General features: G+C 41.2%; 18 non-coding genes across 18 annotated transcripts; all 18 read left to right on the forward strand.

Moving 5' to 3' along the window:
• The first annotated feature begins 34,996 nt into the window (after positions 1–34,996).
• Positions 34,997–35,160, forward strand: LOC135023445 (U1 spliceosomal RNA). The gene has a single exon (XR_010220395.1). It is a non-coding gene; the product is annotated as a U1 spliceosomal RNA (small nuclear RNA).
• Positions 35,161–35,312: 152 nt separating this feature from the next.
• On the forward strand, positions 35,313–35,475 carry LOC135023459 (U1 spliceosomal RNA). The gene has a single exon (XR_010220408.1). It is a non-coding gene; the product is annotated as a U1 spliceosomal RNA (small nuclear RNA).
• A 671-nt stretch (positions 35,476–36,146) lies between these two features.
• LOC135023447 (U1 spliceosomal RNA) lies at positions 36,147–36,310 on the forward strand. The gene has a single exon (XR_010220397.1). It is a non-coding gene; the product is annotated as a U1 spliceosomal RNA (small nuclear RNA).
• A 152-nt stretch (positions 36,311–36,462) lies between these two features.
• Positions 36,463–36,625, forward strand: LOC135023460 (U1 spliceosomal RNA). The gene has a single exon (XR_010220409.1). It is a non-coding gene; the product is annotated as a U1 spliceosomal RNA (small nuclear RNA).
• A 671-nt stretch (positions 36,626–37,296) lies between these two features.
• LOC135023454 (U1 spliceosomal RNA) lies at positions 37,297–37,460 on the forward strand. The gene has a single exon (XR_010220403.1). It is a non-coding gene; the product is annotated as a U1 spliceosomal RNA (small nuclear RNA).
• Positions 37,461–37,612: 152 nt separating this feature from the next.
• LOC135023473 (U1 spliceosomal RNA) lies at positions 37,613–37,775 on the forward strand. Its single transcript, XR_010220421.1, has one exon. It is a non-coding gene; the product is annotated as a U1 spliceosomal RNA (small nuclear RNA).
• Positions 37,776–38,446: 671 nt separating this feature from the next.
• LOC135023455 (U1 spliceosomal RNA) lies at positions 38,447–38,610 on the forward strand. The gene has a single exon (XR_010220404.1). It is a non-coding gene; the product is annotated as a U1 spliceosomal RNA (small nuclear RNA).
• A 152-nt stretch (positions 38,611–38,762) lies between these two features.
• On the forward strand, positions 38,763–38,925 carry LOC135023476 (U1 spliceosomal RNA). Its single transcript, XR_010220424.1, has one exon. It is a non-coding gene; the product is annotated as a U1 spliceosomal RNA (small nuclear RNA).
• A 671-nt stretch (positions 38,926–39,596) lies between these two features.
• Positions 39,597–39,760, forward strand: LOC135023448 (U1 spliceosomal RNA). The gene has a single exon (XR_010220398.1). It is a non-coding gene; the product is annotated as a U1 spliceosomal RNA (small nuclear RNA).
• A 152-nt stretch (positions 39,761–39,912) lies between these two features.
• LOC135023461 (U1 spliceosomal RNA) lies at positions 39,913–40,075 on the forward strand. Its single transcript, XR_010220410.1, has one exon. It is a non-coding gene; the product is annotated as a U1 spliceosomal RNA (small nuclear RNA).
• A 671-nt stretch (positions 40,076–40,746) lies between these two features.
• LOC135023456 (U1 spliceosomal RNA) lies at positions 40,747–40,910 on the forward strand. The gene has a single exon (XR_010220405.1). It is a non-coding gene; the product is annotated as a U1 spliceosomal RNA (small nuclear RNA).
• A 152-nt stretch (positions 40,911–41,062) lies between these two features.
• LOC135023435 (U1 spliceosomal RNA) lies at positions 41,063–41,225 on the forward strand. Its single transcript, XR_010220385.1, has one exon. It is a non-coding gene; the product is annotated as a U1 spliceosomal RNA (small nuclear RNA).
• Positions 41,226–41,896: 671 nt separating this feature from the next.
• On the forward strand, positions 41,897–42,060 carry LOC135023450 (U1 spliceosomal RNA). Its single transcript, XR_010220399.1, has one exon. It is a non-coding gene; the product is annotated as a U1 spliceosomal RNA (small nuclear RNA).
• Positions 42,061–42,212: 152 nt separating this feature from the next.
• LOC135023462 (U1 spliceosomal RNA) lies at positions 42,213–42,375 on the forward strand. Its single transcript, XR_010220411.1, has one exon. It is a non-coding gene; the product is annotated as a U1 spliceosomal RNA (small nuclear RNA).
• A 671-nt stretch (positions 42,376–43,046) lies between these two features.
• On the forward strand, positions 43,047–43,210 carry LOC135023457 (U1 spliceosomal RNA). Its single transcript, XR_010220406.1, has one exon. It is a non-coding gene; the product is annotated as a U1 spliceosomal RNA (small nuclear RNA).
• A 152-nt stretch (positions 43,211–43,362) lies between these two features.
• On the forward strand, positions 43,363–43,525 carry LOC135023475 (U1 spliceosomal RNA). The gene has a single exon (XR_010220423.1). It is a non-coding gene; the product is annotated as a U1 spliceosomal RNA (small nuclear RNA).
• Positions 43,526–44,196: 671 nt separating this feature from the next.
• Positions 44,197–44,360, forward strand: LOC135023438 (U1 spliceosomal RNA). The gene has a single exon (XR_010220388.1). It is a non-coding gene; the product is annotated as a U1 spliceosomal RNA (small nuclear RNA).
• Positions 44,361–44,512: 152 nt separating this feature from the next.
• On the forward strand, positions 44,513–44,675 carry LOC135023472 (U1 spliceosomal RNA). Its single transcript, XR_010220420.1, has one exon. It is a non-coding gene; the product is annotated as a U1 spliceosomal RNA (small nuclear RNA).
• Positions 44,676–69,981: the final 25,306 nt, after the last annotated feature.

Consider the following 69,981-nt stretch of genomic DNA (forward strand, 5'->3'; position numbering starts at 1 on the left):
TAAAATTTTAAAGCCTCCTGTTAGTGCTTCATCTACACGGCATAGCCCTGAATTTTCCAATGCGTAGCTCTTTGCAATAGAGAGATATTGGCAAGGAAAAGCTGTCTTGTACCTTTGCATTTTTCTCCCAAACGAAGGACACTAGAATTAAAATTTTAAAGCCTCCTGTTAGGCCATCATCTACACGACATAGCCCTGAATTTTCCAATGCGCAGCTCTTTGCAAAAGAGAGATATTGTCAAGGAAAAGCTGTCTTGTACCTTTGCATTTTTCTCCCAAACGAAGGACACTAGAATTAAAATTTTAAAGCCTCCTGTTAGTGCTTCATCTACACGGCATAGCCCTGAATTTTCCAATGCGCAGCTCTTTGCAAAAGAGAGATATTGGCAAGGAAAAGCTGTCTTGTACCATTGCATTTTTCTCCCAAACGAAGGACACTAGAAAGAAAATTTTAAAGCCTCCTGTTAGGCCATCATCTACACGACATAGCCCTGAATTTTCCAATGCGCAGCTCTTTGCAAAAGAGAGATATTGGCAAGGAAAAGCTGTCTTGTACCTTTGCATTTTTCTCCCAAACGAAGGTCACTAGAAAGAAAATGTTAAAGCCTCCTGTTAGGCCATCGTCTACACGACATAGCCCTGAATTTTCCAATGCGCAGCTCTTTGCAAAAGAGAGATATTGGCAAGGAAAAGCTGTCTTGTAGCTTTGCATTTTTCTCCCAAACGAAGGTCACTAGAAAGAAAATTTTAAAGCCTCCTGTTAGGCCATCATCTACACGACATAGCCCTGAATTTTCCAATGCGTAGCTCTTTGCAAAAGAGAGATATTGGCAAGGAAAAGCTGTCTTGTACCTTTGCATTTTTCTCCCAAACGAAGGACACTAGAAAGAAAATTTTAAAGCCTCCTGTTAGGCCATCATCTACACGACATAGCCCTGAATTTTCCAATGCGCAGCTCTTTGCAAAAGAGAGATATTGGCAAGGAAAAGCTGTCTTGTACCTGTGCATTTTTCTCCCAAACGAAGGACACTAGAAAGAAAATTTTAAAGCCTCCTGTTAGGCCATCATCTACACGACATAGCCCTGAATTTTCCAATGCGCAGCTCTTTGCAAAAGAGAGATATTGGCAAGGAAAAGCTGTCTTGTACCTTTGCATTTTTCTCCCAAACGAAGGTCACTAGAAAGAAAATTTTAAAGCCTCCTGTTAGGCCATCATCTACACGACATAGCCCTGAATTTTCCAATGCGCAGCTCTTTGCAAAAGAGAGATATTGGCAAGGAAAAGCTGTCTTGTACCTTTGCATTTTTCTCCCAAACCAAGGACACTAGAAAGAAAATTTTAAAGCCTCCTGTTAGGCCATCATCTACACGGCATAGCCCTGAATTTTCCAATGCGCAGCTCTTTGCAAAGGAGAGATATTGGCAAGGAAAAGCTGTCTTGTACCTTTGCATTTTTCTCCCAAACGAAGGACACTAGAAAGAAAATTTTAAAGCCTCCTGATAGTGCTTCATCTACACGGTATAGCCCTGAATTTTCCAATGCGCAGCTCTTTGCAAAAGAGAGATATTGGCAAGGAAAAGCTGTCTTGTACCTTTGCATTTTTCTCCCAAACGAAGGACACTACAAAGATAATTTTAAAGTCTCCTGTTAGGCCATCATCTACACGACATAGCCCTGAATTTTCCAATGCGCAGCTCTTTGCAAAAGAGAGATATTGGCAAGGAAAAGCTGTCTTGTACCTTTGCATTTTTCTCCCAAACGAAGGACACTAGAAAGAAAATTTTAAAGCCTCCTGTTAGGCCATCATCTACACGACATAGCCCTGAATTTTCCAATGCGCAGCTCTTTGCAAAAGAGAGATATTGGCAAGGAAAAGCTGTCTTGTACCTTTGCATTTTTCTCCCAAACGAAGGACACTAGAAAGAAAATTTTAAAGCCTCCTGTTAGGCCATCATCTACACGACATAGCCCTGAATTTTCCAATGCGCAGCTCTTTGCAAAAGAGAGATATTGGCAAGGAAAAGCTGTCTTGTACCTTTGCATTTTTCTCCCAAACGAAGGACACTAGAAAGAAAATTTTAAAGCCTCCTGTTAGGCCATCATCTACACGACATAGCCCTGAATTTTCCAATGCGTAGCTCTTTGCAAAAGAGAGATATTGGCAAGGAAAAGCTGTCTTGTACCTTTGCATTTTTCTCCCAAACGAAGGACACTAGAAATATAATTTTAAAGCCTCCTGTTAGGCCATCATCTACACGACATAGCCCTGAATTTTCCAATGCGCAGCTCTTTGCAAAAGAGAGATATTGGCAAGGAAAAGCTGTCTTGTACCTTTGCATTTTTCTCCCAAACGAAGGACACTAGAAAGATAATTTTAAAGCCTCCTGTTAGGCCATCATCTACACGACATAGCCCTGAATTTTCCAAAGCGCAGCTCTTTGCAAAAGAGAGATATTGGCAAGGAAAAGCTGTCTTGTACCTTTGCATTTTTCTCCCAAACCAAGGACACTAGAAAGAAAATTTTAAAGCCTCCTGTTAGGCCATCATCTACACGACATAGCCCTGAATTTTCCAATGCGTAGCTCTTTGCAAAAGAGAGATATTGGCAAGGAAAAGCTGTCTTGTACCTTTGCATTTTTCTCCCAAACGAAGGACACTAGAAAGAAAATTTTAAAGCCTCCTGTTAGGCCATCATCTACACGACATAGCCCTGAATTTTCCAATGCGTAGCTCTTTGCAAAAGAGAGATATTGGCAAGGAAAAGCTGTCTTGTACCTTTGCATTTTTCTCCCAAACGAAGGACACTAGAAATATAATTTTAAAGCCTCCTGTTAGGCCATCATCTACACGACATAGCCCTGAATTTTCCAATGCGCAGCTCTTTGCAAAAGAGAGATATTGGCAAGGAAAAGCTGTCTTGTACCTTTGCATTTTTCTCCCAAACGAAGGACACTAGAAAGATAATTTTAAAGCCTCATGTTAGGCCATCATCTACACGACATAGCCCTGAATTTTCCAAAGCGCAGCTCTTTGCAAAAGAGAGATATTGGCAAGGAAAAGCTGTCTTGTACCTTTGCATTTTTCTCCCAAACCAAGGACACTAGAAAGAAAATTTTAAAGCCTCCTGTTAGGCCATCATCTACACGACATAGCCCTGAATTTTCCAATGCGTAGCTCTTTGCAAAAGAGAGATATTGGCAAGGAAAAGCTGTCTTGTACCTTTGCATTTTTCTCCCAAACGAAGGACACTAGAAAGAAAATTTTAAAGCCTCCTGTTAGGCCATCATCTACACGGCATAGCCCTGAATTTTCCAATGCGCAGCTCTTTGCAAAAGAGAGATATTGGCAAGGAAAAGCTGTCTTGTACCTTTGCATTTTTCTCCCAAACGAAGGACACTACAAAGATAATTTTAAAGTCTCCTGTTAGGCCATCATCTACACGACATAGCCCTGAATTTTCCAATGCGCAGCTCTTTGCAAAAGAGAGATATTGGCAAGGAAAAGCTGTCTTGTACCTTTGCATTTTTCTCCCAAACGAAGGACACTAGAAAGAAAATTTTAAAGCCTCCTGTTAGGCCATCATCTACACGACATAGCCCTGAATTTTCCAATGCGCAGCTCTTTGCAAAAGAGAGATATTGGCAAGGAAAAGCTGTCTTGTACCTTTGCATTTTTCTCCCAAACGAAGGACACTAGAAAGAAAATTTTAAAGCCTCCTGTTAGGCCATCATCTACACGACATAGCCCTGAATTTTCCAATGCGCAGCTCTTTGCAAAAGAGAGATATTGGCAAGGAAAAGCTGTCTTGTACCTTTGCATTTTTCTCCCAAACGAAGGACACTAGAAAGAAAATTTTAAAGCCTCTTGTTAGGCCATCATCTACACGGCATAGCCCTGAATTTTCCAATGCGCAGCTCTTTGCAAAAGAGAGATATTGGCAAGGAAAAGCTGTCTTGTACCTTTGCATTTTTCTCCCAAACGAAGGACACTAGAAAGAAAATTTTCAAGCCTCCTGTTAGGCCATCATCTACACGGCATAGCCCTGAATTTTCCAATGCGCAGCTCTTTGCAAAAGAGAGATATTGGCAAGGAAAAGCTGTCTTGTACCTTTGCATTTTTCTCCCAAACGAAGGACACTAGAATGAAAATTTGAAAGCCTCCTGTTAGTGCTTCATCTACACGGCATAGCCCTGAATTTTCCAATGCGTAGCTCTTTGCAAAAGAGAGATATTGGTAAGGAAAAGCTGTCTTGTACCTTTGCATTTTTCTCCCAAACGAAGGACACTAGAAAGAAAATTTTAAAGCCTCCTGTTAGTGCTTCATCTACACGGTATAGCCCTGGATTTTCCAATGCGCAGCTCTTTGCAAAAGAGAGATATTGGCAAGGAAAAGCTGTCTTGTACCTTTGCATTTTTCTCCCAAACGAAGGACACTAGAAAGAAAATTTTAAAGCCTCCTGTTAGGCCATCATCTACACGACATAGCCCTGAATTTTCCAATGCGCAGCTCTTTGCAAAAGAGAGATATTGGCAAGGAAAAGCTGTCTTGTACCTTTGCATTTTTCTCCCAAACGAAGGACACTAGAATTAAAATTTTAAAGCCTCCTGTTAGGCCATCATCTACACGACATAGCCCTGAATTTTCCAATGCGCAGCTCTTTGCAAAAGAGAGATATTGGCAAGGAAAAGCTGTCTTGTACCTTTGCATTTTTCTCCCAAACGAAGGTCACTAGAAAGAAAATTTTAAAGCCTCCTGTTAGGCCATCATCTACACGACATAGCCCTGGAATTTTCCAATGCGTAGCTCTTTGCAAAAGAGAGATATTGGCAAGGAAAAGCTGTCTTGTACCTTTGCATTTTTCTCCCAAACGAAGGACGCTAGAAAGAAAATTTTAAAGCCTCCTGTTAGGCCATCATCTACACGACATAGCCCTGAATTTTCCAATGCGCAGCTCTTTGCAAAAGAGAGATATTGGCAAGGAAAAGCTGTCTTGTACCTTTGCATTTTTCTCCCAAACGAAGGACACTAGAAAGAAAATTTTAAAGCCTCCTGTTAGGCCATCATCTACACGACATAGCCCTGAATTTTCCAATGCGCAGCTCTTTGCAAAAGAGAGATATTGGCAAGGAAAAGCTGTCTTGTACCTTTGCATTTTTCTCCCAAACGAAGGACACTAGAAAGAAAATTTTAAAGCCTCCTGTTAGGCCATCATCTACACGACATAGCCCTGAATTTTCCAATGCGCAGCTCTTTGCAAAAGAGAGATATTGGCAAGGAAAAGCTGTCTTGTACCTTTGCATTTTTCTCCCAAACGAAGGACACTAGAAAGAAAATTTTAAAGCCTCTTGTTAGGCCATCATCTACACGGCATAGCCCTGAATTTTCCAATGCGCAGCTCTTTGCAAAAGAGAGATATTGGCAAGGAAAAGCTGTCTTGTACCTTTGCATTTTTCTCCCAAACGAAGGACACTAGAAAGAAAATTTTCAAGCCTCCTGTTAGGCCATCATCTACACGGCATAGCCCTGAATTTTCCAATGCGCAGCTCTTTGCAAAAGAGAGATATTGGCAAGGAAAAGCTGTCTTGTACCTTTGCATTTTTCTCCCAAACGAAGGACACTAGAATGAAAATTTGAAAGCCTCCTGTTAGTGCTTCATCTACACGGCATAGCCCTGAATTTTCCAATGCGTAGCTCTTTGCAAAAGAGAGATATTGGTAAGGAAAAGCTGTCTTGTACCTTTGCATTTTTCTCCCAAACGAAGGACACTAGAAAGAAAATTTTAAAGCCTCCTGTTAGTGCTTCATCTACACGGTATAGCCCTGGATTTTCCAATGCGCAGCTCTTTGCAAAAGAGAGATATTGGCAAGGAAAAGCTGTCTTGTACCTTTGCATTTTTCTCCCAAACGAAGGACACTAGAAAGAAAATTTTAAAGCCTCCTGTTAGGCCATCATCTACACGACATAGCCCTGAATTTTCCAATGCGCAGCTCTTTGCAAAAGAGAGATATTGGCAAGGAAAAGCTGTCTTGTACCTTTGCATTTTTCTCCCAAACGAAGGACACTAGAATTAAAATTTTAAAGCCTCCTGTTAGGCCATCATCTACACGACATAGCCCTGAATTTTCCAATGCGCAGCTCTTTGCAAAAGAGAGATATTGGCAAGGAAAAGCTGTCTTGTACCTTTGCATTTTTCTCCCAAACGAAGGTCACTAGAAAGAAAATTTTAAAGCCTCCTGTTAGGCCATCATCTACACGACATAGCCCTGGAATTTTCCAATGCGTAGCTCTTTGCAAAAGAGAGATATTGGCAAGGAAAAGCTGTCTTGTACCTTTGCATTTTTCTCCCAAACGAAGGACGCTAGAAAGAAAATTTTAAAGCCTCCTGTTAGGCCATCATCTACACGACATAGCCCTGAATTTTCCAATGCGCAGCTCTTTGCAAAAGAGAGATATTGGCAAGGAAAAGCTGTCTTGTACCTTTGCATTTTTCTCCCAAACGAAGGACACTAGAATTAAAATTTTAAAGCCTCCTGTTTAGACCATCATCTACACGGCATAGCCATGAATTTTCCAATGCGTAGCTCTTTGCAAAAGAGAGATATTGGCAAGGAAAAGCTGTCTTGTACCTTTGCATTTTTCTTCCAAACGAAGGACACTAGAAAGAAAATTTTAAAGCCTCCTGTTAGGCCATCATCTACACGACATAGCCCTGAATTTTCCAATGCGCAGCTCTTTGCAAAAGAGAGATATTGGCAAGGAAAAGCTGTCTTGTACCTTTGCATTTTTCTCCCAAACGAAGGACACTAGAAAGAAAATTTTAAAGCCTCCTGTTAGGCCATCATCTACACGACATAGCCCTGAATTTTCCAATGCGCAGCTCTTTGCAAAAGAGAGATATTGGCAAGGAAAAGCTGTCTTGTACCTTTGCATTTTTCTCCCAAACGAAGGACACTAGAAAGAAAATTTTAAAGCCTCCTGTTAGGCCATCATCTACACGACATAGCCCTGAATTTTCCAATGCGCAGCTCTTTGCAAAAGAGAGATATTGGCAAGGAAAAGCTGTCTTGTACCTTTGCATTTTTCTCCCAAACGAAGGACACTAGAATTAAAATTTTAAAGCCTCCTGTTAGGCCATCATCTACACGACATAGCCCTGAATTTTCCAATGCGCAGCTCTTTGCAAAAGAGAGATATTGGCAAGGAAAAGCTGTCTTGTACCTTTGCATTTTTCTCCCAAACGAAGGACACTAGAATTAAAATTTTAAAGCCTCCTGTTAGGCCATCATCTACACGACATAGCCCTGAATTTTCCAATGCGCAGCTCTTTGCAAAAGAGAGATATTGGCAAGGAAAAGCTGTCTTGTACCTTTGCATTTTTCTCCCAAACGAAGGTCACTAGAAAGAAAATTTTAAAGCCTCCTGTTAGGCCATCATCTACACGACATAGCCCTGAATTTTCCAATGCGTAGCTCTTTGCAAAAGAGAGATATTGGCAAGGAAAAGCTGTCTTGTACCTTTGCATTTTTCTCCCAAACGAAGGACACTAGAAAGAAAATTTTAAAGCCTCCTGTTAGGCCATCATCTACACGACATAGCCCTGAATTTTCCAATGCGCAGCTCTTTGCAAAAGAGAGATATTGGCAAGGAAAAGCTGTCTTGTACCTGTGCATTTTTCTCCCAAACGAAGGACACTAGAAAGAAAATTTTAAAGCCTCCTGTTAGGCCATCATCTACACGACATAGCCCTGAATTTTCCAATGCGCAGCTCTTTGCAAAAGAGAGATATTGGCAAGGAAAAGCTGTCTTGTACCTTTGCATTTTTCTCCCAAATGAAGGACACTAGAAAGAAACTTTTAAAGCCTCCTGTTTAGACCATCATCTACACGGCATAGCCATGAATTTTCCAATGCGCAGCTCTTTGCAAAAGAGAGATATTGGCAAGGAAAAGCTGTCTTGTACCTTTGCATTTTTCTCCCAAACGAAGGACACTAGAAAGAAAATTTTAAAGCCTCCTGTTAGGCCATCATCTACACGACATAGCCCTGAATTTTCCAATGCGCAGCTCTTTGCAAAAGAGAGATATTGGCAAGGAAAAGCTGTCTTGTACCTTTGCATTTTTCTCCCAAACGAAGGTCACTAGAAAGAAAATTTTAAAGCCTCCTGTTAGGCCATCATCTACACGACATAGCCCTGAATTTTCCAATGCGTAGCTCTTTGCAAAAGAGAGATATTGGCAAGGAAAAGCTGTCTTGTACCTTTGCATTTTTCTCCCAAACGAAGGACACTAGAAAGAAAATTTTAAAGCCTCCTGTTAGGCCATCATCTACACGACATAGCCCTGAATTTTCCAATGCGCAGCTCTTTGCAAAAGAGAGATATTGGCAAGGAAAAGCTGTCTTGTACCTGTGCATTTTTCTCCCAAACGAAGGACACTAGAAAGAAAATTTTAAAGCCTCCTGTTAGGCCATCATCTACACGACATAGCCCTGAATTTTCCAATGCGCAGCTCTTTGCAAAAGAGAGATATTGGCAAGGAAAAGCTGTCTTGTACCTTTGCATTTTTCTCCCAAACGAAGGACACTAGAATTAAAATTTTAAAGCCTCCTGTTAGGCCATCATCTACACGACATAGCCCTGAATTTTCCAATGCGCAGCTCTTTGCAAAAGAGAGATATTGGCAAGGAAAAGCTGTCTTGTACCTTTGCATTTTTCTCCCAAACGAAGGTCACTAGAAAGAAAATTTTAAAGCCTCCTGTTAGGCCATCATCTACACGACATAGCCCTGAATTTTCCAATGCGTAGCTCTTTGCAAAAGAGAGATATTGGCAAGGAAAAGCTGTCTTGTACCTTTGCATTTTTCTCCCAAACGAAGGACACTAGAAAGAAAATTTTAAAGCCTCCTGTTAGGCCATCATCTACACGACATAGCCCTGAATTTTCCAATGCGCAGCTCTTTGCAAAAGAGAGATATTGGCAAGGAAAAGCTGTCTTGTACCTTTGCATTTTTCTCCCAAACGAAGGACACTAGAATTAAAATTTTAAAGCCTCCTGTTAGGCCTTCATCTACACGACATAGCCCTGAATTTTCCAATGCGCAGCTCTTTGCAAAAGAGAGATATTGGCAAGGAAAAGCTGTCTTGTACCTTTGCATTTTTCTCCCAAACGAAGGTCACTAGAAAGAAAATTTTAAAGCCTCCTGTTAGGCCATCATCTACACGACATAGCCCTGAATTTTCCCAATGCGTAGCTCTTTGCAAAAGAGAGATATTGGCAAGGAAAAGCTGTCTTGTACCTTTGCATTTTTCTCCCAAACGAAGGACACTAGAAAGAAAATTTTAAAGCCTCCTGTTAGGCCATCATCTACACGACATAGCCCTGAATTTTCCAATGCGCAGCTCTTTGCAAAAGAGAGATATTGGCAAGGAAAAGCTGTCTTGTACCTGTGCATTTTTCTCCCAAACGAAGGACTCTAGAAAGAAAATTTTAAAGCCTCCTGTTAGGCCATCATCTACACGACATAGCCCTGAATTTTCCAATGCGCAGCTCTTTGCAAAAGAGAGATATTGGCAAGGAAAAGCAGTCTTGTACCTTTGCATTTTTCTCCCAAACGAAGGACACTAGAAAGAAACTTTTAAAGCCTCCTGTTTAGACCATCATCTACACGGCATAGCCATGAATTTTCCAATGCGCAGCTCTTTGCAAAAGAGAGATATTGGCAAGGAAAAGCTGTCTTGTACCTTTGCATTTTTCTCCCAAACGAAGGACACTAGAAAGAAAATTTTAAAGCCTCCTGTTAGGCCATCATCTACACGACATAGCCCTGAATTTTCCAATGCGCAGCTCTTTGCAAAAGAGAGATATTGGCAAGGAAAAGCTGTCTTGTACCTTTGCATTTTTCTCCCAAACGAAGGTCACTAGAAAGAAAATTTTAAAGCCTCCTGTTAGGCCATCATCTACACGACATAGCCCTGAATTTTCCAATGCGTAGCTCTTTGCAAAAGAGAGATATTGGCAAGGAAAAGCTGTCTTGTACCTTTGCATTTTTCTCCCAAACGAAGGACACTAGAAAGAAAATTTTAAAGCCTCCTGTTAGGCCATCATCTACACGACATAGCCCTGAATTTTCCAATGCGCAGCTCTTTGCAAAAGAGAGATATTGGCAAGGAAAAGCTGTCTTGTACCTGTGCATTTTTCTCCCAAACGAAGGACACTAGAAAGAAAATTTTAAAGCCTCCTGTTAGGCCATCATCTACACGACATAGCCCTGAATTTTCCAATGCGCAGCTCTTTGCAAAAGAGAGATATTGGCAAGGAAAAGCTGTCTTGTACCTTTGCATTTTTCTCCCAAACGAAGGACACTAGAATTAAAATTTTAAAGCCTCCTGTTAGGCCATCATCTACACGACATAGCCCTGAATTTTCCAATGCGCAGCTCTTTGCAAAAGAGAGATATTGGCAAGGAAAAGCTGTCTTGTACCTTTGCATTTTTCTCCCAAACGAAGGTCACTAGAAAGAAAATTTTAAAGCCTCCTGTTAGGCCATCATCTACACGACATAGCCCTGAATTTTCCAATGCGTAGCTCTTTGCAAAAGAGAGATATTGGCAAGGAAAAGCTGTCTTGTACCTTTGCATTTTTCTCCCAAACGAAGGACACTAGAAAGAAAATTTTAAAGCCTCCTGTTAGGCCATCATCTACACGACATAGCCCTGAATTTTCCAATGCGCAGCTCTTTGCAAAAGAGAGATATTGGCAAGGAAAAGCTGTCTTGTACCTGTGCATTTTTCTCCCAAACGAAGGACACTAGAAAGAAAATTTTAAAGCCTCCTGTTAGGCCATCATCTACACGACATAGCCCTGAATTTTCCAATGCGCAGCTCTTTGCAAAAGAGAGATATTGGCAAGGAAAAGCTGTCTTGTACCTTTGCATTTTTCTCCCAAACGAAGGACACTAGAAAGAAACTTTTAAAGCCTCCTGTTTAGACCATCATCTACACGGCATAGCCATGAATTTTAAAATGCGCAGCTCTTTGCAAAAGAGAGATATTGGCAAGGAAAAGCTGTCTTGTACCTTTGCATTTTTCTCCCAAACGAAGGACACTAGAATTAAAATTTTAAAGCCTCCTGTTTAGACCATCATCTACACGGCATAGCCATGAATTTTCCAATGCGCAGCTCTTTGCAAAAGAGAGATATTGGCAAGGAAAAGCTGTCTTGTACCTTTGCATTTTTCTCCCAAACGAAGGACACTAGAAAGAAAATTTTAAAGCCTCCTGTTTAGACCATCATCTACACGACATAGCCCTGAATTTTCCAATGCGCAGCTCTTTGCAAAAGAGAGATATTGGCAAGGAAAAGCTGTCTTGTACCTTTGCATTTTTCTTCCAAACGAAGGACACTAGAAAGAAAATTTTAAAGCCTCCTGTTAGGCCATCATCTACACGACATAGCCCTGAATTTTCCAATGCGCAGCTCTTTGCAAAAGAGAGATATTGGCAAGGAAAAGCTGTCTTGTACCTTTGCATTTTTCTCCCAAACGAAGGACACTAGAAAGATAATTTTAAAGCCTCCTGTTAGGCCATCATCTACACGACATAGCCCTGAATTTTCCAATGCGCAGCTCTTTGCAAAAGAGAGATATTGGCAAGGAAAAGCTGTCTTGTACCTTTGCATTTTTCTCCCAAACGAAGGACACTAGAATTAAAATTTTAAAGCCTCCTGTTAGTGCTTCATCTACACGGCATAGCCCTGAATTTTCCAATGCGTAGCTCTTTGCAATAGAGAGATATTGGCAAGGAAAAGCTGTCTTGTACCTTTGCATTTTTCTCCCAAACGAAGGACACTAGAATTAAAATTTTAAAGCCTCCTGTTAGGCCATCATCTACACGACATAGCCCTGAATTTTCCAATGCGCAGCTCTTTGCAAAAGAGAGATATTGTCAAGGAAAAGCTGTCTTGTACCTTTGCATTTTTCTCCCAAACGAAGGACACTAGAATTAAAATTTTAAAGCCTCCTGTTAGTGCTTCATCTACACGGCATAGCCCTGAATTTTCCAATGCGCAGCTCTTTGCAAAAGAGAGATATTGGCAAGGAAAAGCTGTCTTGTACCATTGCATTTTTCTCCCAAACGAAGGACACTAGAAAGAAAATTTTAAAGCCTCCTGTTAGGCCATCATCTACACGACATAGCCCTGAATTTTCCAATGCGCAGCTCTTTGCAAAAGAGAGATATTGGCAAGGAAAAGCTGTCTTGTAGCTTTGCATTTTTCTCCCAAACGAAGGTCACTAGAAAGAAAATTTTAAAGCCTCCTGTTAGGCCATCATCTACACGACATAGCCCTGAATTTTCCAATGCGTAGCTCTTTGCAAAAGAGAGATATTGGCAAGGAAAAGCTGTCTTGTACCTTTGCATTTTTCTCCCAAACGAAGGACACTAGAAAGAAAATTTTAAAGCCTCCTGTTAGGCCATCATCTACACGACATAGCCCTGAATTTTCCAATGCGCAGCTCTTTGCAAAAGAGAGATATTGGCAAGGAAAAGCTGTCTTGTACCTGTGCATTTTTCTCCCAAACGAAGGACACTAGAAAGAAAATTTTAAAGCCTCCTGTTAGGCCATCATCTACACGACATAGCCCTGAATTTTCCAATGCGCAGCTCTTTGCAAAAGAGAGATATTGGCAAGGAAAAGCTGTCTTGTACCTTTGCATTTTTCTCCCAAACGAAGGACACTAGAATTAAAATTTTAAAGCCTCCTGTTAGGCCATCATCTACACGACATAGCCCTGAATTTTCCAATGCGCAGCTCTTTGCAAAAGAGAGATATTGGCAAGGAAAAGCTGTCTTGTACCTTTGCATTTTTCTCCCAAACGAAGGTCACTAGAAAGAAAATTTTAAAGCCTCCTGTTAGGCCATCATCTACACGACATAGCCCTGAATTTTCCAATGCGTAGCTCTTTGCAAAAGAGAGATATTGGCAAGGAAAAGCTGTCTTGTACCTTTGCATTTTTCTCCCAAACGAAGGACACTAGAAAGAAAATTTTAAAGCCTCCTGTTAGGCCATCATCTACACGACATAGCCCTGAATTTTCCAATGCGCAGCTCTTTGCAAAAGAGAGATATTGGCAAGGAAAAGCTGTCTTGTACCTTTGCATTTTTCTCCCAAACGAAGGACACTAGAATTAAAATTTTAAAGCCTCCTGTTAGGCCTTCATCTACACGACATAGCCCTGAATTTTCCAATGCGCAGCTCTTTGCAAAAGAGAGATATTGGCAAGGAAAAGCTGTCTTGTACCTTTGCATTTTTCTCCCAAACGAAGGTCACTAGAAAGAAAATTTTAAAGCCTCCTGTTAGGCCATCATCTACACGACATAGCCCTGAATTTTCCCAATGCGTAGCTCTTTGCAAAAGAGAGATATTGGCAAGGAAAAGCTGTCTTGTACCTTTGCATTTTTCTCCCAAACGAAGGACACTAGAAAGAAAATTTTAAAGCCTCCTGTTAGGCCATCATCTACACGACATAGCCCTGAATTTTCCAATGCGCAGCTCTTTGCAAAAGAGAGATATTGGCAAGGAAAAGCTGTCTTGTACCTGTGCATTTTTCTCCCAAACGAAGGACACTAGAAAGAAAATTTTAAAGCCTCCTGTTAGGCCATCATCTACACGACATAGCCCTGAATTTTCCAATGCGCAGCTCTTTGCAAAAGAGAGATATTGGCAAGGAAAAGCAGTCTTGTACCTTTGCATTTTTCTCCCAAACGAAGGACACTAGAAAGAAACTTTTAAAGCCTCCTGTTTAGACCATCATCTACACGGCATAGCCATGAATTTTCCAATGCGCAGCTCTTTGCAAAAGAGAGATATTGGCAAGGAAAAGCTGTCTTGTACCTTTGCATTTTTCTCCCAAACGAAGGACACTAGAAAGAAAATTTTAAAGCCTCCTGTTAGGCCATCATCTACACGACATAGCCCTGAATTTTCCAATGCGCAGCTCTTTGCAAAAGAGAGATATTGGCAAGGAAAAGCTGTCTTGTACCTTTGCATTTTTCTCCCAAACGAAGGTCACTAGAAAGAAAATTTTAAAGCCTCCTGTTAGGCCATCATCTACACGACATAGCCCTGAATTTTCCAATGCGTAGCTCTTTGCAAAAGAGAGATATTGGCAAGGAAAAGCTGTCTTGTACCTTTGCATTTTTCTCCCAAACGAAGGACACTAGAAAGAAAATTTTAAAGCCTCCTGTTAGGCCATCATCTACACGACATAGCCCTGAATTTTCCAATGCGCAGCTCTTTGCAAAAGAGAGATATTGGCAAGGAAAAGCTGTCTTGTACCTGTGCATTTTTCTCCCAAACGAAGGACACTAGAAAGAAAATTTTAAAGCCTCCTGTTAGGCCATCATCTACACGACATAGCCCTGAATTTTCCAATGCGCAGCTCTTTGCAAAAGAGAGATATTGGCAAGGAAAAGCTGTCTTGTACCTTTGCATTTTTCTCCCAAACGAAGGACACTAGAATTAAAATTTTAAAGCCTCCTGTTAGGCCATCATCTACACGACATAGCCCTGAATTTTCCAATGCGCAGCTCTTTGCAAAAGAGAGATATTGGCAAGGAAAAGCTGTCTTGTACCTTTGCATTTTTCTCCCAAACGAAGGTCACTAGAAAGAAAATTTTAAAGCCTCCTGTTAGGCCATCATCTACACGACATAGCCCTGAATTTTCCAATGCGTAGCTCTTTGCAAAAGAGAGATATTGGCAAGGAAAAGCTGTCTTGTACCTTTGCATTTTTCTCCCAAACGAAGGACACTAGAAAGAAAATTTTAAAGCCTCCTGTTAGGCCATCATCTACACGACATAGCCCTGAATTTTCCAATGCGCAGCTCTTTGCAAAAGAGAGATATTGGCAAGGAAAAGCTGTCTTGTACCTGTGCATTTTTCTCCCAAACGAAGGACACTAGAAAGAAAATTTTAAAGCCTCCTGTTAGGCCATCATCTACACGACATAGCCCTGAATTTTCCAATGCGCAGCTCTTTGCAAAAGAGAGATATTGGCAAGGAAAAGCTGTCTTGTACCTGTGCATTTTTCTCCCAAACGAAGGACACTAGAAAGAAAATTTTAAAGCCTCCTGTTAGGCCATCATCTACACGACATAGCCCTGAATTTTCCAATGCGCAGCTCTTTGCAAAAGAGAGATATTGGCAAGGAAAAGCTGTCTTGTACCTTTGCATTTTTCTCCCAAACGAAGGTCACTAGAAAGAAAATTTTAAAGCCTCCTGTTAGGCCATCATCTACACGACATAGCCCTGAATTTTCCAATGCGTAGCTCTTTGCAAAAGAGAGATATTGGCAAGGAAAAGCTGTCTTGTACCTTTGCATTTTTCTCCCAAACGAAGGACACTAGAAAGAAAATTTTAAAGCCTCCTGTTAGGCCATCATCTACACGACATAGCCCTGAATTTTCCAATGCGCAGCTCTTTGCAAAAGAGAGATATTGGCAAGGAAAAGCTGTCTTGTACCTTTGCATTTTTCTCCCAAACGAAGGACACTAGAATTAAAATTTTAAAGCCTCCTGTTAGGCCTTCATCTACACGACATAGCCCTGAATTTTCCAATGCGCAGCTCTTTGCAAAAGAGAGATATTGGCAAGGAAAAGCTGTCTTGTACCTTTGCATTTTTCTCCCAAACGAAGGTCACTAGAAAGAAAATTTTAAAGCCTCCTGTTAGGCCATCATCTACACGACATAGCCCTGAATTTTCCCAATGCGTAGCTCTTTGCAAAAGAGAGATATTGGCAAGGAAAAGCTGTCTTGTACCTTTGCATTTTTCTCCCAAACGAAGGACACTAGAAAGAAAATTTTAAAGCCTCCTGTTAGGCCATCATCTACACGACATAGCCCTGAATTTTCCAATGCGCAGCTCTTTGCAAAAGAGAGATATTGGCAAGGAAAAGCTGTCTTGTACCTGTGCATTTTTCTCCCAAACGAAGGACACTAGAAAGAAAATTTTAAAGCCTCCTGTTAGGCCATCATCTACACGACATAGCCCTGAATTTTCCAATGCGCAGCTCTTTGCAAAAGAGAGATATTGGCAAGGAAAAGCAGTCTTGTACCTTTGCATTTTTCTCCCAAACGAAGGACACTAGAAAGAAACTTTTAAAGCCTCCTGTTTAGACCATCATCTACACGGCATAGCCATGAATTTTCCAATGCGCAGCTCTTTGCAAAAGAGAGATATTGGCAAGGAAAAGCTGTCTTGTACCTTTGCATTTTTCTCCCAAACGAAGGACACTAGAAAGAAAATTTTAAAGCCTCCTGTTAGGCCATCATCTACACGACATAGCCCTGAATTTTCCAATGCGCAGCTCTTTGCAAAAGAGAGATATTGGCAAGGAAAAGCTGTCTTGTACCTTTGCATTTTTCTCCCAAACGAAGGTCACTAGAAAGAAAATTTTAAAGCCTCCTGTTAGGCCATCATCTACACGACATAGCCCTGAATTTTCCAATGCGTAGCTCTTTGCAAAAGAGAGATATTGGCAAGGAAAAGCTGTCTTGTACCTTTGCATTTTTCTCCCAAACGAAGGACACTAGAAAGAAAATTTTAAAGCCTCCTGTTAGGCCATCATCTACACGACATAGCCCTGAATTTTCCAATGCGCAGCTCTTTGCAAAAGAGAGATATTGGCAAGGAAAAGCTGTCTTGTACCTGTGCATTTTTCTCCCAAACGAAGGACACTAGAAAGAAAATTTTAAAGCCTCCTGTTAGGCCATCATCTACACGACATAGCCCTGAATTTTCCAATGCGCAGCTCTTTGCAAAAGAGAGATATTGGCAAGGAAAAGCTGTCTTGTACCTTTGCATTTTTCTCCCAAACGAAGGACACTAGAATTAAAATTTTAAAGCCTCCTGTTAGGCCATCATCTACACGACATAGCCCTGAATTTTCCAATGCGCAGCTCTTTGCAAAAGAGAGATATTGGCAAGGAAAAGCTGTCTTGTACCTTTGCATTTTTCTCCCAAACGAAGGTCACTAGAAAGAAAATTTTAAAGCCTCCTGTTAGGCCATCATCTACACGACATAGCCCTGAATTTTCCAATGCGTAGCTCTTTGCAAAAGAGAGATATTGGCAAGGAAAAGCTGTCTTGTACCTTTGCATTTTTCTCCCAAACGAAGGACACTAGAAAGAAAATTTTAAAGCCTCCTGTTAGGCCATCATCTACACGACATAGCCCTGAATTTTCCAATGCGCAGCTCTTTGCAAAAGAGAGATATTGGCAAGGAAAAGCTGTCTTGTACCTGTGCATTTTTCTCCCAAACGAAGGACACTAGAAAGAAAATTTTAAAGCCTCCTGTTAGGCCATCATCTACACGACATAGCCCTGAATTTTCCAATGCGCAGCTCTTTGCAAAAGAGAGATATTGGCAAGGAAAAGCTGTCTTGTACCTGTGCATTTTTCTCCCAAACGAAGGACACTAGAAAGAAAATTTTAAAGCCTCCTGTTAGGCCATCATCTACACGACATAGCCCTGAATTTTCCAATGCGCAGCTCTTTGCAAAAGAGAGATATTGGCAAGGAAAAGCTGTCTTGTACCTTTGCATTTTTCTCCCAAACGAAGGTCACTAGAAAGAAAATTTTAAAGCCTCCTGTTAGGCCATCATCTACACGACATAGCCCTGAATTTTCCAATGCGTAGCTCTTTGCAAAAGAGAGATATTGGCAAGGAAAAGCTGTCTTGTACCTTTGCATTTTTCTCCCAAACGAAGGACACTAGAAAGAAAATTTTAAAGCCTCCTGTTAGGCCATCATCTACACGACATAGCCCTGAATTTTCCAATGCGCAGCTCTTTGCAAAAGAGAGATATTGGCAAGGAAAAGCTGTCTTGTACCTTTGCATTTTTCTCCCAAACGAAGGACACTAGAATTAAAATTTTAAAGCCTCCTGTTAGGCCTTCATCTACACGACATAGCCCTGAATTTTCCAATGCGCAGCTCTTTGCAAAAGAGAGATATTGGCAAGGAAAAGCTGTCTTGTACCTTTGCATTTTTCTCCCAAACGAAGGTCACTAGAAAGAAAATTTTAAAGCCTCCTGTTAGGCCATCATCTACACGACATAGCCCTGAATTTTCCCAATGCGTAGCTCTTTGCAAAAGAGAGATATTGGCAAGGAAAAGCTGTCTTGTACCTTTGCATTTTTCTCCCAAACGAAGGACACTAGAAAGAAAATTTTAAAGCCTCCTGTTAGGCCATCATCTACACGACATAGCCCTGAATTTTCCAATGCGCAGCTCTTTGCAAAAGAGAGATATTGGCAAGGAAAAGCTGTCTTGTACCTGTGCATTTTTCTCCCAAACGAAGGACACTAGAAAGAAAATTTTAAAGCCTCCTGTTAGGCCATCATCTACACGACATAGCCCTGAATTTTCCAATGCGCAGCTCTTTGCAAAAGAGAGATATTGGCAAGGAAAAGCAGTCTTGTACCTTTGCATTTTTCTCCCAAACGAAGGACACTAGAAAGAAACTTTTAAAGCCTCCTGTTTAGACCATCATCTACACGGCATAGCCATGAATTTTCCAATGCGCAGCTCTTTGCAAAAGAGAGATATTGGCAAGGAAAAGCTGTCTTGTACCTTTGCATTTTTCTCCCAAACGAAGGACACTAGAAAGAAAATTTTAAAGCCTCCTGTTAGGCCATCATCTACACGACATAGCCCTGAATTTTCCAATGCGCAGCTCTTTGCAAAAGAGAGATATTGGCAAGGAAAAGCTGTCTTGTACCTTTGCATTTTTCTCCCAAACGAAGGTCACTAGAAAGAAAATTTTAAAGCCTCCTGTTAGGCCATCATCTACACGACATAGCCCTGAATTTTCCAATGCGTAGCTCTTTGCAAAAGAGAGATATTGGCAAGGAAAAGCTGTCTTGTACCTTTGCATTTTTCTCCCAAACGAAGGACACTAGAATTAAAATTTTAAAGCCTCCTGTTAGGCCATCATCTACACGACATAGCCCTGAATTTTCCAATGCGCAGCTCTTTGCAAAAGAGAGATATTGGCAAGGAAAAGCTGTCTTGTACCTTTGCATTTTTCTCCCAAACGAAGGTCACTAGAAAGAAAATTTTAAAGCCTCCTGTTAGGCCATCATCTACACGACATAGCCCTGAATTTTCCAATGCGTAGCTCTTTGCAAAAGAGAGATATTGGCAAGGAAAAGCTGTCTTGTACCTTTGCATTTTTCTCCCAAACGAAGGACACTAGAAAGAAAATTTTAAAGCCTCCTGTTAGGCCATCATCTACACGACATAGCCCTGAATTTTCCAATGCGCAGCTCTTTGCAAAAGAGAGATATTGGCAAGGAAAAGCTGTCTTGTACCTGTGCATTTTTCTCCCAAACGAAGGACACTAGAAAGAAAATTTTAAAGCCTCCTGTTAGGCCATCATCTACACGACATAGCCCTGAATTTTCCAATGCGCAGCTCTTTGCAAAAGAGAGATATTGGCAAGGAAAAGCTGTCTTGTACCTTTGCATTTTTCTCCCAAACGAAGGACACTAGAAAGAAACTTTTAAAGCCTCCTGTTTAGACCATCATCTACACGGCATAGCCATGAATTTTCCAATGCGCAGCTCTTTGCAAAAGAGAGATATTGGCAAGGAAAAGCTGTCTTGTACCTTTGCATTTTTCTCCCAAACGAAGGACACTAGAATTAAAATTTTAAAGCCTCCTGTTTAGACCATCATCTACACGGCATAGCCATGAATTTTCCAATGCGCAGCTCTTTGCAAAAGAGAGATATTGGCAAGGAAAAGCTGTCTTGTACCTTTGCATTTTTCTCCCAAACGAAGGACACTAGAAAGAAAATTTTAAAGCCTCCTGTTTAGACCATCATCTACACGACATAGCCCTGAATTTTCCAATGCGCAGCTCTTTGCAAAAGAGAGATATTGGCAAGGAAAAGCTGTCTTGTACCTTTGCATTTTTCTTCCAAACGAAGGACACTAGAAAGAAAATTTTAAAGCCTCCTGTTAGGCCATCATCTACACGACATAGCCCTGAATTTTCCAATGCGCAGCTCTTTGCAAAAGAGAGATATTGGCAAGGAAAAGCTGTCTTGTACCTTTGCATTTTTCTCCCAAACGAAGGACACTAGAAAGATAATTTTAAAGCCTCCTGTTAGGCCATCATCTACACGACATAGCCCTGAATTTTCCAATGCGCAGCTCTTTGCAAAAGAGAGATATTGGCAAGGAAAAGCTGTCTTGTACCTTTGCATTTTTCTCCCAAACGAAGGACACTAGAATTAAAATTTTAAAGCCTCCTGTTAGTGCTTCATCTACACGGCATAGCCCTGAATTTTCCAATGCGTAGCTCTTTGCAATAGAGAGATATTGGCAAGGAAAAGCTGTCTTGTACCTTTGCATTTTTCTCCCAAACGAAGGACACTAGAATTAAAATTTTAAAGCCTCCTGTTAGGCCATCATCTACACGACATAGCCCTGAATTTTCCAATGCGCAGCTCTTTGCAAAAGAGAGATATTGTCAAGGAAAAGCTGTCTTGTACCTTTGCATTTTTCTCCCAAACGAAGGACACTAGAATTAAAATTTTAAAGCCTCCTGTTAGTGCTTCATCTACACGGCATAGCCCTGAATTTTCCAATGCGCAGCTCTTTGCAAAAGAGAGATATTGGCAAGGAAAAGCTGTCTTGTACCATTGCATTTTTCTCCCAAACGAAGGACACTAGAAAGAAAATTTTAAAGCCTCCTGTTAGGCCATCATCTACACGACATAGCCCTGAATTTTCCAATGCGCAGCTCTTTGCAAAAGAGAGATATTGGCAAGGAAAAGCTGTCTTGTACCTTTGCATTTTTCTCCCAAACGAAGGTCACTAGAAAGAAAATGTTAAAGCCTCCTGTTAGGCCATCGTCTACACGACATAGCCCTGAATTTTCCAATGCGCAGCTCTTTGCAAAAGAGAGATATTGGCAAGGAAAAGCTGTCTTGTAGCTTTGCATTTTTCTCCCAAACGAAGGTCACTAGAAAGAAAATTTTAAAGCCTCCTGTTAGGCCATCATCTACACGACATAGCCCTGAATTTTCCAATGCGTAGCTCTTTGCAAAAGAGAGATATTGGCAAGGAAAAGCTGTCTTGTACCTTTGCATTTTTCTCCCAAACGAAGGACACTAGAAAGAAAATTTTAAAGCCTCCTGTTAGGCCATCATCTACACGACATAGCCCTGAATTTTCCAATGCGCAGCTCTTTGCAAAAGAGAGATATTGGCAAGTAAAAGCTGTCTTGTACCTTTGCATTTTTCTCCCAAACGAAGGACACTAGAATTAAAATTTTAAAGCCTCCTGTTAGTGCTTCATCTACACGGCATAGCCCTGAATTTTCCAATGCGTAGCTCTTTGCAATAGAGAGATATTGGCAAGGAAAAGCTGTCTTGTACCTTTGCATTTTTCTCCCAAACGAAGGACACTAGAATTAAAATTTTAAAGCCTCCTGTTAGGCCATCATCTACACGACATAGCCCTGAATTTTCCAATGCGCAGCTCTTTTCAAAAGATAGATATTGTCAAGGAAAAGCTGTCTTGTACCTTTGCATTTTTCTCCCAAACGAAGGACACTAGAATTAAAATTTTAAAGCCTCCTGTTAGTGCTTCATCTACACGGCATAGCCCTGAATTTTCCAATGCGCAGCTCTTTGCAAAAGAGAGATATTGGCAAGGAAAAGCTGTCTTGTACCATTGCATTTTTCTCCCAAACGAAGGACACTAGAAAGAAAATTTTAAAGCCTCCTGTTAGGCCATCATCTACACGACATAGCCCTGAATTTTCCAATGCGCAGCTCTTTGCAAAAGAGAGATATTGGCAAGGAAAAGCTGTCTTGTACCTTTGCATTTTTCTCCCAAACGAAGGTCACTAGAAAGAAAATGTTAAAGCCTCCTGTTAGGCCATCGTCTACACGACATAGCCCTGAATTTTCCAATGCGCAGCTCTTTGCAAAAGAGAGATATTGGCAAGGAAAAGCTGTCTTGTACCTTTGCATTTTTCTCCCAAACGAAGGTCACTAGAAAGAAAATTTTAAAGCCTCCTGTTAGGCCATCATCTACACGACATAGCCCTGAATTTTCCAATGCGTAGCTCTTTGCAAAAGAGAGATATTGGCAAGGAAAAGCTGTCTTGTACCTTTGCATTTTTCTCCCAAACGAAGGACACTAGAAAGAAAATTTTAAAGCCTCCTGTTAGGCCATCATCTACACGACATAGCCCTGAATTTTCCAATGCGCAGCTCTTTGCAAAAGAGAGATATTGGCAAGGAAAAGCTGTCTTGTACCTTTGCATTTTTCTCCCAAACGAAGGACACTAGAATTAAAATTTTAAAGCCTCCTGTTAGGCCTTCATCTACACGACATAGCCCTGAATTTTCCAATGCGCAGCTCTTTGCAAAAGAGAGATATTGGCAAGGAAAAGCTGTCTTGTACCTTTGCATTTTTCTCCCAAACGAAGGTCACTAGAAAGAAAATTTTAAAGCCTCCTGTTAGGCCATCATCTACACGACATAGCCCTGAATTTTCCCAATGCGTAGCTCTTTGCAAAAGAGAGATATTGGCAAGGAAAAGCTGTCTTGTACCTTTGCATTTTTCTCCCAAACGAAGGACACTAGAAAGAAAATTTTAAAGCCTCCTGTTAGGCCATCATCTACACGACATAGCCCTGAATTTTCCAATGCGCAGCTCTTTGCAAAAGAGAGATATTGGCAAGGAAAAGCTGTCTTGTACCTGTGCATTTTTCTCCCAAACGAAGGACACTAGAAAGAAAATTTTAAAGCCTCCTGTTAGGCCATCATCTACACGACATAGCCCTGAATTTTCCAATGCGCAGCTCTTTGCAAAAGAGAGATATTGGCAAGGAAAAGCAGTCTTGTACCTTTGCATTTTTCTCCCAAACGAAGGACACTAGAAAGAAACTTTTAAAGCCTCCTGTTTAGACCATCATCTACACGGCATAGCCATGAATTTTCCAATGCGCAGCTCTTTGCAAAAGAGAGATATTGGCAAGGAAAAGCTGTCTTGTACCTTTGCATTTTTCTCCCAAACGAAGGACACTAGAAAGAAAATTTTAAAGCCTCCTGTTAGGCCATCATCTACACGACATAGCCCTGAATTTTCCAATGCGCAGCTCTTTGCAAAAGAGAGATATTGGCAAGGAAAAGCTGTCTTGTACCTTTGCATTTTTCTCCCAAACGAAGGTCACTAGAAAGAAAATTTTAAAGCCTCCTGTTAGGCCATCATCTACACGACATAGCCCTGAATTTTCCAATGCGTAGCTCTTTGCAAAAGAGAGATATTGGCAAGGAAAAGCTGTCTTGTACCTTTGCATTTTTCTCCCAAACGAAGGACACTAGAATTAAAATTTTAAAGCCTCCTGTTAGGCCATCATCTACACGACATAGCCCTGAATTTTCCAATGCGCAGCTCTTTGCAAAAGAGAGATATTGGCAAGGAAAAGCTGTCTTGTACCTTTGCATTTTTCTCCCAAACGAAGGTCACTAGAAAGAAAATTTTAAAGCCTCCTGTTAGGCCATCATCTACACGACATAGCCCTGAATTTTCCAATGCGTAGCTCTTTGCAAAAGAGAGATATTGGCAAGGAAAAGCTGTCTTGTACCTTTGCATTTTTCTCCCAAACGAAGGACACTAGAAAGAAAATTTTAAAGCCTCCTGTTAGGCCATCATCTACACGACATAGCCCTGAATTTTCCAATGCGCAGCTCTTTGCAAAAGAGAGATATTGGCAAGGAAAAGCTGTCTTGTACCTGTGCATTTTTCTCCCAAACGAAGGACACTAGAAAGAAAATTTTAAAGCCTCCTGTTAGGCCATCATCTACACGACATAGCCCTGAATTTTCCAATGCGCAGCTCTTTGCAAAAGAGAGATATTGGCAAGGAAAAGCTGTCTTGTACCTTTGCATTTTTCTCCCAAACGAAGGACACTAGAAAGAAACTTTTAAAGCCTCCTGTTTAGACCATCATCTACACGGCATAGCCATGAATTTTCCAATGCGCAGCTCTTTGCAAAAGAGAGATATTGGCAAGGAAAAGCTGTCTTGTACCTTTGCATTTTTCTCCCAAACGAAGGACACTAGAATTAAAATTTTAAAGCCTCCTGTTTAGACCATCATCTACACGGCATAGCCATGAATTTTCCAATGCGCAGCTCTTTGCAAAAGAGAGATATTGGCAAGGAAAAGCTGTCTTGTACCTTTGCATTTTTCTCCCAAACGAAGGACACTAGAAAGAAAATTTTAAAGCCTCCTGTTTAGACCATCATCTACACGACATAGCCCTGAATTTTCCAATGCGCAGCTCTTTGCAAAAGAGAGATATTGGCAAGGAAAAGCTGTCTTGTACCTTTGCATTTTTCTTCCAAACGAAGGACACTAGAAAGAAAATTTTAAAGCCTCCTGTTAGGCCATCATCTACACGACATAGCCCTGAATTTTCCAATGCGCAGCTCTTTGCAAAAGAGAGATATTGGCAAGGAAAAGCTGTCTTGTACCTTTGCATTTTTCTCCCAAACGAAGGACACTAGAAAGATAATTTTAAAGCCTCCTGTTAGGCCATCATCTACACGACATAGCCCTGAATTTTCCAATGCGCAGCTCTTTGCAAAAGAGAGATATTGGCAAGGAAAAGCTGTCTTGTACCTTTGCATTTTTCTCCCAAACGAAGGACACTAGAATTAAAATTTTAAAGCCTCCTGTTAGTGCTTCATCTACACGGCATAGCCCTGAATTTTCCAATGCGTAGCTCTTTGCAATAGAGAGATATTGGCAAGGAAAAGCTGTCTTGTACCTTTGCATTTTTCTCCCAAACGAAGGACACTAGAATTAAAATTTTAAAGCCTCCTGTTAGGCCATCATCTACACGACATAGCCCTGAATTTTCCAATGCGCAGCTCTTTGCAAAAGAGAGATATTGTCAAGGAAAAGCTGTCTTGTACCTTTGCATTTTTCTCCCAAACGAAGGACACTAGAATTAAAATTTTAAAGCCTCCTGTTAGTGCTTCATCTACACGGCATAGCCCTGAATTTTCCAATGCGCAGCTCTTTGCAAAAGAGAGATATTGGCAAGGAAAAGCTGTCTTGTACCATTGCATTTTTCTCCCAAACGAAGGACACTAGAAAGAAAATTTTAAAGCCTCCTGTTAGGCCATCATCTACACGACATAGCCCTGAATTTTCCAATGCGCAGCTCTTTGCAAAAGAGAGATATTGGCAAGGAAAAGCTGTCTTGTACCTTTGCATTTTTCTCCCAAACGAAGGTCACTAGAAAGAAAATGTTAAAGCCTCCTGTTAGGCCATCGTCTACACGACATAGCCCTGAATTTTCCAATGCGCAGCTCTTTGCAAAAGAGAGATATTGGCAAGGAAAAGCTGTCTTGTAGCTTTGCATTTTTCTCCCAAACGAAGGTCACTAGAAAGAAAATTTTAAAGCCTCCTGTTAGGCCATCATCTACACGACATAGCCCTGAATTTTCCAATGCGTAGCTCTTTGCAAAAGAGAGATATTGGCAAGGAAAAGCTGTCTTGTACCTTTGCATTTTTCTCCCAAACGAAGGACACTAGAAAGAAAATTTTAAAGCCTCCTGTTAGGCCATCATCTACACGACATAGCCCTGAATTTTCCAATGCGCAGCTCTTTGCAAAAGAGAGATATTGGCAAGTAAAAGCTGTCTTGTACCTTTGCATTTTTCTCCCAAACGAAGGACACTAGAATTAAAATTTTAAAGCCTCCTGTTAGTGCTTCATCTACACGGCATAGCCCTGAATTTTCCAATGCGTAGCTCTTTGCAATAGAGAGATATTGGCAAGGAAAAGCTGTCTTGTACCTTTGCATTTTTCTCCCAAACGAAGGACACTAGAATTAAAATTTTAAAGCCTCCTGTTAGGCCATCATCTACACGACATAGCCCTGAATTTTCCAATGCGCAGCTCTTTTCAAAAGATAGATATTGTCAAGGAAAAGCTGTCTTGTACCTTTGCATTTTTCTCCCAAACGAAGGACACTAGAATTAAAATTTTAAAGCCTCCTGTTAGTGCTTCATCTACACGGCATAGCCCTGAATTTTCCAATGCGCAGCTCTTTGCAAAAGAGAGATATTGGCAAGGAAAAGCTGTCTTGTACCATTGCATTTTTCTCCCAAACGAAGGACACTAGAAAGAAAATTTTAAAGCCTCCTGTTAGGCCATCATCTACACGACATAGCCCTGAATTTTCCAATGCGCAGCTCTTTGCAAAAGAGAGATATTGGCAAGGAAAAGCTGTCTTGTACCTTTGCATTTTTCTCCCAAACGAAGGTCACTAGAAAGAAAATGTTAAAGCCTCCTGTTAGGCCATCGTCTACACGACATAGCCCTGAATTTTCCAATGCGCAGCTCTTTGCAAAAGAGAGATATTGGCAAGGAAAAGCTGTCTTGTAGCTTTGCATTTTTCTCCCAAACGAAGGTCACTAGAAAGAAAATTTTAAAGCCTCCTGTTAGGCCATCATCTACACGACATAGCCCTGAATTTTCCAATGCGTAGCTCTTTGCAAAAGAGAGATATTGGCAAGGAAAAGCTGTCTTGTACCTTTGCATTTTTCTCCCAAACGAAGGACACTAGAAAGAAAATTTTAAAGCCTCCTGTTAGGCCATCATCTACACGACATAGCCCTGAATTTTCCAATGCGCAGCTCTTTGCAAAAGAGAGATATTGGCAAGTAAAAGCTGTCTTGTACCTTTGCATTTTTCTCCCAAACGAAGGACACTAGAATTAAAATTTTAAAGCCTCCTGTTAGGCCATCATCTACACGACATAGCCCTGAATTTTCCAATGCGCAGCTCTTTGCAAAAGAGAGATATTGGCAAGGAAAAGCTGTCTTGTACCTTTGCATTTTTCTCCCAAACGAAGGTCACTAGAAAGAAAATTTTAAAGCCTCCTGTTAGGCCATCATCTACACGACATAGCCCTGAATTTTCCAATGCGCAGCTCTTTGCAAAAGAGAGATATTGGCAAGGAAAAGCTGTCTTGTACCTTTGCATTTTTCTCCCAAACGAAGGACACTAGAAAGAAAATTTTAAAGCCTCCTGTTAGGCCATCATCTACACGACATAGCCCTGAATTTTCCATGGCGCAGCTCTTTGCAAAAGAGAGATATTGGCAAGGAAAAGCTGTCTTGTACCTTTGCATTTTTCTCCCAAACGAAGGACACTAGAAAGAAAATTTTAAAGCCTCCTGTTAGGCCATCATCTACACGACATAGCCCTGAATTTTCCAATGCGCAGCTCTTTGCAAAAGAGAGATATTGGCAAGGAAAAGCTGTCTTGTACCTTTGCATTTTTCTCCCAAACGAAGGACACTAGAAAGAAAATTTTAAAGCCTCCTGTTTAGACCATCATCTACACGGCATAGCCATGAATTTTCCAATGCGCAGCTCTTTGCAAAAGAGAGATATTGGCAAGGAAAAGCTGTCTTGTACCTTTGCATTTTTCTCCCAAACGAAGGACACTAGAATTAAAATTTTAAAGCCTCCTGTTTAGACCATCATCTACACGACATAGCCCTGAATTTTCCAATGCGCAGCTCTTTGCAAAAGAGAGATATTGGCAAGGAAAAGCTGTCTTGTACCTTTGCATTTTTCTCCCAAACGAAGGACACTAGAAAGAAAATTTTAAAGCCTCCTGTTAGGCCATCATCTACACGACATAGCCCTGAATTTTCCAATGCGTAGCTCTTTGCAAAAGAGAGATATTGGCAAGGAAAAGCTGTCTTGTACCTTTGCATTTTTCTCCCAAACGAAGGACACTAGAAAGAAAATTTTAAAGCCTCCTGTTAGGCCATCATCTACACGACATAGCCCTGAATTTTCCAATGCGCAGCTCTTTGCAAAAGAGAGATATTGGCAAGGAAAAGCTGTCTTGTACCTTTGCATTTTTCTCCCAAACGAAGGACACTAGAATTAAAATTTTAAAGCCTCCTGTTAGGCCTTCATCTACACGACATAGCCCTGAATTTTCCAATGCGCAGCTCTTTGCAAAAGAGAGATATTGGCAAGGAAAAGCTGTCTTGTACCTTTGCATTTTTCTCCCAAACGAAGGTCACTAGAAAGAAAATTTTAAAGCCTCCTGTTAGGCCATCATCTACACGACATAGCCCTGAATTTTCCCAATGCGTAGCTCTTTGCAAAAGAGAGATATTGGCAAGGAAAAGCTGTCTTGTACCTTTGCATTTTTCTCCCAAACGAAGGACACTAGAAAGAAAATTTTAAAGCCTCCTGTTAGGCCATCATCTACACGACATAGCCCTGAATTTTCCAATGCGCAGCTCTTTGCAAAAGAGAGATATTGGCAAGGAAAAGCTGTCTTGTACCTGTGCATTTTTCTCCCAAACGAAGGACACTAGAAAGAAAATTTTAAAGCCTCCTGTTAGGCCATCATCTACACGACATAGCCCTGAATTTTCCAATGCGCAGCTCTTTGCAAAAGAGAGATATTGGCAAGGAAAAGCAGTCTTGTACCTTTGCATTTTTCTCCCAAACGAAGGACACTAGAAAGAAACTTTTAAAGCCTCCTGTTTAGACCATCATCTACACGGCATAGCCATGAATTTTCCAATGCGCAGCTCTTTGCAAAAGAGAGATATTGGCAAGGAAAAGCTGTCTTGTACCTTTGCATTTTTCTCCCAAACGAAGGACACTAGAAAGAAAATTTTAAAGCCTCCTGTTAGGCCATCATCTACACGACATAGCCCTGAATTTTCCAATGCGCAGCTCTTTGCAAAAGAGAGATATTGGCAAGGAAAAGCTGTCTTGTACCTTTGCATTTTTCTCCCAAACGAAGGTCACTAGAAAGAAAATTTTAAAGCCTCCTGTTAGGCCATCATCTACACGACATAGCCCTGAATTTTCCAATGCGTAGCTCTTTGCAAAAGAGAGATATTGGCAAGGAAAAGCTGTCTTGTACCTTTGCATTTTTCTCCCAAACGAAGGACACTAGAAAGAAAATTTTAAAGCCTCCTGTTAGGCCATCATCTACACGACATAGCCCTGAATTTTCCAATGCGCAGCTCTTTGCAAAAGAGAGATATTGGCAAGGAAAAGCTGTCTTGTACCTGTGCATTTTTCTCCCAAACGAAGGACACTAGAAAGAAAATTTTAAAGCCTCCTGTTAGGCCATCATCTACACGACATAGCCCTGAATTTTCCAATGCGCAGCTCTTTGCAAAAGAGAGATATTGGCAAGGAAAAGCTGTCTTGTACCTTTGCATTTTTCTCCCAAACGAAGGACACTAGAATTAAAATTTTAAAGCCTCCTGTTAGGCCATCATCTACACGACATAGCCCTGAATTTTCCAATGCGCAGCTCTTTGCAAAAGAGAGATATTGGCAAGGAAAAGCTGTCTTGTACCTTTGCATTTTTCTCCCAAACGAAGGTCACTAGAAAGAAAATTTTAAAGCCTCCTGTTAGGCCATCATCTACACGACATAGCCCTGAATTTTCCAATGCGTAGCTCTTTGCAAAAGAGAGATATTGGCAAGGAAAAGCTGTCTTGTACCTTTGCATTTTTCTCCCAAACGAAGGACACTAGAAAGAAAATTTTAAAGCCTCCTGTTAGGCCATCATCTACACGACATAGCCCTGAATTTTCCAATGCGCAGCTCTTTGCAAAAGAGAGATATTGGCAAGGAAAAGCTGTCTTGTACCTGTGCATTTTTCTCCCAAACGAAGGACACTAGAAAGAAAATTTTAAAGCCTCCTGTTAGGCCATCATCTACACGACATAGCCCTGAATTTTCCAATGCGCAGCTCTTTGCAAAAGAGAGATATTGGCAAGGAAAAGCTGTCTTGTACCTTTGCATTTTTCTCCCAAACGAAGGACACTAGAAAGAAACTTTTAAAGCCTCCTGTTTAGACCATCATCTACACGGCATAGCCATGAATTTTCCAATGCGCAGCTCTTTGCAAAAGAGAGATATTGGCAAGGAAAAGCTGTCTTGTACCTTTGCATTTTTCTCCCAAACGAAGGACACTAGAATTAAAATTTTAAAGCCTCCTGTTTAGACCATCATCTACACGGCATAGCCATGAATTTTCCAATGCGCAGCTCTTTGCAAAAGAGAGATATTGGCAAGGAAAAGCTGTCTTGTACCTTTGCATTTTTCTCCCAAACGAAGGACACTAGAAAGAAAATTTTAAAGCCTCCTGTTTAGACCATCATCTACACGACATAGCCCTGAATTTTCCAATGCGCAGCTCTTTGCAAAAGAGAGATATTGGCAAGGAAAAGCTGTCTTGTACCTTTGCATTTTTCTTCCAAACGAAGGACACTAGAAAGAAAATTTTAAAGCCTCCTGTTAGGCCATCATCTACACGACATAGCCCTGAATTTTCCAATGCGCAGCTCTTTGCAAAAGAGAGATATTGGCAAGGAAAAGCTGTCTTGTACCTTTGCATTTTTCTCCCAAACGAAGGACACTAGAAAGATAATTTTAAAGCCTCCTGTTAGGCCATCATCTACACGACATAGCCCTGAATTTTCCAATGCGCAGCTCTTTGCAAAAGAGAGATATTGGCAAGGAAAAGCTGTCTTGTACCTTTGCATTTTTCTCCCAAACGAAGGACACTAGAATTAAAATTTTAAAGCCTCCTGTTAGTGCTTCATCTACACGGCATAGCCCTGAATTTTCCAATGCGTAGCTCTTTGCAATAGAGAGATATTGGCAAGGAAAAGCTGTCTTGTACCTTTGCATTTTTCTCCCAAACGAAGGACACTAGAATTAAAATTTTAAAGCCTCCTGTTAGGCCATCATCTACACGACATAGCCCTGAATTTTCCAATGCGCAGCTCTTTGCAAAAGAGAGATATTGTCAAGGAAAAGCTGTCTTGTACCTTTGCATTTTTCTCCCAAACGAAGGACACTAGAATTAAAATTTTAAAGCCTCCTGTTAGTGCTTCATCTACACGGCATAGCCCTGAATTTTCCAATGCGCAGCTCTTTGCAAAAGAGAGATATTGGCAAGGAAAAGCTGTCTTGTACCATTGCATTTTTCTCCCAAACGAAGGACACTAGAAAGAAAATTTTAAAGCCTCCTGTTAGGCCATCATCTACACGACATAGCCCTGAATTTTCCAATGCGCAGCTCTTTGCAAAAGAGAGATATTGGCAAGGAAAAGCTGTCTTGTACCTTTGCATTTTTCTCCCAAACGAAGGTCACTAGAAAGAAAATGTTAAAGCCTCCTGTTAGGCCATCGTCTACACGACATAGCCCTGAATTTTCCAATGCGCAGCTCTTTGCAAAAGAGAGATATTGGCAAGGAAAAGCTGTCTTGTAGCTTTGCATTTTTCTCCCAAACGAAGGTCACTAGAAAGAAAATTTTAAAGCCTCCTGTTAGGCCATCATCTACACGACATAGCCCTGAATTTTCCAATGCGTAGCTCTTTGCAAAAGAGAGATATTGGCAAGGAAAAGCTGTCTTGTACCTTTGCATTTTTCTCCCAAACGAAGGACACTAGAAAGAAAATTTTAAAGCCTCCTGTTAGGCCATCATCTACACGACATAGCCCTGAATTTTCCAATGCGCAGCTCTTTGCAAAAGAGAGATATTGGCAAGTAAAAGCTGTCTTGTACCTTTGCATTTTTCTCCCAAACGAAGGACACTAGAATTAAAATTTTAAAGCCTCCTGTTAGTGCTTCATCTACACGGCATAGCCCTGAATTTTCCAATGCGTAGCTCTTTGCAATAGAGAGATATTGGCAAGGAAAAGCTGTCTTGTACCTTTGCATTTTTCTCCCAAACGAAGGACACTAGAATTAAAATTTTAAAGCCTCCTGTTAGGCCATCATCTACACGACATAGCCCTGAATTTTCCAATGCGCAGCTCTTTGCAAAAGAGAGATATTGTCAAGGAAAAGCTGTCTTGTACCTTTGCATTTTTCTCCCAAACGAAGGACACTAGAATTAAAATTTTAAAGCCTCCTGTTAGTGCTTCATCTACACGGCATAGACCTGAATTTTCCAATGCGCAGCTCTTTGCAAAAGAGAGATATTGGCAAGGAAAAGCTGTCTTGTACCATTGCATTTTTCTCCCAAACGAAGGACACTAGAAAGAAAATTTTAAAGCCTCCTGTTAGGCCATCATCTACACGACATAGCCCTGAATTTTCCAATGCGCAGCTCTTTGCAAAAGAGAGATATTGGCAAGGAAAAGCTGTCTTGTACCTTTGCATTTTTCTCCCAAACGAAGGTCACTAGAAAGAAAATGTTAAAGCCTCCTGTTAGGCCATCGTCTACACGACATAGCCCTGAATTTTCCAATGCGCAGCTCTTTGCAAAAGAGAGATATTGGCAAGGAAAAGCTGTCTTGTAGCTTTGCATTTTTCTCCCAAACGAAGGTCACTAGAAAGAAAATTTTAAAGCCTCCTGTTAGGCCATCATCTACACGACATAGCCCTGAATTTTCCAATGCGTAGCTCTTTGCAAAAGAGAGATATTGGCAAGGAAAAGCTGTCTTGTACCTTTGCATTTTTCTCCCAAACGAAGGACACTAGAAAGAAAATTTTAAAGCCTCCTGTTAGGCCATCATCTACACGACATAGCCCTGAATTTTCCAATGCGCAGCTCTTTGCAAAAGAGAGATATTGGCAAGTAAAAGCTGTCTTGTACCTTTGCATTTTTCTCCCAAACGAAGGACACTAGAATTAAAATTTTAAAGCCTCCTGTTAGGCCATCATCTACACGACATAGCCCTGAATTTTCCAATGCGCAGCTCTTTGCAAAAGAGAGATATTGGCAAGGAAAAGCTGTCTTGTACCTTTGCATTTTTCTCCCAAACGAAGGTCACTAGAAAGAAAATTTTAAAGCCTCCTGTTAGGCCATCATCTACACGACATAGCCCTGAATTTTCCAATGCGCAGCTCTTTGCAAAAGAGAGATATTGGCAAGGAAAAGCTGTCTTGTACCTTTGCATTTTTCTCCCAAACGAAGGACACTAGAAAGAAAATTTTAAAGCCTCCTGTTAGGCCATCATCTACACGACATAGCCCTGAATTTTCCATGGCGCAGCTCTTTGCAAAAGAGAGATATTGGCAAGGAAAAGCTGTCTTGTACCTTTGCATTTTTCTCCCAAACGAAGGACACTAGAAAGAAAATTTTAAAGCCTCCTGTTAGGCCATCATCTACACGACATAGCCCTGAATTTTCCAATGCGCAGCTCTTTGCAAAAGAGAGATATTGGCAAGGAAAAGCTGTCTTGTACCTTTGCATTTTTCTCCCAAACGAAGGACACTAGAAAGAAAATTTTAAAGCCTCCTGTTTAGACCATCATCTACACGGCATAGCCATGAATTTTCCAATGCGCAGCTCTTTGCAAAAGAGAGATATTGGCAAGGAAAAGCTGTCTTGTACCTTTGCATTTTTCTCCCAAACGAAGGACACTAGAATTAAAATTTTAAAGCCTCCTGTTTAGACCATCATCTACACGGCATAGCCATGAATTTTCCAATGCGCAGCTCTTTGCAAAAGAGAGATATTGGCAAGGAAAAGCTGTCTTGTACCTTTGCATTTTTCTCCCAAACGAAGGACACTAGAAAGAAAATTTTAAAGCCTCCTGTTTAGACCATCATCTACATGACATAGCCCTGAATTTTCCAATGCGCAGCTCTTTGCAAAAGAGAGATATTGGCAAGGAAAAGCTGTCTTGTACCTTTGCATTTTTCTCCCAAACGAAGGACACTAGAAAGAAAATTTTAAAGCCTCTTGTTAGGCCATCATCTACACGACATAGCCCTGAATTTTCCAATGCGCAGCTCTTTGCAAAAGAGAGATATTGGCAAGGAAAAGCTGTCTTGTAACTTTGCATTTTTCTCCCAAACGAAGGACACTAGAAAGAAAATTTTAAAGCCTCCTGTTTAGACTATCATCTACACGGCATAGCCATGAATTTTCCAATGCGCAGCTCTTTGCAAAAGAGAGATATTGGCAAGGAAAAGCTGTCTTGTACCTTTGCATTTTTCTCCCAAACGAAGGACACTAGAATTAAAATTTTAAAGCCTCCTGTTAGGCCATCATCTACACGACATAGCCCTGAATTTTCCAATGCGCAGCTCTTTGCAAAATAGAGATATTGGCAAGGACAAGCTGTCTTGTACCTTTGCATTTTTCTCCCAAACGAAGGTCACTAGAAAGAAAATTACACTCTGGGTGTGCTGCTCCAGAGATTTCCCCAAATGTGGGAAACTCGACTGCATAATTTGTGTTTGCCCTGGTCGGCTCTCATATAATTCAGAACTCTTTGTCTCAGGTCTCTCTCCAGCCTAGTTTGCTGTCTGTTTCCACTTCTCTTTTCTTGAGCCGCTCCCTTCTATGCCCTTGCGCACTATCCTGACCTCTCCCGTCTGCTTACTTTGTGCCTTCCAACGCACAATGCATACTACAGGTAGTGCTGCAGGGCCCACCCCCTTTTACATGCTTTACAGAACAGCTCTGGAGCTGTTACAGTGCCCAGCTGCTGCAAGAAATCATCTTGAATGCTTCAGGGGCTGGGGCATAGCCAACATGAGCCCCACACCGAAGGAGGGTGGAGATGTTTAATGCGAATTAGGGGTCATCCAAGCGCCACAAAAGGACCCCATGCCCTGCACATCCCTTTTTTCTTTTCATATGCAGACGAGGGTTGAAGCCAACTTTGACCCACTGCTTGGATGACATCACCATATGCAAATCCATCTGCTGCAGGCCTTCCCCCAGGAATGCTTGCACTAGTTGTTGCATTTGGTTTGTTGTTTGGGGGTGCTTCAGTATTAGGCAGCCTTCTGCCCTCCCATGTTCATCTGAAAATATGTGTTCTCCCTGCAGTTGTTGTCCCCAGATGAGAGTTCCCTTGTGCTGCCTCAGTTGAATCTCCTTTACTTGACAGAGATGTGCCTGAGCAGCGGCCCTCCCCAGCCCTATCCCAAATCATACTTATTTTGTATAGGAGATACCATGGTCATGAAGATTGTTCTCCCAGGGTGAGGTTCATTCATTGCATTCTGGGTATGCTGACCCCTGTGATTTCCCCAAATGTGGGAAACTCGACTGCATTATTTGTGGTAGTGGGGGACTGTGTTTGTGCTTTCCTCTGCTCAGCTCTGGTAAAAGTCAGATTTCTTTGTCTCAGATCTTCCTCTAGCCTTGTTCTTCTTTCGAGAGTTCCCTTGTGCTGCCTCAGTTGGATCTCCTTCACTTGACAGGGGGGTGCCCGAGCAGCGAACCTCCCCAGCTCTAGCCCAACTCCTACTTACCTGCCAGGTGAGATACTATGATCAGGAAGGTGCTTCTCCCAGGGCAAGGCTCACCCATTGCACTCTGGGTGTGCTGCTCCTGCGATTTCCCCAAATGTGGGAAACTTGACTGCATAATTTGTGTTTCCTCTGGTCGGCTCTCGTATAATTCAGATCTCTTTGTCTCAGGTCTTTCTCCAGCCTAGTTTGCTGTCTGTTTCCACTTCTCTTTTCTTGAGCCGCTCCCTTCTATGCCCTTGCGCACTATCCTGACCTCTCCCGTCTGCTTACTTTGTGCCTTCCAACGCACAATGCATACTACAGGTAGTGCTGCAGGGCCCACACCCTTTTACATGCTTTACAGAACAGCTCTGGAGCTGTTACAGTGCCCAGCTGCTGCAAGAAATCATCTTGAATGCTTCAGGGGCTGGGGCATAGCCAACATGAGCCCCACACCGAAGGAGGGTGGAGGTGTTTAATGCGAACTAGGGGTCATCCAAGCGCCGCAAAAGGCCGCCATGCCCTGCACGCCCCTTTTCTCTTTTCATATGCAGATGAGGGTTGAAGCCAACTTTGACCCACTGCTTGGATGACATCACCATATGCAAATCCATCTGCTGTAGGCCTTCCCCCAGGAATGCTTGTACTAGTTGTTGCATTTGGTTTGTTGTTTGGGGGTGCTTCAGTATTAGGCAGCCTTCTGCCCTCCCATGTTCATCTGAAAATATGTGTTCTCCCAGCAGTTGTTGTCCCCAGATGAGAGTTCCCTTGTGCTGCCTCAGTTGAATCTCCTTTACTTGACAGAGATGTGCCTGAGCAGCGGCCCTCCCCAGCTCTATCCCAAATCATACTTATTTTGCATAGGAGATACCATGGTCATGAAGATTGTTCTCCCAGGGTGAGGTTCATTCATTGCATTCTGGGTATGCTGACTCCTATGATTTCCCCAAATGTGGGAAACTCGACTGCATTATTTGTGGTAGTGGGGGACTGTGTTTGTGCTTTCCTCTGCTCAGCTCTGGTAAAAGTCAGATTTCTTTGTCTCAGATCTTCCTCTAGCCTTGTTCTTCTTTCGAGAGTTCCCTTGTGCTGCCTTAGTTGGATCTCCTTCACTTGACAGGGGGGTGCCCGAGCAGCGAACCTCCCCAGCTCTAGCCCAACTCCTACTTACCTGCCAGGTGAGATACTATGATCAGGAAGGTGCTTCTCCCAGGGCAAGGCTCACCCATTGCACTCTGGGTGTGCTGCTCCTGCGATTTCCCCAAATGTGGGAAACTTGACTGCATAATTTGTGTTTCCTCTGGTCGGCTCTCGTATAATTCAGATCTCTTTGTCTCAGGTCTTTCTCCAGCCTAGTTTGCTGTCTGTTTCCACTTCTCTTTTCTTGAGCCGCTCCCTTCTATGCCCTTGCGCACTATCCTGACCTCTCCCGTCTGCTTACTTTGTGCCTTCCAACGCACAATGCATACTACAGGTAGTGCTGCAGGGCCCACACCCTTTTACATGCTTTACAGAACAGCTCTGGAGCTGTTACAGTGCCCAGCTGCTGCAAGAAATCATCTTGAATGCTTCAGGGGCTGGGGCATAGCCAACATGAGCCCCACACCGAAGGAGGGTGGAGATGTTTAATGTGAATTAGGGGTCATCCAAGCGCCACAAAAGGACGCCATGCCCTGCACATCCCTTCTTTCTTTTCATATGCAGACGAGGGTTGAAGCCAACTTTGACCCACTGCTTGGATGACATCACCATATGCAAATCCATCTGCTGCAGGCCTTACCCCAGGAATGCTTGCACTAGTTGTTGCATTTGGTTTGTTGTTTGGGGGTGCTTCAGTATTAGGCAGCCTTCTGCCCTCCCATGTTCATCTGAAAATATGTGTTCTCCCTGCAGTTGTTGTCCCCAGATGAGAGTTCCCTTGTGCTGCCTCAGTTGAATCGCCTTTACTTGACAGAGATGTGCCTGAGCAGCGGCCCTCCCCAACCCTATCCCAAATCATACTTATTTTGCATAGGAGATACCATGGTCATGAAGATTGTTCTCCCAGGGTGAGGTTCATTCATTGCATTCTGGGTATGATGACCCCTGTGATTTCCCCAAATGTGGGAAACTTGACTGCATTATTTGTGGTAGTGGGGGACTGTGTTTGTGCTTTCCTCTGGTCAGCTCTGGTAAAAGTCAGATTTCTTTGTCTCAGATCTTCCTCTAGCCTTGTTCTTCTTTCGAGAGTTCCCTTGTGCTGCCTCAGTTGGATCTCCTTCACTTGACAGGGGGGTGCCCGAGCAGCGAACCTCCCCAGCTCTAGCCCAACTCCTACTTACCTGCAAGGTGAGATACTATGATCAGGAAGGTGCTTCTCCCAGGGCAAGGCTCACCCATTGCACTCTGGGTGTGCTGCTCCTGCGATTTCCCCAAATGTGGGAAACTTGACTGCATAATTTGTGTTTCCTCTGGTCGGCTCTCGTATAATTCAGATCTCTTTGTCTCAGGTCTTTCTCCAGCCTAGTTTGCTGTCTGTTTCCACTTCTCTTTTCTTGAGCCGCTCCCTTCTATGCCCTTGCGCACTATCCTGACCTCTCCCGTCTGCTTACTTTGTGCCTTCCAACGCACAATGCATACTACAGGTAGTGCTGCAGGGCCCACACCCTTTTACATGCTTTACAGAACAGCTCTGGAGCTGTTACAGTGCCCAGCTGCTGCAAGAAATCATCTTGAATGCTTCAGGGGCTGGGGCATAGCCAACATGAGCCCCACACCGAAGGAGGGTGGAGATGTTTAATGTGAATTAGGGGTCATCCAAGCGCCACAAAAGGACGCCATGCCCTGCACATCCCTTTTTTCTTTTCATATGCATACGAGGGTTGAAGCCAACTTTGACCCACTGCTTGGATGACATCACCATATGCAAATGCATCTGCTGCAGGCCTTACCCCAGGAATGCTTGCACTAGTTGTTGCATTTGGTTTGTTGTTTGGGGGTGCTTCAGTATTAGGCAGCCTTCTGCCCTCCCATGTTCATCTGAAAATATGTGTTCTCCCTGCAGTTGTTGTCCCCAGATGAGAGTTCCCTTGTGCTGCCTCAGTTGAATCGCCTTTACTTGACAGAGATGTGCCTGAGCAGCGGCCCTCCCCAGCCCTATCCCAAATCATACTTATTTTGCATAGGAGATACCATGGTCATGAAGATTGTTCTCCCAGGGTGAGGTTCATTCATTGCATTCTGGGTATGATGACCCCTGTGATTTCCCCAAATGTGGGAAACTTGACTGCATTATTTGTGGTAGTGGGGGACTGTGTTTGTGCTTTCCTCTGGTCAGCTCTGGTAAAAGTCAGATTTCTTTGTCTCAGATCTTCCTCTAGCCTTGTTCTTCTTTCGAGAGTTCCCTTGTGCTGCCTCAGTTGGATCTCCTTCACTTGACAGGGGGGTGCCCGAGCAGCGACCCTCCCCAGCTCTAGCCCAACTCCTACTTACCTGCCAGGTGAGATACTATGATCATGTAGGTGCTTCTCCCAGGGCAAGGCTCACCCATTGCACTCTGGGTGTGCTGCCCCTGTGATTTCCCCAAATGTGGGAAACTTGACTGCATAATTTGTGTTTCCCCTGGTCGGCTCTCGTATAATTCAGATCTCTTTGTCTCAGGTCTCTCTCCAGCCTAGTTTGCTGTCTGTTTCCACTTCTCTTTTCTTGAGCCGCTCCCTTCTATGCCCTTGCGCAATATCCTGACTTCTCCCGTCTGCTTACTTTGTGCCTTCCAACGCACAATGCGAACTACTGGTAGTGCTGCAGGGCCCACACCCTTTTACTTGCCTTACAGAGCAGCTCTGGAGCTGTTACAGTGCCCAGCTGCTGTAAGAAATCAGCTTGAATGCTTCAGGGGCTGGGGCATAGCCAACATGAGCCCCACACCGAAGGAGGGTGGAGGTGTTTAATGCGAACTAGGGGTCATCCAAGCGCCGCAAAAGGCCGCCATGCCCTGCACGCCCCTTTTCTCTTTTCATATGCAGATGAGGGTTGAAGCCAACTTTGACCCACTGCTTGGATGACATCACCATATGCAAATCCATCTGCTGTAGGCCTTCCCCCAGGAATGCTTGTACTAGTTGTTGCATTTGGTTTGTTGTTTGGGGGTGCTTCAGTATTAGGCAGCCTTCTGCCCTCCCATGTTCATCTGAAAATATGTGTTCTCCCAGCAGTTGTTGTCCCCAGATGAGAGTTCCCTTGTGCTGCCTCAGTTGAATCTCCTTTACTTGACAGAGATGTGCCTGAGCAGCGGCCCTCCCCAGCTCTATCCCAAATTATACTTATTTTGCATAGGAGATACCATGGTCATGAAGATTGTTCTCCCAGGGTGAGGTTCATTCATTGCATTCTGGGTATGCTGACTCCTATGATTTCCCCAAATGTGGGAAACTCGACTGCATTATTTGTGGTAGTGGGGGACTGTGTTTGTGCTTTCCTCTGCTCAGCTCTGGTAAAAGTCAGATTTCTTTGTCTCAGATCTTCCTCTAGCCTTGTTCTTCTTTCGAGAGTTCCCTTGTGCTGCCTCAGTTGGATCTCCTTCACTTGACAGGGGGGTGCCCGAGCAGCGAACCTCCCCAGCTCTAGCCCAACTCCTACTTACCTGCCAGGTGAGATACTATGATCAGGAAGGTGCTTCTCCCAGGGCAAGGCTCACCCATTGCACTCTGGGTGTGCTGCTCCTGCGATTTCCCCAAATGTGGGAAACTTGACTGCATAATTTGTGTTTCCTCTGGTCGGCTCTCGTATAATTCAGATCTCTTTGTCTCAGGTCTTTCTCCAGCCTAGTTTGCTGTCTGTTTCCACTTCTCTTTTCTTGAGCCGCTCCCTTTTATGCCCTTGCGCACTATCCTGACCTCTCCCATCTGCTTACTTTGTGCCTTCCAACGCACAATGCATACTACAGGTAGTGCTGCAGGGCCCACACCCTTTTACATGCTTTACAGAACAGTTCTGGAGCTGTTACAGTGCCCAGCTGCTGCAAGAAATCATCTTGAATGCTTCAGGGGCTGGGGCATAGCCAACATGAGCCCCACACCGAAGGAGGGTGGAGATGTTTAATGTGAATTAGGGGTCATCCAAGCGCCACAAAAGGACGCCATGCCCTGCACATCCCTTTTTTCTTTTCATATGCATACGAGGGTTGAAGCCAACTTTGACCCACTGCTTGGATGACATCACCATATGCAAATGCATCTGCTGCAGGCCTTACCCCAGGAATGCTTGCACTAGTTGTTGCATTTGGTTTGTTGTTTGGGGGTGCTTCAGTATTAGGCAGCCTTCTGCCCTCCCATGTTCATCTGAAAATATGTGTTCTCCCTGCAGTTGTTGTCCCCAGATGAGAGTTCCCTTGTGCTGCCTCAGTTGAATCGCCTTTACTTGACAGAGATGTGCCTGAGCAGCGGCCCTCCCCAGCCCTATCCCAAATCATACTTATTTTGCATAGGAGATACCATGGTCATGAAGATTGTTCTCCCAGGGTGAGGTTCATTCATTGCATTCTGGGTATGATGACCCCTGTGATTTCCCCAAATGTGGGAAACTTGACTGCATTATTTGTGGTAGTGGGGGACTGTGTTTGTGCTTTCCTCTGGTCAGCTCTGGTAAAAGTCAGATTTCTTTGTCTCAGATCTTCCTCTAGCCTTGTTCTTCTTTCGAGAGTTCCCTTGTGCTGCCTCAGTTGGATCTCCTTCACTTGACAGGGGGGTGCCCGAGCAGCGACCCTCCCCAGCTCTAGCCCAACTCCTACTTACCTGCCAGGTGAGATACTATGATCATGTAGGTGCTTCTACCAGGGCAAGGCTCACCCATTGCACTCTGGGTGTGCTGCCCCTGTGATTTCCCCAAATGTGGGAAACTTGACTGCATAATTTGTGTTTCCCCTGGTCGGCTCTCGTATAATTCAGATCTCTTTGTCTCAGGTCTCTCTCCAGCCTAGTTTGCTGTCTGTTTCCACTTCTCTTTTCTTGAGCCGCTCCCTTCTATGCCCTTGCGCAATATCCTGACTTCTCCCGTCTGCTTACTTTGTGCCTTCCAACGCACAATGCGAACTACTGGTAGTGCTGCAGGGCCCACACCCTTTTACTTGCCTTACAGAGCAGCTCTGGAGCTGTTACAGTGCCCAGCTGCTGTAAGAAATCAGCTTGAATGCTTCAGGGGCTGGGGCATAGCCAACATGAGCCCCACACCGAAGGAGGGTGGAGGTGTTTAATGCGAACTAGGGGTCATCCAAGCGCCGCAAAAGGCCGCCATGCCCTGCACGCCCCTTTTCTCTTTTCATATGCAGATGAGGGTTGAAGCCAACTTTGACCCACTGCTTGGATGACATCACCATATGCAAATCCATCTGCTGTAGGCCTTCCCCCAGGAATGCTTGTACTAGTTGTTGCATTTGGTTTGTTGTTTGGGCGTGCTTCAGTATTAGGCAGCCTTCTGCCCTCCCATGTTCATCTGAAAATATGTGTTCTCCCAGCAGTTGTTGTCCCCAGATGAGAGTTCCCTTGTGCTGCCTCAGTTGAATCTCCTTTACTTGACAGAGATGTGCCTGAGCAGCGGCCCTCCCCAGCTCTATCCCAAATTATACTTATTTTGCATAGGAGATACCATGGTCATGAAGATTGTTCTCCCAGGGTGAGGTTCATTCATTGCATTCTGGGTATGCTGACTCCTATGATTTCCCCAAATGTGGGAAACTCGACTGCATTATTTGTGGTAGTGGGGGACTGTGTTTGTGCTTTCCTCTGCTCAGCTCTGGTAAAAGTCAGATTTCTTTGTCTCAGATCTTCCTCTAGCCTTGTTCTTCTTTCGAGAGTTCCCTTGTGCTGCCTCAGTTGGATCTCCTTCACTTGACAGGGGGGTGCCCGAGCAGCGAACCTCCCCAGCTCTAGCCCAACTCCTACTTACCTGCCAGGTGAGATACTATGATCAGGAAGGTGCTTCTCCCAGGGCAAGGCTCACCCATTGCACTCTGGGTGTGCTGCTCCTGCGATTTCCCCAAATGTGGGAAACTTGACTGCATAATTTGTGTTTCCTCTGGTCGGCTCTCGTATAATTCAGATCTCTTTGTCTCAGGTCTTTCTCCAGCCTAGTTTGCTGTCTGTTTCCACTTCTCTTTTCTTGAGCCGCTCCCTTCTATGCCCTTGCGCACTATCCTGACCTCTCCCATCTGCTTACTTTGTGCCTTCCAATGCACAATGCATACTACAGGTAGTGCTGCAGGGCCCACACCCTTTTACATGCTTTACAGAACAGCTCTGGAGCTGTTACAGTGCCCAGCTGCTGCAAGAAATCATCTTGAATGCTTCAGGGGCTGGGGCATAGCCAACATGAGCCCCACACTGAAGGAGGGTGGAGATGTTTAATGTGAATTAGGGGTCATCCAAGCGCCACAAAAGGACGCCATGCCCTGCACATCCCTTCTTTCTTTTCATATGCAGACGAGGGTTGAAGCCAACTTTGACCCACTGCTTGGATGACATCACCATATGCAAATCCATCTGCTGCAGGCCTTACCCCAGGAATGCTTGCACTAGTTGTTGCATTTGGTTTGTTGTTTGGGGGTGCTTCAGTATTAGGCAGCCTTCTGCCCTCCCATGTTCATCTGAAAATATGTGTTCTCCCTGCAGTTGTTGTCCCCAGATGAGAGTTCCCTTGTGCTGCCTCAGTTGAATCGCCTTTACTTGACAGAGATGTGCCTGAGCAGCGGCCCTCCCCAGCCCTATCCCAAATCATACTTATTTTGCATAGGAGATACCATGGTCATGAAGATTGTTCTCCCAGGGTGAGGTTCATTCATTGCATTCTGGGTATGATGACCCCTGTGATTTCCCCAAATGTGGGAAACTTGACTGCATTATTTGTGGTAGTGGGGGACTGTGTTTGTGCTTTCCTCTGGTCAGCTCTGGTAAAAGTCAGATTTCTTTGTCTCAGATCTTCCTCTAGCCTTGTTCTTCTTTCGAGAGTTCCCTTGTGCTGCCTCAGTTGGATCTCCTTCACTTGACAGGGGGGTGCCCGAGCAGCGACCCTCCCCAGCTCTAGCCCAACTCCTACTTACCTGCCAGGTGAGATACTATGATCATGTAGGTGCTTCTCCCAGGGCAAGGCTCACCCATTGCACTCTGGGTGTGCTGCCCCTGTGATTTCCCCAAATGTGGGAAACTTGACTGTATAATTTGTGTTTCCCCTGGTCGGCTCTCGTATAATTCAGATCTCTTTGTCTCAGGTCTCTCTCCAGCCTAGTTTGCTGTCTGTTTCCACTTCTCTTTTCTTGAGCCGCTCCCTTCTATGCCCTTGCGCACTATCCTGACTTCTCCCGTCTGCTTACTTTGTGCCTTCCAACGCACAATGCGAACTACTGGTAGTGCTGCAGGGCCCACACCCTTTTACTTGCCTTACAGAGCAGCTCTGGAGCTGTTACAGTGCCCAGCTGCTGCAAGAAATCAGCTTGAATGCTTCAGGGGCTGGGGCATAGCCAACATGAGCCCCACACCGAAGGAGGGTGGAGGTGTTTAATGCGAACTAGGGGTCATCCAAGCGCCGCAAAAGGCCGCCATGCCCTGCACGCCCCTTTTCTCTTTTCATATGCAGACGAGGGTTGAAGCCAACTTTGACCCACTGCTTGGATGACATCACCATATGCAAATCCATCTGCTGCAGGCCTTCCCCCAGGAATGCTTGTACTAGTTGTTGCATTTGGTTTGTTGTTTGGGGGTGCTTCAGTATTAGGCAGCCTTCTGCCCTCCCATGTTCATCTGAAAATATGTGTTCTCCCTGCAGTTGTTGTCCCCAGATGAGAGTTCCCTTGTGCTGCCTCAGTTGAATCTCCTTTACTTGACAGAGATGTGCCTGAGCAGCGGCCCTCCCCAGCCCTATCCCAAATCATACTTATTTTGCATAGGAGATACCATGGTCATGAAGATTGTTCTCCCAGGGTGAGGTTCATTCATTGCATTCTGGGTATGCTGACCCCTGTGATTTCCCCAAATGTGGGAAACTCGACTGCATTATTTGTGGTAGTGGGGGACTGTGTTTGTGCTTTCCTCTGGTCAGCTCTGGTAAAAGCCAGATTTCTGTGTCTCAGATCTTCCTCTAGCCTTGTTCTTCTTTCGAGAGTTCCCTTGTGCTGCCTCAGCTGGATCTCCTTCACTTGACAGGGGGGTGCCCGAGCAGCGACCCTCCTCAGCTCTTGCCCAACTCCTACTTACCTGCCAGGTGAGATACTATGATCATGAAGGTGCTTCTCCCAGGGCAAGGCTCACCCATTGCACTCTGTGTGTGCTGCTCCAGCGATTTCCCCAAATGTGGGAAACTCGACTGCATAATTTGTGTTTCCCCTGGTCGGCTCTCGTATAATTCAGATCTCTTTGTCTCAGGTCTCTCTCCAGCCTAGTTTGCTGTCTGTTTCCACTTCTCTTTTCTTGAGCCGCTCCCTTCTATGCCCTTGCGCACTATCCTGACTTCTCCCGTCTGCTTACTTTGTGCCTTCCAACGCACAATGCGAACTACAGGTAGTGCTGCAGGGCCCACACCCTTTTAGTTGCCTTACAGAGCAGCTCTGGAGCTGTTACAGTGCCCAGCTGCTGCAAGAAATCAGCTTGAATGTTCTTCGTTGATTGATGGAAGAAACATCTTACAAAAACTCTCCAGATTATTGACTTTTTAAAGTTTTTCTAGGAAACGTTCTAGATGAATGCTTATTAGCGTTTGTCAGAATGTACGTTTGCAAAGTACATTTGCACAGAGACACCTCTGTGGCGCAATCAGTTAGCGTGTTCGGTTATTATCCAAAAGGTTGGTGGTTCAATCCCACCCAGGGACGTAATTTACCTTGTTATCAGATTTTGGTGATCTTTAAGTAGACAAGTCAAAATTTCAAACCCCCTCTTGTGGTGTCGGGTACCTGGCCTTCTCTGATGTAATCAGAGTTAGATTTGATTAAGTGATTTTATAAAAAAAACAGCTAGGAAGCACAATTTAGCAGTGGGTTGCAGAGAAAAAGAAATATGCTGGCAAAAAAATCCAATTGAGTGATTAAACAGCTCTTCATTTTCTGGCTTTATTTTTATGCTAACAAATTTGTACTCTGAAAAGTGTCCACAAAGCCAAGTATCTGATTAACACCTTTGTAGGGATGGTTTTTCACCTATTACTAAATTAAACTTGCTTCATTGGAAAGGCAGCAAGATGCATCGTCATTTCAATATCTACTGAAATAATACAGGTTGACACCAGGAAACATTAACGCCACTGCATCCTTGCTGCTTTCTCATGTGGAAGTCTGTTTAATGTGAAAACAAGGTGATATCTAATTAGCACACAGGTAAGGAATTAAGAAAATCTTTATTTAAGGGTGAAGATGTTTCTCACAAAATCGTTGCCCCAATGCATCATTGAAATTCAAGCTGGAAAGATGATTTTAATATATCACTTGTACATTTTGTATTGCTCTTCTGGTCACAATGTAGTTTGTTTTTGTCAATTACCATTTTAATAATAGGGTAAAGAAAATTAAGTGGATTTTTGAAAGAAAACAATACTGTCAATATACTATTAAAACAAATTAAAATGGTAAAAGATATTGTACTTTAAGTAAAAATAAAAGAGCAAAAATATCAATCCCAGTTTTGGATTACTTTAATTAACAAAAAAAATGCATATAGCAAAGGATAGTTTCAATCTGCCTACCTCTGGGTTATGGGCCCAGCATGCTTCCATTGCAGTACTCTGCTGCACATGTAAGTGCAAGAGATCCTGAAGCACTCACTCATCATGGGAAAGTACCAATGTGTTTCTTCGTTGGTTGATGGAAGAAACATCTTACAAAAACTCTCCAGATTATTGACTTTTTAAAGTTTTTCTAGGAAACGTTCTAGATGAATGCTAATTAGCCTTTGTCAGTATGTACTTTTGCAAAGTGTCTCTGTGGCGCAATTGGTTAGTGTGTAAGGCTATTAACCAAAAGGTTGGTTGTTTAATCCCACCCAGGAATGTAATTGACCTTGTGATCAGATTTTGGTGATATTTAAGTAGACAAGTCAAAATTTCAAACCCCCTCTTATTGTGTAGGGTACCTGGCCTTCTCTGATGTAATCAGAGTTAGATTTGATTCAGTGATTTTATAAAAAACAGCTAGGAAGCACAATTTAGCAGTGGGTTGCAGATAAAAAAAATATGCTGGCAAAAAAATACAATTGAGTGATTAAACAGCTCTTCATTTTCTGGCTTTATTTTTATGCTAACAAATTTGTTCTCTGAAAAGTGTCCACAAAGCCAAGTCTCTGATTAACACCTTTGTAGGGATGGTTTTTCACCTATTACTAAATTAAACTTGCTTCATTGGAAAGGCAGCAAGATGCATCCTCATTTCAATGTCTACTGAAATAATACAGGTTGACACCAGGAAACATTAACGCCACTGCATCCTTGCTGCTTTCTCATGTGGAAGTCTGTTTAATGTGAAAACAAGGTGATATCTAATTAGCACACAGGTAAGGAATTAAGAAAATCTTTATTTAAGGGTGAAGATGTTTCTCACAAAATCGTTGCCCCAATGCATCATTGAAATTCAAGCTGGAAAGATGATTTTAATATATCACTTGTACATTTTGTATTGCTCTTCTGGTGACAATGTAGTTTGTTTTTGTCAATTACCATTTTAATAATAGGGTAAAGAAAATTAAGTGGATTTTTGAAAGAAAACAATACTGTCAATATACTATAAAAACAAATTAAAATGGTAAAAGTTATTGTACTTTAAGTATAAATAAAAGAGCCAAAATATCAATCCCAGTTTTGGATTACTTTAATTAACAAAAAAAATGCATATAGCAAAGGATAGTTTCAATCTGCCTACCTCTGGGTTATGGGCCAAGCATGCTTCCATTGCAGTACTCTGCTGCACATGTAAGTGCAAGAGATCCTGAAGCACTCACTCATCATGGGAAAGTACCAATGTGTTTCTTCATTGGTTGATGGAAGAAACATCTTACAAAAACTCTCCAGATTATTGACTTTTTAATGTTTTTCTAGGAAACGTTCTAGATGAATGCTTATTAGCCTTTGTCAGTATGTACTTTTGCAAAGTGTCTCTGTGGCGCAATTGGTTAGTGTGTAAGGCTATTAACCAAAAGGTTGGTGGTTCAATCCCACCCAGGGACGTAATTGACCTTGTGATCAGATTTTGGTGATATTTAAGTAGACAAGTAAAAATTTCAAACCCCCTCTTATTGTGTAGGGTACCTGGCCTTCTCTGATGTTATCAGAGTTAGATTTGATTCAGTGATTTTATAAAAAACAGCTAGGAAGCACAATTTAGCAGTGGGTTGCAGAGAAAAAAAATATGCTGGCAAAAAAATCCAATTGAGTGATTAAACAGCTCTTCATTTTCTGGCTTTATTTTTATGCTAACAAATTTGTTCTCTGAAAAGTGTCCACAAGGCCAAGTCTCTGATTAACACCTTTGTAGGGATGGTTTTTCACCTATTACTAAATTAAACTTGCTTCATTGGAAAGGCAGCAAGATGCATCCTCATTTCAATGTCTACTGAAATAATACAGGTTGACACCAGGAAACATTAACGCCACTGCATCCTTGCTGCTTTCTAATGTGGAAGTCTGTTTAATGTGAAAACAAGGTGATATCTAATTAGCACACAGGTAAGGAATTAAGAAAATCTTTATTTAAGGGTGAAGATGTTTCTCACAAAATCGTTGCCCCAATGCATCATTGAAATTCAAGCTGGAAAGATGATTTTAATATATCACTTGTACATTTTGTATTGCTCTTCTGGTGACAATGTAGTTTGTTTTTGTCAATTACCATTTTAATAATAGGGTAAAGAAAATTAAGTGGATTTTTGAAAGAAAACAATACTGTCAATATACTATTAAAACAAATTAAAATGGTAAAAGTTATTGTACTTTAAGTAAAAATAAAAGAGCCAAAATATCAATCCCAGTTTTGGATTACTTTAATTAAAAAAAAAAAGCATACAGCAGAGGATAGTTTCAATCTGCATACCTCTGGGTTATGAGCCCAGCATGCTTCCATTGCTGTACTCTGCTGCACATGTAAGTGCAAGAGATCCTGAAGCACTCACTCATCATGGGAAAGTACCAATGTGTTTCTTCGTTGGTTGATGGAAGAAACATCTTACAAAAACTCTCCAGATTATTGACTTTTTAAAGTTTTTCTAGGAAACGTTCTAGATGAATGCTAATTAGCCTTTGTCAGTATGTACTTTTGCAAAGTGTCTCTGTGGCGCAATTGGTTAGTGTGTAAGGCTATTAACCAAAAGGTTGGTTGTTTAATCCCACCCAGGAATGTAATTGACCTTGTGATCAGATTTTGGTGATATTTAAGTAGACAAGTCAAAATTTCAAACCCCCTCTTATTGTGTAGGGTACCTGGCCTTCTCTGATGTAATCAGAGTTAGATTTGATTCAGTGATTTTATAAAAAACAGCTAGGAAGCACAATTTAGCAGTGGGTTGCAGATAAAAAAAATATGCTGGCAAAAAAATACAATTGAGTGATTAAACAGCTCTTCATTTTCTGGCTTTATTTTTATGCTAACAAATTTGTTCTCTGAAAAGTGTCCACAAAGCCAAGTCTCTGATTAACACCTTTGTAGGGATGGTTTTTCACCTATTACTAAATTAAACTTGCTTCATTGGAAAGGCAGCAAGATGCATCCTCATTTCAATGTCTACTGAAATAATACAGGTTGACACCAGGAAACATTAACGCCACTGCATCCTTGCTGCTTTCTCATGTGGAAGTCTGTTTAATGTGAAAACAAGGTGATATCTAATTAGCACACAGGTAAGGAATTAAGAAAATCTTTATTTAAGGGTGAAGATGTTTCTCACAAAATCGTTGCCCCAATGCATCATTGAAATTCAAGCTGGAAAGATGATTTTAATATATCACTTGTACATTTTGTATTGCTCTTCTGGTGACAATGTAGTTTGTTTTTGTCAATTACCATTTTAATAATAGGGTAAAGAAAATTAAGTGGATTTTTGAAAGAAAACAATACTGTCAATATACTATAAAAACAAATTAAAATGGTAAAAGTTATTGTACTTTAAGTATAAATAAAAGAGCCAAAATATCAATCCCAGTTTTGGATTACTTTAATTAACAAAAAAAATGCATATAGCAAAGGATAGTTTCAATCTGCCTACCTCTGGGTTATGGGCCAAGCATGCTTCCATTGCAGTACTCTGCTGCACATGTAAGTGCAAGAGATCCTGAAGCACTCACTCATCATGGGAAAGTACCAATGTGTTTCTTCATTGGTTGATGGAAGAAACATCTTACAAAAACTCTCCAGATTATTGACTTTTTAATGTTTTTCTAGGAAACGTTCTAGATGAATGCTTATTAGCCTTTGTCAGTATGTACTTTTGCAAAGTGTCTCTGTGGCGCAATTGGTTAGTGTGTAAGGCTATTAACCAAAAGGTTGGTGGTTCAATCCCACCCAGGGACGTAATTGACCTTGTGATCAGATTTTGGTGATATTTAAGTAGACAAGTAAAAATTTCAAACCCCCTCTTATTGTGTAGGGTACCTGGCCTTCTCTGATGTTATCAGAGTTAGATTTGATTCAGTGATTTTATAAAAAACAGCTAGGAAGCACAATTTAGCAGTGGGTTGCAGAGAAAAAAAATATGCTGGCAAAAAAATCCAATTGAGTGATTAAACAGCTCTTCATTTTCTGGCTTTATTTTTATGCTAACAAATTTGTTCTCTGAAAAGTGTCCACAAGGCCAAGTCTCTGATTAACACCTTTGTAGGGATGGTTTTTCACCTATTACTAAATTAAACTTGCTTCATTGGAAAGGCAGCAAGATGCATCCTCATTTCAATGTCTACTGAAATAATACAGGTTGACACCAGGAAACATTAACGCCACTGCATCCTTGCTGCTTTCTAATGTGGAAGTCTGTTTAATGTGAAAACAAGGTGATATCTAATTAGCACACAGGTAAGGAATTAAGAAAATCTTTATTTAAGGGTGAAGATGTTTCTCACAAAATCGTTGCCCCAATGCATCATTGAAATTCAAGCTGGAAAGATGATTTTAATATATCACTTGTACATTTTGTATTGCTCTTCTGGTGACAATGTAGTTTGTTTTTGTCAATTACCATTTTAATAATAGGGTAAAGAAAATTAAGTGGATTTTTGAAAGAAAACAATACTGTCAATATACTATTAAAACAAATTAAAATGGTAAAAGTTATTGTACTTTAAGTAAAAATAAAAGAGCCAAAATATCAATCCCAGTTTTGGATTACTTTAATTAAAAAAAAAAAGCATACAGCAGAGGATAGTTTCAATCTGCATACCTCTGGGTTATGAGCCCAGCATGCTTCCATTGCTGTACTCTGCTGCACATGTAAGTGCAAGAGATCCTGAAGCACTCACTCATCATGGGAAAGTACCAATGTGTTTCTTCGTTGGTTGATGGAAGAAACATCTTACAAAAACTCTCCAGATTATTGACTTTTTAAAGTTTTTCTAGGAAACGTTTTAGATGAATGCTAACTGAAAGTGTCTCTGTGGCACAATCAGTTAGTGTGTACGGCTATTAACTAAAAGGTTGGTGGTTCAATCCCACCCAGGGATGTAATTGACCTTGTTATCAGATTTTGGTGATCTTTAAGTAGACAAGTCAAAATTTCAAACCCCCTCTTATGGTGTAGGGTACCTGGCCTTCTCTGATGTAATCAGAGTTAGATATGATTCATTGATTTTATAAAAACAGCTAGGAAGCACAATTTAGCAGTGGTTTGCAGAGAAAAAAAATATGCTGGCAGAAAAATCCAATTGAGTGATTAAACAGCTCTTCATTTTCTGGCTTTATTTTTATGCTAACAAATTTGTTCTCTGAAAAGTGTCCACAAAGCCAAGTCTCTGATTAACACCTTTGTAAGGATGGTTTTTCACCTATTACTAAATTAAACTTGCTTCATTGGAAAGGCAGCAAGATGCATCCTCATTTCAATGTCTACTGAAATAATACAAGTTGACACAAGGAAACATTAACGCCACTGCATCCTTGCTGCTTTCTCATGTGGAAGTCTGTTTAATGCGAAAACAAGGTGATATCTAATAATCACACAGGTAAGGAATTAAGAAAATCTTTATTTAAGGGTGAAGATGTTTCTCACAAAATCGTTGCCCCAATGCATCATTGAAATTCAAGCTGGAAAGATGATTTTAATATATCACTTGTACATTTTGTATTGCTCTTCTGGTGACAATGTAGTTTGTTTTTGTCAATTACCATTTTAATAATAGGGTAAAGAAAATTAAGTGGATTTTTGAAAGAAAACAATACTGTCAATATACTATTAAAACAAATTAAAATGGTAAAAGTTATTGTACTTTAAGTAAAAATAAAAGAGCCAAAATATCAATCCCAGTTTTGGATTACTTTAATTAAAAAAAAAAAGCATACAGCAGAGGATAGTTTCAATCTGCCTACCTCTGGGTTATGAGCCCAGCATGCTTCCATTGCTGTACTCTGCTGCACATGTAAGTGCAAGAGATCCCGAAGCACTCACTCATCATGGGAAAGTACCAATGTGTTTCTTCGTTGGTTGATGGAAGAAACATCTTACAAAAACTCTCCAGATTATTGACTTTTTAAAGTTTTTCTAGGAAACGTTTTAGATGAATGCTTATTAGCACTTGTCAGTATATACTTTTGCAAAGTGTCTCTGTGGCGCAATCGGTTAGTGTGTTAGGCTATTAACCAAAAGGTTGGTGGTTCAATCCCACCCAGGTACGTAATTGACCTTGTGATCAGATTTTGGTGATCTTTAAGTAGACAAGTCAAAATTTCAAACCCCCTGTTATGGTGTAGGGTACCTGGCCTTCTCTGATGTAATCAGAGTTAGATTTGATTCAGTGATTTTATAAAAACAGCTAGGAAGCACAATTTAGCAGTGGGTTGCAGAGAAAAAGAAATATGCTGGCAGAAAAATCCAATTGAGTGATTAAACAGCTCTTCATTTTCTGGCTTTATTTTTATGCTAACAAATTTGTTCTCTGAAAAGTGTCCACAAAGCAAAGTCTCTGATTAACACCTTTGTAGGGATGGTTTTTCACCTATTACTAAATTAAACTTGCTTCATTGGAAAGGCAGCAAGATGCATCCTCATTTCAATGTCTACTGAAATAATACAGGTTGAAACCAGGAAACATTAACGCCACTGCATCCTTGCTGATTTCTCATGTGGAAGTCTGTTTAATGTGAAAACAAGGTGATATCTAATTAGCACACAGGTAAGGAATTACGAAAATCTTTATTTAAGGGTGAAGATGTTTCTCACAAAATTGTTGCCCGAATGCATCATTGAAATTCAAGATGGAAAGATGATTTTAATATATCACTTGTACATTTTGTATTGCTCTTCTGGTGACAATGTAGTTTTTTTTGTCAATTACCATTTTAATAATAGGGTAAAGAAAATTAAGTGGATTTTTGAAAGAAAACTATACTGTCAATATACTATTAAAACAAATAAAAATGGTAAAAGTTATTGTACTTTAAGTAAAAATAAAAGAGCCAAAATATCAATCCCAGTTTTGGATTACTTTAATTAACAAAAAAAATGCATATAGCAGAGGATAGTTTCAATCTGCCTACCTCTGGGTTATGGGCCCAGCATGCTTCCATTGCAGTACTCTGCTGCACATGTAAGTGCAAGAGATCCTGAAGCACTCACTCATCATGGGAAAGTACCAATGTGTTTCTTCGTTGGTTGATGGAAGAAACATCTTACAAAAACTCTCCAGATTATTGACTTTTTAAAGTTTTGCTAGGAAACGTTTTAGATGAATGCTTATTAGCCTTTGTCAGTATGGACTTTTGCAAAGTGTCTCTGTGGCGCAATCAGTTAGTATGTACGGCTATTAACCAAAAGGTTGGTGGTTCAATCCCACCCAGGGACCTAATTGACCTTGTTATCAGATTTTGGTGATCTTTAAGTAGACAAGTCAAAATTTCAAACCCCCTGTTATGGTGTAGGGTACCTGGCCTTCTCTGATGTAATCAGAGTTAGATTTGATTCAGTGATTTTATAAAAACAGCTAGGAAGCACAATTTAGCAGTGGGTTGCAGAGAAAAAGAAATATGCTGGCAGAAAAATCCAATTGAGTGATTAAACAGCTCTTCATTTTCTGGCTTTATTTTTATGCTAACAAATTTGTTCTCTGAAAAGTGTCCACAAAGCAAAGTCTCTGATTAACACCTTTGTAGGGATGGTTTTTCACCTATTACTAAATTAAACTTGCTTCATTGGAAAGGCAGCAAGATGCATCCTCATTTCAATGTCTACTGAAATAATACAGGTTGAAACCAGGAAACATTAACGCCACTGCATCCTTGCTGATTTCTCATGTGGAAGTCTGTTTAATGTGAAAACAAGGTGATATCTAATTAGCACACAGGTAAGGAATTACGAAAATCTTTATTTAAGGGTGAAGATGTTTCTCACAAAATTGTTGCCCCAATGCATCATTGAAATTCAAGATGGAAAGATGATTTTAATATATCACTTGTACATTTTGTATTGCTCTTCTGGTGACAATGTAGTTTTTTTTGTCAATTACCATTTTAATAATAGGGTAAAGAAAATTAAGTGGATTTTTGAAAGAAAACTATACTGTCAATATACTATTAAAACAAATTAAAATGGTAAAAGTTATTGTACTTTAAGTAAAAATAAAAGAGCCAAAATATCAATCCCAGTTTTGGATTACTTTAATTAACAAAAAAAATGCATATAGCAGAGGATAGTTTCAATCTGCCTACCTCTGGGTTATGGGCCCAGCATGCTTCCATTGCAGTACTCTGCTGCACATGTAAGTGCAAGAGATCCTGAAGCACTCACTCATCATGGGAAAGTACCAATGTGTTTCTTCGTTGGTTGATGGAAGAAACATCTTACAAAAACTCTCCAGATTATTGACTTTTTAAAGTTTTGCTAGGAAACGTTTTAGATGAATGCTTATTAACCTTTGTCAGTATGGACTTTTGCAAAGTGTCTCTGTGGCGCAATCAGTTAGTATGTACGGCTATTAACCAAAAGGTTGGTGGTTCAATCCCACCCAGGGACCTAATTGACCTTGTTATCAGATTTTGGTGATCTTTAAGTAGACAAGTCAAAATTTCAAACCCCCTGTTATGGTATAGGGTACCTGGCCTTCTCTGATGTAATCAGAGTTAGATTTGATTCAGTGATTTTATAAAAACAGCTAGGAAGCACAATTTAGCAGTGGGTTGCAGAGAAAAAAAATATGCTGGCAGAAAAATCCAATTGAGTGATTAAACAGCTCTTTATTTTCTGGCTTTATTTTTATGCTAACAAATTTGTTCTCTGAAAAGTGTCCACAAAGCCCAGTCTCTGATTAACACCTTTGTAAGGATGGTTTTTCACCTATTACTAAATTAAACTTGCTTCATTGGATAGGCAGCAAGATGCATCCTCATTTCAATGTCTACTGAAATAATACAGGTTGACACCAGGAAACATTAACGCCACTGCATCCTTGCTGCTTTCTCATGTGGAAGTCTGTTTAATGTGAAAACAAGGTGATATCTAATTAGCACACAGGTAAGGAATTAAGAAAATCTTTATTTAAGGGTGAAGATGTTTCTCACAAAATCGTTGCCCCAATGCATCATTGAAATTCAAGCTGGAAAGATGATTTTAATATATCACTTGTACATTTTGTATTGCTCTTCTGGTGACAATGTAGTTTGTTTTTGTCAATTACCATTTTAATAATAGGGTAAAGAAAATTAAGTGGATTTTTGAAAGAAAACAATACTGTCAATATACTATTAAAACAAATTAAAATGGTAAAAGTTATTGTACTTTAAGTAAAAATAAAAGAGCCAAAATATCAATCCCAGTTTTGGATTACTTTAATTAACAAACAAAAAAATGCATATAGCAGAGGATAGTTTCAATCTGCCTACCTCTGGGTTATGGGCCCAGCATGCTTCCATTGCTGTACTCTGCTGCACATGTAAGTGCAAGAGATCCTGAAGCACTCACTCATCATGGGAAAGTACCAATGTGTTTCTTCGTTGGTTGATAGAAGAAACATCTTACAAAAACTCTCCAGATTATTGACTTTTTTAAGTTTTTCTAGGAAACGTTTTAGATGAATGCTTATTAGCCTTTGTCAGTATGTACTTTTGCAAAGTGTCTCTGTGGCGCAATCAGTTAGTGTGTACGGCTATTAACCAAAAGGTTGGTGGTTCAATCCCACCCAGGGACGTAATTGACCTTGTTATCAGATTTTGGTGATCTTTAAGTAGACAAGTCAAATTTCATACCCCCTGTTATGGTGTAGGGTACCTGGCCTTCTCTGATGTAATCAGAGTTAGATTTGATTCAGTGATTTTATAAAAACATCTAGGAAGCACAATTTAGCAGTGGGTTGCAGAGAAAAAGAAATATGCTTGCAAAAAAATCAAATTGCGTGATTTAACAGCTCTTAATTTTCTTGCTTTATTTTTATGCTAACAAATTTGTTCTCTGAAAAGTGTCCACAAAGCCAAGTCTCTGATTAACACCTTTGTAGGGATGGTTTTTCACCTATTACTAAATTAAACTTGCTTCATTGGAAAGGCAGCAAGATGCATCCTCATTTCAATGTCTACTGAAATAATACAGGTTGACACCAGGAAACATTAACGCCACTGCATCCTTGCTGCTTTCTCATGTGGAAGTCTGTTTAATGTGAAAACAAGGTGATATCTAATTAGCACACAGGTAAGGAATTACGAAAATCTTTATTTAAGGGTGAAGATGTTTCTCACAAAATTGTTGCCCCAATGCATCATTGAAATTCAAGCTGGAAAGATGATTTTAATATATCACTTGTACATTTTGTATTGCTCTTCTGGTGACAATGCAGTTTTTTTTGTCAATTACCATTTTAATAACAGGGTAAAGAAAATTAAGTGGATTTTTGAAAGAAAACTATACTGTCAATATACTATTAAAACAAATTAAAATGGTAAAAGTTATTGTACTTTAAGTAAAAATAAAAGAGCAAAAATATCAATCCCAGTTTTGATTACTTAAATTAACAAAAAAAATGCATATAGCAAAGGATAGTTTCAATCTGCCTACCTCTAGGTTATGGGTCCAGCATGCTTCCATTGCAGTACTCTGCTGTCATGTAAGTGCAAGAGATCCTGAAGCACTCACTCATCATGGGAAAGTACCAATGTGTTTATTCGTTGGTTGATGGAAGAAACATCTTACAAAAACTCTCCAGATTATTGATTTTTTAATGTTTTTCTAGGAAACGTTCTAGATGTATGCTTATTAGCCTTTGTCAGTATGCACTTTTTGCAAAGTGTCTCTGTGGCGCAATCGGTTAGTGTGTTCGGCTATTAACCAAAAGGTTGGTGGTTCAATCCCACCCAGGGACGTAATTAAACTTGTGATCAGATTTTGGTGATATTTAAGTAGACAAGTCAAAATTTCAAACCCCCTCTTATGGTGTAGGGTACATGGCCTTCTCTGATGTAATCAGAGTTAGATTTGATTTAGTGATTTAATAAAAAACAGCTAGGAAGCACAATTTAGCAGTGGGTTGCAGAGAAAAAAAATATGCTGGCAGAAAAATCCAATCGAGTGATTAAACAGCTCTTCATTTTCTGGCTTTATTTTTATGCTAACAAATTTGTTCTCTGAAAAGTGTCCACAAAGCCAAGTCTCTGATTAACACCTTTGTAAGGATGGTTTTTCACCTATTACTAAATTAAACTTGCTTCATTGGAAAGGCAGCAAGATGCATCCTCATTTCAATGTCTACTGAAATAATACAGGTTGACACCAGGAAACATTAACGCCACTGCATCCTTGCTGCTTTCTCATGTGGAAGTCTGTTTAATGTGAAAACAAGGTGATATCTAATTAGCACACAGGTAAGGAATTATGAAAATCTTTATTTAAGGGTGAAGATGTTTCTCACAAAATTGTTGCCCCAATGCATCATTGAAATTCAAGCTGGAAAGATTATTTTAATATATCACTTGTACATTTTGTATTGCTCTTCTGGTGACAATGTAGTTTTTTTTGTCAATTACCATTTTAATAACAGGGTAAAGAAAATTAAGTGGATTTTTGAAAGAAAACTATACTGTCAATATACTATTAAAACAAATTAAAATGGTAAAAGTTATTGTACTTTAAGTAAAAATAAAAGAGCCAAAATATCAATCCCAGTTTTGGATTACTTTAATTAACAAAAAAAAATGCATATAGCAGAGGATAGTTTCAATCTGCCTACCTCTGGGTTATGGGCACAGCATGCTTCCATTGCAGTACTCTGCTGTCATGTAAGTGCAAGAGATCCTGAAGCACTCACTCATCATGGGAAAGTACCAATGTGTTTCTTCATTGGTTGATGGAAGAAACATCTTACAAAAACTCTCCAGATTATTGACTTTTTAAAGTTTTTCTAGGAAACGTTTTAGATGAATGCTTATTAGCCTTTGTCAGTATGGACGTTTGCAAAGTGTCTCTGTGGCGCAATCAGTTAGTGTGTACGGCTATTAACCAAAAGGTTGGTGGTTCAATCCCAACCAGGGACGTAATTGACCTTGTTATCAGATTTTGGTGATCTTTAAGTAGACAAGTCAAATTTCATACCCCCTGTTATGGTGTAGGGTACCTGGCCTTCTCTGATGTAATCAGAGTTAGATTTGATTCAGTGATTTTATAAAAACATCTAGGAAGCACAATTTAGCAGTGGGTTGCAGAGAAAAAGAAATATGCTTGCAAAAAAATCAAATTGCGTGATTTAACAGCTCTTAATTTTCTTGCTTTATTTTTATGCTAACAAATTTGTTCTCTGAAAAGTGTCCACAAAGCCAAGTCTCTGATTAACACCTTTGTAGGGATGGTTTTTCACCTATTACTAAATTAAACTTGCTTCATTGGAAAGGCAGCAAGATGCATCCTCATTTCAATGTCTACTGAAATAATACAGGTTGACACCAGGAAACATTAACGCCACAGCATCCTTGCTGCTTTCTCATGTGGAAGTCTGTTTAATGTGAAAACAAGGTGATATCTAATTAGCACACAGGTAAGGAATTACGAAAATCTTTATTTAAGGGTGAAGATGTTTCTCACAAAATTGTTGCCCCAATGCATCATTGAAATTCAAGCTGGAAAGATGATTTTAATATATCACTTGTACATTTTGTATTGCTCTTCTGGTGACAATGTAGTTTTTTTTGTCAATTACCATTTTAATAACAGGGTAAAGAAAATTAAGTGGATTTTTGAAAGAAAACTATACTGTCAATATACTATTAAAACAAATTAAAATGGTAAAAGTTATTGTACTTTAAGTAAAAATAAAAGAGCAAAAATATCAATCCCAGTTTTGATTACTTAAATTAACAAAAAAAATGCATATAGCAAAGGATAGTTTCAATCTGCCTACCTCTAGGTTATGGGTCCAGCATGCTTCCATTGCAGTACTCTGCTGTCATGTAAGTGCAAGAGATCCTGAAGCACTCACTCATCATGGGAAAGTACCAATGTGTTTATTCGTTGGTTGATGGAAGAAACATCTTACAAAAACTCTCCAGATTATTGATTTTTTATTGTTTTTCTAGGAAACGTTCTAGATGTATGCTTATTAGCCTTGGTCAGTATGCACTTTTTGCAAAGTGTCTCTGTGGCGCAATCGGTTAGTGTGTTCGGCTATTAACCAAAAGGTTGGTGGTTCAATCCCACCCAGGGACGTAATTAAACTTGTGATCAGATTTTGGTGATATTTAAGTAGACAAGTCAAAATTTCAAACCCCCTCTTATGGTGTAGGGTACATGGCCTTCTCTGATGTAATCAGAGTTAGATTTGATTCAGTGATTTTATAAAAAACAGCTAGGAAGCACAATTTAGCAGTGGGTTGCAGAGAAAAAAAATATGCTGGCAGAAAAATCCAATCGAGTGATTAAACAGCTCTTCATTTTCTGGCTTTATTTTTATGCTAACAAATTTGTTCTCTGAAAAGTGTCCACAAAGCCAAGTCTCTGATTAACACCTTTGTAAGGATGGTTTTTCACCTATTACTAAATTAAACTTGCTTCATTGGAAAGGCAGCAAGATGCATCCTCATTTCAATGTCTACTGAAATAATACAGGTTGACACCAGGAAACATTAACGCCACTGCATCCTTGCTGCTTTCTCATGTGGAAGTCTGTTTAATGTGAAAACAAGGTGATATCTAAATAGCACACAGGTAAGGAATTACGAAAATCTTTATTTAAGGGTGAAGATGTTTCTCACAAAATTGTTGCCCCAATGCATCATTGAAATTCAAGATGTAAAGATGATTTTAATATATCACTTGTACATTTTGTATTGCTCTTCTGGTGACAATGTAGTTTTTTTGTCAATTACCATTTTAATAACAGGGTAAAGAAAATTAAGTGGATTTTTGAAAGAAAACTATACTGTCAATATACTATTAAAACAAATTAAAATGGTAAAAGTTATTGTACTTTAAGTAAAAATAAAAGAGCAAAAATATCAATCCCAGTTTTGATTACTTAAATTAACAAAAAAAATGCATATAGCAAAGGATAGTTTCAATCTGCCTACCTCTAGGTTATGGGTCCAGCATGCTTCCATTGCAGTACTCTGCTGTCATGTAAGTGCAAGAGATCCTGAAGCACTCACTCATCATGGGAAAGTACCAATGTGTTTATTCGTTGGTTGATGGAAGAAACATCTTACAAAAACTCTCCAGATTATTGATTTTTTAATGTTTTTCTAGGAAACGTTCTAGATGTATGCTTATTAGCCTTTGTCAGTATGTACTTTTTGCAAAGTGTCTCTGTGGCGCAATCGGTTAGTGTGTTCGGCTATTAACCCAAAGGTTGGTGGTTCAATCCCACCCAGGGAAGTAATTAAACTTGTGATCAGATTTTGGTGATATTTAAGTAGACAAGTCAAAATTTCAAACCCCCTCTTATGGTGTAGGGTACATGGCCTTCTCTGATGTAATCAGAGTTAGATTTGATTCAGTGATTTTATAAAAAACAGCTAGGAAGCACAATTTAGCAGTGGGTTGCAGAGAAAAAAAATATGCTGGCAGAAAAATCCAATCGAGTGATTAAACAGCTCTTCATTTTCTGGCTTTATTTTTATGCTAACAAATTTGTTCTCTGAAAAGTGTCCACAAAGCCAAGTCTCTGATTAACACCTTTGTAAGGATGGTTTTTCACCTATGACTAAATTAAACTTGCTTCATTGGAAAGGCAGCAAGATGCATCCTCATTTCAATGTCTACTGAAATAATACAAGTTGACACCAGGAAACATTAACGCCACTGCTTCCTTGCTGCTTTCTCATGTGGAAGTCTGTTTAATGTGAAAACAAGGTGATATCTAATTAGCACACAGGTAAGGAATTAAGAAAATCTTTATTTAAGGGTGAAGATGTTTCTCACAAATTTGTTGACCCAATGCATCATTGAAATTCAAGCTGGAAAGATGATTTTAATATATCACTTGTACATTTTGTATTGCTCTTCTGGTGACAATGTAGTTTGTTTTTGTCAATTACCATTTTAATAATAGGGTAAAGAAAATGAAGTGGATTTTTGAAAGAAAACAATACTGTCAATATACTATTAAAACAAATTAAAATGGTAAAAGTTATTGTACTTTAAGTAAAAATAAAAGAGCCAAAATATCAATCCCAGTTTTGGATTACTTTAATTAACAAAGAAAAAAATGCATATAGCAGAGGATAGTTTCAATCTGCCTACCTCTGGGTTATGGGCACAGCATGCTTCCATTGCAGTACTCTGCTGTCATGTAAGTGCAAGAGATCCTGAAGCACTCACTCATCATGGGAAAGTACCAATGTGTTTCTTCATTGGTTGATGGAAGAAACATCTTACAAAAACTCTCCAGATTATTGACTTTTTAAAGTTTTTCTAGGAAACGTTTTAGATGAATGCTTATTAGCCTTTGTCAGTATGGACTTTTGCAAAGTGTCTCTGTGGCGCAATCAGTTAGTATGTACGGCTATTAACCAAAAGGTTGGTGGTTCAATCCCACCCAGGAACATAATTGACCTTGTTATCAGATTTTGGTGATCTTTAAGTAGACAAGTCAAAATTTCAAACCCCCTGTTATGGTGTAGGGTACCTGGCCTTCTCTGATGTAATCAGAGTTAGATTTTATTCAGTGATTTTATAAAAACAGCTAGGAAGCACAATTTAGCAGTGGGTTGCAGATAAAAAAAATATGCTGGCAAAAAAATACAATTGAGTGATTAAACAGCTCTTCATTTTCTGGCTTTATTTTTATGCTAACAAATTTGTTCTCTGAAAAGTGTCCACAAAGCCAAGTCTCTGATTAACACCTTTGTAGGGATGGTTTTTCACCTATTACTAAATTAAACTTGCTTCATTGGAAAGGCAGCAAGATGCATCCTCATTTCAATGTCTACTGAAATAATACAGGTTGACACCAGGAACATTAACGCCACTGCATCCTTGCTGCTTTCTCATGTGGAAGTCTGTTTAATGTGAAAACAAGGTGATATCTAATTAGCACACAGGTAAGAACTTACGAAAATCTTTATTTAAGGGTGAAGATGTTTCTCACAAAATCGTTGCCCCAATGCATCATTGAAATTCAAGCTGGAAAGATGATTTTAATATATCACTTGTACATTTTGTATTGCTCTTCTGGTGACAATGTAGTTTGTTTTTGTCAATTACCATTTTAATAATAGGGTAAAGAAAATGAAGTGGATTTTTGAAAGAAAACAATACTGTCAATATACTATTAAAACAAATTAAAATGGTAAAAGTTATTGTACTTTAAGTAAAAATAAAAGAGCCAAAATATCAATCCCAGTTTTGGATTACTTTAATTAACAAAAAAAAATGCATATAGCAGAGGATAGTTTCAATCTGCCTACCTCTGGCTTATGGGCCCAGAATGCTTCCATTGCAGTACTCTGCTGCACATGTAAGTGCAAGAGATCCTGAAGCACTCACTCATCATGGGAAAGTACCAATGTGTTTCTTCGTTGGTTGATGGAAGAAACATCTTACAAAAACTCTCCAGATTATTGACTTTTTAAAGTTTTTATAGGAAACGTTTTAGATGAATGCTTATTAGCCTTTGTCAGTATGAACTTTTGCAAAGTGTCTCTGTGGCGCAATCAGTTAGTATGTATGGATATTAACCAAAAGGTTGGTGGTTCAATCCCACCCAGGGAAGTAATTGACCTTGTTATCAGATTTTGGTGATCTTTAAGTAGACAAGTCAAATTTCATACCCCCTGTTATGGTGTAGGGTACCTGGCCTTCTCTGATGTAATCAGAGTTAGATTTGATTCAGTGATTTTATAAAAACATCTAGGAAGCACAATTTAGCAGTGGGTTGCAGAGAAAAAGAAATATGCTGGCAAAAAAATCAAATTGCGTGATTAAACAGCTCTTCATTTTCTGGCTTTATTTTTATGCTAACAAATTTGTTCTCTGAAAAGTGTCCACAAAGCCAAGTCTCTGATTAACACCTTTGTAGGGATGGTTTTTCACCTATTACTAAATTAAACTTGCTTCATTGGAAAGGCAGCAAGATGCATCCTCATTTCAATGTCTACTGAAATAATACAGGTTGACACCAGGAAACATTAACGCCACTGCATCCTTGCTGCTTTCTCATGTGGAAGTCTGTTTAATGTGAAAACAAGGTGATATCTAATTAGCACACAGGTAAGGAATTAAGAAAATCTTTATTTAAGGGTGAAGATGTTTCTCACAAAATCGTTGCCCCAATGCATAATTGAAATTCAAGCTGGAAAGATGATTTTAATATATCACTTGTACATTTTGAATTGCTCTTCTGGTGACAATGTAGTTTGTTTTTGTCAATTACCATTTAAATAATAGGGTAAAGAAAATTAAGTGGATTTTTGAAAGAAAACAATACTGTCAATATACTATTAAAACAAATTAAAATGGTAAAAGTTATTGTACTTTAAGTAAAAATAAAAGAGCCAAAATATCAATCCCTGTTTTGGATTACTTTAATGAACAAACAAAAAAAATGCATATAGCAGAGGATAGTTTCAATCTGCCTACCTCTGGGTTATGGGCCCAGCATGCTTCCATTGCTGTACTCTGCTGCACATGTAAGTGCAAGAGATCCTGAAGCACTCACTCATCATGGGAAAGTACCAATGTGTTTCTTCGTTCGTTGATAGAAGAAACATCTTACAAAAACTCTCCAGATTATTGACTTTTTTAAGTTTTTCTAGGAAACGTTTTAGATGAATGCTTATTAGCATTTGTCAGTATGTACTTTTGCAAAGTGTCTCTGTGGCGCAATCAGTTAGTGTGTACGACTATTAACCAAGAGGTTGGTGGTTCAATCCCACCCAGGGCCGTAATTGACCTTGTTATCAGATTTTGGAGATCTTTAAGTAGACAAGTCAAATTTCATACCCCCTGTTATGGTGTAGGGTACCTGGCCTTCTCTGATGTAATCAGAGTTAGATTTGATTCAGTGATTTTATAAAAACATCTAGGAAGCACAATTTAGCAGTGGGTTGCAAAGAAAAAGAAATATGCTGGCAAAAAAATCAAATTGCGTGATTAAACAGCTCTTCATTTTCTGGCTTTATTTTTATGCTAACAAATTTGTTCTCTGAAAAGTGTCCACAAAGCACAGCTCTGGGGGGTTTTCTCCTATATTAACCCCATTTTGTACTACCTGCAGTGCATTGTGATAGGTAATAGAGCCTGATTCAGGTTGGATTGCAATCACAATAAGCAATCCAACTGCAAAAATTGCTAAGAGCATACGCATGCGCCTGCATTTTCTGTGACTGTCAATCGGTGCGGGGGGGTCAGCAACACTCCATTTCAAAGTCGGAGATGGAGCGGTGCGGGGGCAGGGCTTCAACGGAGAAACAGGAGGCGTGGTCAGAGCGGCTGCATGACATCACATGCAGCCGTTGCGATCACAAAAATGGTGGCGGCTTCCTGCGCACACGTACAGTCTGCACCAACAGGAGGCTAACCCATTTTTTATGATCACGCTGAACTGCACTGAGACTGCAATTTCAGCGTGGTCAAGAAGGGAGGCGGCATGCTGGGTGGCCATGCCCTGTGATGGGTGGCCCCAGCATGCGAACCAAAGGATTGCAAATTCTGTTACTTAGCAGAATTTGCAATCCTTACTGAATTAGGCCATTGATTACAAAATTGTAAACAATATTTGAAGTTTTTCTTCAGGGACTAACACAAAAGATGCTTGGGGCTACTAACACATGGGTAAGCCACGTAAAGCTTCCCATGGGTCAGTGGCATCACAACGGGGTTGCGGCACACACCCGAGTGTCACCCGCCAAGTGGGGTGACACCAAAGTGCTGGCTCTTCTTCAGTGACAGAATATGGGTGTTTCACTGTGACATTACGTGCAACACCCAGTTTCTGTCACTGTGCAGGAGCCAGCACCACTCACACACTAGTCCCCGGGTACAGCCCCCAACCCCCGGGATACCCGCAGCAACAAAATGGTGATTCAGGCCACGCCCCTACCTATGAGACCATGCCTCCTTTTTACCATTGCGCTGCTTATCTGCGCGCACTGCATTACAATCTCCCTTGCCACCTCTCTGGGTGTCACCAGTGATAGTGACACCTCTGCCATGCTTGTAGCAGCTGGTCCTAAGATCTACGCCTCCAGCCCTGAGTGTTTTCCCTTGTGACTTGTTGATCATCATAGCGAAGCAGATGCTTACAGAAAACTGCAGGGGTTTAGATTGAAAAGAAAAACATTGACGAACCCATCATTTCAGCGACAGGGTCTGCCACACGACTGACTGAAATGACTGGTTGGTTTGGGCCCCCACCAAAAAAGAATCAATCAATCTCTCCTTGCACAAACTGGCTCTACAGAGGCAAGATGTCCACCTCATCATCCTCCGATTCCTCACCCCTTTCACTGTGTACATCCCCCTCCTCGCAGATTATTAATTCGTCCCCACTGGAATCCACCATCTCAGATCCCTGTGTACTTTCTGGAGGCAATTGCTGGTGAATGTCTCCACGGAGGAATTGATTATAATTAATTTTGATGATCATCATCTTCTCCACATTTTCTGGAAGTAACCTTGTACGCCGATTGCTGACAAGGTGAGCGGCCGCACTAAACACTCTTTCGGAGTACACACTGGAGGGAGGGCAACTTAGGTAGAATAAAGCCAGTTTGTGCAAGGGCCTCCAAATTGCCTCTTTTTCTCCACCATTCTTTCAAAGGTGACAGAATCATATGCAGTGACAGTAGACGACATGTCAGTAATCGTTGCCAGGTCCTTCAGTCTGGACCAGATGTCAGCACTCACTCCAGACTGCCCTGCATCACCACCAGCGGGTGGGCTCGGAATTCTTAGCCTTTTCCTCGCACCCCCAGTTGCGGGAGAATGTGAAGGAGGAGCTGTTGACGGCTCACGTTCCGCTTGACTTGACAATTTTCTCACCAGCAGGTCTTTGAACCTCTGCAGACTTGTGTCTGCCGGAAAGAGAGATACAATGTAGGTTTTAAATCTAGGATCGAGCACGGCGGCCAAAATGTAGTGCTCTGATTTCAACAGATTGAATCCTGGTTAAGCAAATTAAGGGCTCCATCCACAAGTCCCACATGCCTAGTTGAATCGCTCTGTTTTAGCTCCTCCTTCAATGTCTCCAGCTTCTTCTGCAAAAGCCTGATGAGGGGAATGACCTGACTCAGGCTGGCAGTGTCTGAACTGACTTCACGTGTGGCAAGTTCAAAGGGCATCAGAACCTTGCACAACGTTGAAATCATTCTCCACTGCGCCTTAGACAGGTGCATTCCACCTACTATATCGTGCTCAATTGTATAGGCTTGAATGGCCTTTTGCTGCTCCTCCAACCTCTGAAGCATAAAGAGGGTTGAATTCCACCTCGTTACCACTTCTTGCTTCAGATGATGGCAGGGCAGGTTCAGTAGTTTTTGGTGGTGCTCCAGTCTTCTGTACGTGGTGCCTGTACGCCGAAAGTGTCCCGCAATTCTTCTGGCCACCGACAGCATCTCTTGCACGCCCCTGTCGTTTTTTAAAAAATTCTGCACCACCATATTCAAGGTATGTGCAAAACATGGGACGTGCTGGAATTTGCCCATATTTAATGCACACACAATATTGCTGGCGTTGTCCGATGCCACAAATCCACAGGAGAGTCCAATTGGGGTAAGCCATTCCGCGATGATCTTCCTCAGTTGCCGTAAGAGGTTTTCAGCTGTGTGCGTATTCTGGAAACCGGTGATACAAAGCGTAGCCTGCCTAGGAAAGAGTTGGCGTTTGCGAGATGCTGCTACTGGTGCCGCCGCTGCTGTTCTTGCGGCGGGAGTCCATACATCTACCCAGTGGGCTGTCACAGTCATATAGTCCTGACCCTGCCCTGCTCCACTTGTCCACATGTCCGTGGTTAAGTGGACATTGGGTACTGCTGCATTTTTTAGGACACTGGTGACTCTTTTTCTGAGGTCTGTGTACATTTTCGGTATCGCCTGCCTAGAGAAATGGAACCTAGATGGTATTTGGTACCGGGGACACAGTACCTCCAACAAGTCTCTAGTTGGCTCTGCAGTAATGATGGATACCGGAACCACGTTTCTCACCACCCAGGATGCCAAGGCCTCAGTTATCCGCTTTGCAGTAGGATGACTGCTGTGATATTTCATCTTCCTCGCAAAGGACTGTTGAACAGTCAATTGCTTACTGGAAGTAGTACAAGTGGGCTTACGACTTCCCCTCTGGGATGACCATCGACTCCCAGCGGCAACAACAGCAGCGCCAGCAGCAGTAGGCGTTACACGCAAGGATGCATCGGAGGAATCCCAGGCAGGAGAGGACTCGTCAGAATTGCCAGTGACATGGCCTGCAGGACTATTGGCATTCCTGGGGAAGGAGGAAATTGACACTGAGGGAGTTGGTGGGGTGGTTTGCGTGAGCTTGGTTACAAGAGGAAGGGATTTACTGGTCAGTGGACTGCTTCCGCTGTCACCCAAAGTTTTTGAACTTGTCACTGACTTATTATGAATGCGCTGCAGGTGACGTATAAGGGAGGATGTTCCGAGGTGGTTAACGTCCTTACCCCTACTTATTACAGCTTGACAAAGGGAACACACGGCTTGACACCTGTTGTCCGCATTTCTGGTGAAATACTTCCACACCGAAGAGCTGATTTTTTTGGTATTTTCACCAGGCATGTCAACGGCCATATTCCTACCACGGACAACAGGTGTCTCCCCGGGTGCCTGACTTAAACAAACCACCTCACCATCAGAATCCTCCTGGTCAATTTCCTCCCCAGCGCCAGCAACACCCATATCCTCCTCATCCTGGTGTACTTCAACACTGACATCTTCAATCTGACTATCAGGAACTGGACTGCGGGTGCTCCTTCCATCACTTACAGGGGGCGTGCAAATGGTGGAAGGCGCATGCTCTTCACGTCCAGTGTTGGGAAGGTCAGGCATCGCAACCGACACAATTGGAGTCGGACTCTCCTTGTGGATTTGGGATTTCGAAGAACGCACAGTTCTTTGCGGTGCTACTGCTTTTGCCAGCTTTAGTCTTTTCATTTTTCTAGCGAGAGGCTGAGTGCTTCCATCCTCATGTGAAGCTGAACCACTAGCCATGAACATAGGCCAGGGCCTCAGCTGTTCCTTGCCACTCCGTGTGGTAAATGGCATATTGGCAAGTTTACGCTTCTCCTCCGACAATTTTATTTTAGGTTTTGGAGTCCTTTTTTTACTGATATTTGGTGTTTTGGATTTGACATGCTCTGTACTATGACATTGGGCATCGGCCTTGGCAGACGACGTTGCTGGCATTTCATCGTCTCGGCCATGACTAGTGGCAGCAGCTTCAGCACGAGGTGGAAGTGGATCTTGATCTTTCCCTAATTTTGGAACCTCAACATTTTTGTTCTCCATATTTTAATAGGCACAACTAAAAGGCACCTCAGGTAAACAATGGAGATGGATGGATTGGATACTAGTATACAATTATGGACGGGCTGCCGAGTGCCGACACAGAGGTAGCCACAGCCGTGAACTACCGCACTGTACTGTGTCTGCTGCTAATATATAGACTGGTTGATAAAGAGATAGTATACTCGTAACTAGTATGTATGTATAAAGAAAGAAAAAAAAACCACGGTTAGGTGGTATATACAATTATGGACGGGCTGCCGAGTGCCGACACAGAGGTAGCCACAGCCGTGAACTACCGCACTGTACTGTGTCTGCTGCTAATATAGACTGGTTGATAAAGAGATAGTATACTCGTAACTAGTATGTATGTATAAAGAAAGAAAAAAAAACCACGGTTAGGTGGTATATACAATTATGGACGGGCTGCCGAGTGCCGACACAGAGGTAGCCACAGCCGTGAACTACCGCACTGTACTGTGTCTGCTGCTAATATAGACTGGTTGATAAAGAGATAGTATACTCGTAACTAGTATGACTATAAAGAAAGAAAAAAAAACCACGGTTAGGCGGTATATACAATTATGGATGGGCTGCCGAGTGCCGACACAGAGGTAGCCACAGCCGTGAACTACCGCACTGTACTGTGTCTGCTGCTAATATAGACTGGTTGATAAAGAGATAGTATACTACTAATATTATATATACTGGTGGTCAGGTCACTGGTCACTAGTCACACTGGCAGTGGCACTCCTGCAGCAAAAGTGTGCACTGTTTAATTTTAATATAATATTATGTACTCCTGGCTCCTACTATAACCTATAACTGGCACTGCAGTGCTCCCCAGTCTCCCCCACAATTATAAGCTGTGTGAGCTGAGCACAGTCAGATATATATATACATTGATGCAGCACACTGGGCTGAGCAGTGCACACAGATATGGTATGTGACTGAGTCACTGTGTGTATCGTTTTTTTCAGGCAGAGAACGGATATATTAAATAAAACAAACAACTGCACTGTCTGGTGGTCACTGTGGTCGTCAGTCACTAAACTCTGCACTCTCTTCTACAGTATCACAGCCTCAGGTCAATCTCTCTCTCTCTCTCTCAACCCTAATCTAAATGGAGAGGACGCCAGCCACGTCCTCTCCCTATCAATCTCAATGCACGTGTGAAAATGGCGGCGACGCGCGGCTCCTTATATAGAATCCGAGTCTCGCGATAGAATCCGAGCCTCGCGAGAATCCGACAGCGTCATGATGACGTTCGGGCGCGCTCGGGTTAACCGAGCAAGGCGGGAAGATCCGAGTCGCTCGGACCCGTGAAAAAAAACATGAAGTTCGTGCGGGTTCGGATTCAGAGAAACCGAACCCGCTCATCTCTAACTATTAGTAATGTACTCTAGTATACTGAGCACCACATTGCAGCACAAGACAATGAGCAGTGATACTGAGCACTGATGAGGATACTACTGAGAACTGACACTGAGCAGGAGAGACACACTACAATTTCATCTTGCGCCTCTTTTTTTATTTATCTTTGCATCATGTGCTGTTTGGGGCTATTTTTTTAAGTGCCATCCTGTCTGACACTGCAGTGCCACTCCTAGATGGG

Source organism: Pseudophryne corroboree, unplaced genomic scaffold (genome assembly GCF_028390025.1).
Source record: "Pseudophryne corroboree isolate aPseCor3 unplaced genomic scaffold, aPseCor3.hap2 scaffold_397, whole genome shotgun sequence".
Classification (NCBI taxonomy): Eukaryota; Metazoa; Chordata; class Amphibia; order Anura; family Myobatrachidae; genus Pseudophryne; species Pseudophryne corroboree.